Below are 72,089 nucleotides of genomic sequence, written 5' to 3'. Positions count from 1 at the left end.
CACTTGATTTTTGTGAACCCTTTTGCCCTTTCAGACAGGCAGACACTTCTGCCCTAATAATTCTCATAACTTCATCGGTTTTCCCTCGAACCAATACTAAACCATAATACTCGTTGTCTTTCGCTTGCTTACTTAGAATCAGCACTACATGCCTCCTATCTTACCATATCTTATGATGTGTCACCTTAGCCGCAAGCCAACATTCAATACTGTGGCTGCTCTCCAAAGCACTATAATTTTCTTAATATCCCAAACACTTACACATTCATTAAATAGCCATCAATCCTTTAGATTGTCATTTTGTCCGTAGACAGCCACCAATTCTAGGATCCAATCTTATCCCCTTCGTTCTCTAATTTCTTTCCAAAACCTGGAGAATTAAAGAGTCTCAACCGTTATCATCACTTGTCACACCATGTCACTCATTCATACGAACCAAACTGTATTAACAAAATCTGTCGAGTTATAACCTTTCAGGTCTAATTATCCTTCTTATAATCCAACGTGGTCCACACTAATGATCCACTACTATACCTTGTTACCTTTAGGATCTTCACTTTAACATCGAGTTCCATCGGATCACTCACCCGATCTTTATTTCTTAACTCATATCACAATGGTAGGTTTCTTAACCATTCTCATAAAATCCTCTTCTTGAATTTCATTGCCCATCGAGACATATACCTATCCGCAACCCATCACCGGCACCACACCAATCTCCATTGTTATTGTATCTGACCTTGCTGTAACCTGTAGCATCCTGTCTAACTGACACAGACCATCCCCAGTAAGAGATTGACTTCCAAATTAATTTGTTTTCCCCGTAAGTCTCACCGAACCCTGATATCAGGATTATTCCTTTACAGACAACCAAGCGCTCAAACCACCATCTCTTCAGTCTATATCTGGGCGCGTCTCAAACTTGATGTGCCGCTTACAGTTTCATGTTTTTACAGAAAGTCAAGGTCTTTCACATTACCCTTCTGTAACCATCCATTACTCACACACTTCTATATCACGAGGTGTTAACCAATCCTTATTCCACCTTCCGAAAATCTGGTACAAAGTTGTCCATTCAGTCTACCCTTAGATTCTTTTGTTGTTCTAATCTCTGATGTGGTCGTCCTCCAATGATACCTATGTAGTAGATGACATATTCACCAATCTCGTTGTGCTTCTTATCCTTCAGACGTTCTTCAGTAATCTCTCTGTGGCTTCTGACTGAACCTCTTCATACCTGATCCTTTCTCTTCCTGTAGAATGGCCTTGAATACCCTTGGCGAGATTGAAACCAACACCTTTTGGAGCCTTACTTGTTACCCTACTTCTTCAGTCTTAGTATCGTCAGTGTAGTAGTCATTCGCATTCTGCTTCTAGCTAGAAAGTAGTTCAACGCATCCCTGACAACCCAGATGTGACTTATTCATATCCTTTCTGTACTTTCAGCTTGTTAAACTTACCTGTGTTGTTGAAGCTTACGTCAGTCAAGAATCTTTACTGGTAATCCATCGCACCCTACTTGGTACAAGTGATAATTCCTGAAATGTCTCTTTTCTTGATCCCCAGCTGGTAATAACCAGATCGAAGATCAATTCCTGAAGACATTGTCCTATCTTGTAACCGGGCATTTAAACTCTCCATCCTTAACAGCTGATAACAACAAATTCCACGGTACAACGCTCTGTTCAATCTATCCCTAAGCCAGATACTCCCTTTGCTGAACTAGTAATTCTTTCTGCGAACTTAATACTATTCTTCACACTGTCCCTGATACTGAATCTGTTCATAGCCGACTCCGGAAGCGTACTCAACAACTCCTTACATACCCATCTGAATTCTTACTGACCACTTCAGTTTCCATTCAATCCAAATTATATACTTCCAGTGATGTCCCTCTAGTCTATGGTTGTCTCTTAACAAATTAACTCTCATCCAAGTTTATAACAAGGCTCCCATATGACGAGCTCAATTACTTTCACCACGAACTTCTTTATCAGTTACATTCTAACTCTTCCCTTAGAAGTTTCTAATTCATCCCCAATAAACACTAGTATTTCCAGCCATTTGTATAAAAAACTCGAGGCATGTACGTCATATATGAATCTTTTCTGGAAGATACGCAACATCGACCTCTGTCTGCCCTTATATAGCCAAGAACGAGAATTATCAAGTCAACCTGTCACTTTCGAGGAACTATCCTCGGGCTTCAAGTGTAAGAAGACATTCCAGTCTTCCATTCTCTAGTCCTGGGTAATCCCTAATCGACCTTAGCGTACTGAACCAATTCATATAGATAATGTGCCCTTATTTGGCATCTTTCCAAATCGCATCTCCTGCATCTGGTGCATACTGATTAATCCTCACTAAACCTTATCACTGTCCTGTAAACTATACCCCTTCCTGTCAAAACCAAAAGGCAAAGAACTATCAGGGGCTCTTTTGTTCCAATTACTGAGTATCTGCCCTGACCAAGTTCCACCATTAGGAACACCGCCATTCGCATTTCTTGCCCCTCGACACTCACGCTCCATACTTCATCCCTTATATCTCAGATACCATGGCCGGCCCTACTGCTAGGCACCAAAGAAAACTTCATGCACCGGAGCGGCCCTAATGCTCTGGGTCATCCCAGAGTTTAATCCTTAAACGAGTCATCATTTTTGATTACATCCGTTTGTGTCCATTTCCAAAGTGGATTGACTAACTTACCAAACTTGTTGACATACTCTGTTGTTATCTTACCATTCTAAACCATATTAATAAACTTACTAGCCCCTGTAGCTCCAACCACTTCGTAGTAACCTCTTCTATCACATCTCTGTCCGAGTCTCCCCTCAACCCACCATGCTAACACCTCGGGTCTAGGGTACCATTCTTGTGCATCCCTTTTGCCACAACTACTTGATACAACCGCTCTGTCACGACCTATCATCTTTATGTAATCAAGGATAAAATTAGCTATGCTCATCCACCAATAATTCCTAGGAAATTCCAACCCTTCCTCAAAACCAGGGAATTATGCATTTAAAGCCTTCCATATAGTGCTCTTATCTATTTGCATCTTCAAGTCAACCAACACTTGAGCCTCTGCTGTTACACTATACCAAACAGTTCTTTCCCCAGAAAAGACCTGCTATTTCACCCATCTAGTCTCCTTTATCAGACCTCATAGCTTACTTATATACCAGTGAACATCCGCTGTGACCTTCAGGGGCAGATGGAGGGTTCTAACTTCTATCTTGCAACCCCAACCGTATCATTACCAAGTCCATTTAGCTATTATGAGCACAAATAGTCCGAATTCATTCACCATTACTGACTAAACCCCTCAACCTTGATGTTCATATCCAAAACCATTCCACGGTCAGGTCCAAACAATCACAATAGCCATTCACACATAAAACATAACAAACATCAATCCACATTACTATGCATTAGTTAACAACTTCATTGCCACCAAATATAATCATGTTCATCATGCTTTCCATATACCAATAAACAGACAAAACATGTAAATTCAAGTTAACCAGTTAACCACTTGTAATCAATATACAAACCGTTATTCAAATATCCATCCACATGCAATAGCAATGCTAATCAGCATGCCTTGATATCATCACACAACAGTCAAGGGCCAGTCCCTATTAGAATCTCATGCTTCCTATTGCTCACACAAATTAAGGCATTCATATTCAATTTAAGCACTTAGGCATATAATCTCATATATTCAATTATGAAACCCTGAGTCGAGCTTATCTTCGGCGGCAAGTGTACATGTCCAGCTAGTCTTTAGGAACCCTTAAACCTAGACGACTCTGATACCAAGTTGTAACGCCCTAGATAGCCAAGACTGTTACACTGTGTGATTATAAAGGAGCAAGACTTGCTAACCAAGTCATATAGTTGAAAATGTGATCCTATAATCATAAACAGCTATAGTTTATAAGATTTTGGTCAAAACAGATAATCTTCATTAAAATAATTATTTAGTGCATGGGATCCCAAAACAGGGTTTAAAAATCATGTTTACAAAAAGTCCAAAAGTTATAAGCAACCATGGTGTTGACGCGGTTCTTCGCCAACAGGAAATTAAGAAAAGAAGAGAAAGGGATTAGTGCTAATGTTGAACCGAAACAGATATATGATCTTAGGAAAATGAAATGGTGACTCAAAGTACGTTTTTTAAGTGGTTCAAAGGTTAAAATCCTTCTACTCCACTAGTCAATATTATTGCTGTATACTGGATATTTGATTATAGAGTATTTCTTACAATAAAGAATCCAACCCTTATTAACTCCCAGGGTCTCCATATTTATAGGAGAAGGCACCTGGGAGTTGGTAAGAAGGTCACCTCGTGACCTTCTTACCTATCGTATCAACTCTGTGACATTCATGATTAATTCCTAAACCTGACACATAAGTGTGGTCAAATCAATAGGTAAGGGGATAATGGGCCGCACGGCCCAACCCAGTCGTGGGTGTCTGAATACGCACGTTCACGCTGCGTGTCTGAGAAGTCAGGGATATATCAAACACGTGATGTCTGATATATGCACGTTTACCTTGCGTGGTTGACTTTATAAAGGGTCATGGCCTCCTACCCTAGCTCGTACCACGAGCTTGAGACTTAACTCGACCTTCGACCTTCAGAGCCTGGCCTCAGCCCTTGAGCAACCAGAGGCGAACCCTTGGGTTGCCTCGAGCTAAGGAGGTACGATCTTATGATGGCAGCTCCGGTTTTGGGGATGTCCATGAGATAATCATGATTAGGCCGCAGCTCAGCTCGCTAATCAGCCCGTGGGAAAATCAGGGCGTACATCTGCCCCCCAAGCCCCTGCTCGTGGTATACGACGTCGTATAAGGCCACAGTAGGGACTTTTAGGCTTCCCTACGAACTCTTCACATTCTACACTTTACGCAGGCGCCTAATACGTGGAACATCGTGGTTGGAGACGGTACGTCTTCCGAGAACCGCACTTAATGGCCTAGCCTATGCCCAGTCGTCGTTTCGTATTTCGAGTGGAGGGCCTTGGATCCCACATCAGGGCCATCCAACGGCCCTCTTTACGTGACCCTTCACATATATAAGAGGGGTGGCCACACTACGCATGGGCCACCCTTTCATTTGAAATTTCTCAGAAATTATCTCCTTCTTCTCTCTTCATCTCAAAAGAAAAAACCCTCTTCTTTCTGACTGCCATTCTCAGTGTTCAAGAAGCTCAGGCGTAAGGAATCCTTAAAAGCTTTGGAAACAAATACTCCGATGAAGCTCCCACCTAGGCGACACCTTCATCCACCTCCCAACCAAACACTCTGTAAGTCTCCTGACCATGCGTGTTTTGAAAATATTTTTCACTGTAGCTTAGGTAAATATTTACTGTAGCCGCATGAAAGGGTTTGCTGGTTTTTGTGGGTATGAAGGGTGAAATCCTTTTAGGTTAGGGTATTTTTGCTGTAGGAAATCGTTTAGGAGTAAGGTTTACAGGATGCATTTTTTGGGGAAAATTTCTGGGTAGGAGTTTTGGAATTTTGGGTGCAAAACTGGGTAGCTTAGGGGACACGCTTCACAGGTGGTTTTGCCCTCTTTGCCTACTGAAACTTTTCCTCCAAGGAAAATTCTATCCTGACCCTCCTGACACACAAATTCCGAGTAATCGGGGATCTGTTGGGAGCACAGGCGCATGTTCATTGAACCACGTGGTCCCACTCTCCATGGGCTGGGCTTATCTCAGCTCGTGCAAAGAACACTTCTTTTGACTCTTCCTTATGCTTAGGTCGCCTTTTCTAAAATCTTTTCTTTTGTTCGCTAGGCGACCAGATGTCACCGAAGAGGAATGCTCCAAAGAAGACCGTTGGCAGCTCGGCCTCCCAGCACGACAAAGGAAAGGCAGTGATGCTAGACTCCCCGATCCCCAACTTTGGGCCGGCAGTGGAGCAGGAGCTCGAGGTGGCTCCTGATGCATTCTTCGAGGTGGAGAGGATCGTCTCAAAGATTACCGACCAGACGAAGATCAACAAGCTATTCCTCTCCCACAACATCGGGCTAGGGAGAGCGTCAGTGATTGCCCAACCTCCCGCGGAAGGCGAGCGGAGCTGCGCACCGCTCGACGAGGAATTTGCGGCCTTGAGCGGCGAGCATTTCAAGGCGGGGGCATTCCTCCCGCTGGACGAGTCTTTTGCTGACTTCCTAAATTATGTGAATTTGGCCCCATTCCAGCTCCCCCCCAACTCTTATCGGTTGTTGGCGGGGTTGAGATATTTATTTTTGAAGCACGAGTGGGAGATCCCCACTCCAGCGGATATTTTGTACTTCTTCTGCCTCAAGGCCAGCTCGGATCAGCGGGGGCGAGGCGACGTGTTTCACTACTTAACCCGATTTCCCAATACGGCCGCGGTCATCGAGTTGACCAGCCACCCCAACGACTTTAAAGATCAATTCTTCATGTCGACGGGGTTCAGAATCTGCGAGCTCCACTACTTCAATCGTCCTCGTAAGTATTTTTTATCCTTAGCTCGTAAGTTAAGTGTCGTTTAGCTCCTCCCGTATCCCTTTCTGACTTAGATTAATCCTGCAGCCATCTTCGCGAGGACAGAGAAATCTGTGACCCTCGGGGCCCAATACGAGACACTGGTGGGCTTGCCCCCCAGTGAGAAGGATTACCGCGTGCTCGTAATAGACGAGACGATGGTAGCCTGCAAGTTGATTTTCCCAAATCAGACTTTGAACCTAAGGAGGCCCCGGGGGCTTCCCCCAGCCCGCGACACCAGACCCATCATCGTGGAGGAGGTCGCGGGAAATGAAGATGAGGAGGACGAGGACGACGAAGTTCCCCTCGTGAGGAACAAGGAGTGGGCACTGGAGGTCGTCCAGAAGACGGGCGAGGAGAGGATCCAGTCCGGAGCAGCCGCGGGTCCTTCTGGCCAAGGTAACCCTTACTTGTTTAGGAGTTTAGATAGGGCCACAGCAGACCCCCGGCTAGCTAGGTTCAATCCTAGGCAGCTCGTCCATCATCACCGAGGTGATCCGGACCTGAACACAACCTTGCTCCACTGTGTCGACCGGCTTGTGTTAGACAACCAAGATAGCCGGCCTAGGGGTACCGTAGTAGTAGATAACACCCTAGCCTTTAGGTCGATCCTATTCGAGGAGTATGGGACCAACCTTAGGTCATGGCCGTCACTCCGGAGGGGTGCCGTAGATCCGGGACTTAGGCAATATGTAGAAGAATCTAGCCTGGAACCAGAGTCGGATCCAGGACTTTCGCCAGCTCGGGAGATAATCGACTTAGATTCTTCTTCCAGCTCGGGGGGTAGGATTCCCTTTAGTATACATATACTTGAATTTCTCTTTTTCCCCCTTTGTTTTTTGTTTCTGTATGATTGCCAACACTTGTACTAACCATGTCTCTGTTTTGACAGAAGAGATGTCTCAGCCCGAGGAGAGCCTACGAGGTGCATTCGCTGGGGGGAACCCCCTAGCTGGGGCTGCTGGGCCAAGAATGAAGAGGCTCTGGATGTCCAAGCACACCGCCGGGACCCCCACTAAGTCTCCTGCAAAGGATAAGGAGCAACCCCCGGCTACCCAGGTCGTGGGAGCGGTTCCTCCCATAGGGGGAAGCAACATGCCCCCGCCTCCTCCGCGAGCTCCGGCCCTCGTCCAGGACGCCGGGGCGGAGCCCGGGGCTTCGGCGATTGTACCCCCTGAGGTACGCATCCTAGTCAATCCCTAGGACCTGGAGAAGATTCCAGAGGCCTTCCGGGGAACGGTGTATGAATCGGCGAACTACGCCGTCAGCCACATATACAAGTTCAACGAGAAGGAGCTCAGGGCCATCGAGACAATGAGCCCGGTGGCCGTGATGGAGTCGTCAATGGGCATGACCCTAATGGTAAGCTGACTTTACCTTTTTATGGCTTTTTGTTATCATGCCTTGCCTTGTGTTTCTTTTCTCCCTTCTCTTTTTTTTTTTTCTCAAAGGAAATTGTCCCTCATCTCTCGCAGGGTGTCGTTGCTCTTCACCAGAGCATCGCCAGGGCCAAGGCTCAGCTCGAGGAGATGAAGAGCGAGCACCAGACTTCTTTGCAGGTGGCTAAGGATGCCTTGGCGGCCTCGCAGGCCGAGCTGGAGAAAACCCGCCCAAAGGTCCAAGAGCTCGAGGCCGCCCTCGCCACCGCGCGGACTGGCCTAGATGCCGCGAAGGCTGAGGCCAAGGCCGCCCTGGAGGCCGAGCGGACAAGTTCGGAAAAGGCCTTGGAAGACCTGTTCTACCATTGCTGAGCCTACAATCCAGACGCTGACTTCTCCTTCCTGTCAGCGAGCCTCTGGGAGCGCTTCCTGGTGAAGTTCCAAGCCCGCCTCGATAAAGAAGCGCCCTCCGAGGCCGGGGAAGGCTCTGGAGCAGCTGAGCAGGGTGAGATGGCGACCTCCAAGGGGCCACCTGGTGGAGCTTAGGGTGTTCTTCTCTTGTGCCCTTTCCTTTAATATTTTTTAATATATATATTTTTTTGGTGTAACCTTTGCATGAGGTGCTTCCACCTCGAGAAAATTTGACTCAATTTGTTTTTTAATTGATCCTCTTTCTTGCCCCTACGCATTTTGGTTACAATTTTTGAAAAACTTAGTTCGCGTTAATCTTTATCCATATCTCGAGCTCTTTAGGAAGAACAACGATCAATAGATTTAAATCAGCTTCTAAGTTTTATGACCCGGTTATATCCAGGAACGTAATTTGAAAACTTAGTTCGCGTTAACTTTTATCCATATCTCGAGCTCTTTAGGAAGAACAACGATCAATAAATTTAAATCAACTTCTAAGTTTTTTGACCCGGTTATATCCAGGAACTTAATTTGAAAACTTAGTTCGCGTTAACTTTTATCCATATCTCGAGCTCTTTAGGAAGAACAACAATCAATAGATTTAAATCAACTTCTAAGTTTTATGACTCGGTTATATCCAGGAACTTAATTTGAAAACTTAGTTCGCGTTAATTTTTATCCATATCTCGAGCTCTTTAGGAAGAACAACGATCAATAGATTTAAATCAACTTCTAAGTTTTTTGACCTGGTTATATCCAAGATAGGACTTAGTTAGCGTTAATCCTTATCAATATCTCGCGTTTTTTAAGAAAAACAACGGTCAATCGATATGAATCAACTTCTAAGTCATTAAGGAGACCTGGTTATATCCAGGTACCATATGCCCCCCAAGTAACTGGGAAAGGGTCTTTCGTGGTTACTTTAGATTACACTTGAAAACATGTACAAATATAAACAAAAAGCCGATTCTCATTGCTTAATACATAAAAAATGGCCTTCTAGGCCTTACAAGTGAATCATTGATAGTATTTCTTTAAATGGATGGCGTTCCAAGTCCGCGGGACTGCCCCTCCATCAAGCCGAGCTAACTTATAAGTTCCCTCCTTAATGACCTCGATGACTTGATATGGTCCTTCCCAGTTCGGTTCCAAGACTCCATCTTTGGGGTCCTTACCGGCTAAGAAGACTCTCCTTAGGACCAGGTCACCAACGCTGAAAGCGCGCTTTTTGACTTTGGAGTTGAAATAGCGAGTGACCTTCTGTTGATAATGGGCAAGCTGGAGTTGCGAATCCTCTCGCCTTTCATCAACTAGGTCAAGGGAATTGCACAGTAGCTCGTGGTTGCGGTCCTGGTCGTAAGACTGGACCCTATGCGAAAGCACTTAATTTCCACAGGGAGGACTGCCTCACTCCCAAAGGTTAGGGAAAAAGGAGTATGACCCGTAGGAGTCTGATGCGAGGTCCGGTATGCCCATAGGACCTGGGGGAGCTGTTCTGGCCAGACCCCCTTTGCTTCATCTAATCTCTTCTTGAGGCTCGCCTTTAGAGTCTTGTTGACAGCCTCGACCTGGCCATTCGCCTGTGGATAGGCCACGGAGGAGAAACTTTTCACAATTCCGTACCTTTCACAAAACTCAGTGAACAGGTCGCTGTCGAACTAAGTGCCGTTATCGGAAACGATCTTCTTGGGCAGGCCGAATCGGAAAACAATGCTTTTAACCATGAAGTCAAGCACTTTTTTTGGACGTTATCATCGCTAGAGGTTCTGCCTCAGCCCACTTCGTAAAGTAGTCGATGGCTACCACGGCGTAACGGACCCCGCCTTTTCCAGTAGGGAGGGCGCCCACCAAGTCGATCCTCCAAACTGCGAACGGCCATGGGGATGAGATCATCTTCAGCTCGACTGGAGGAGCTCGGGCAACCGCGGCGAATCGCTGGCACTTGTCGCATTTCTTCACGTATGAAATCGAGTCTTTGGATAGAGTTGGCCAGTAATACCCTTGCCTTAGGACCTTTAAGGACAGGCTCTGCCCCCCAGTGTGGTCTCCGCAAAAACCCTCATGCACCTCCTGCAGGATGGCCTCTGCTTCGCCTGGAAGAACACATCGCAGGAGAGGTAGGGAATACCCATGCCGGTATAACACTCCATCAACCATCGTATACCTCGGTGCTTGATACAGGACTCACCGTGCATCATTACGCCTTTCAGGCAGCTTTCCTTCGAGGAGATACTCAAGGATGGGGGTCATCCAGGTTGGCCTGGCATCGATCATCTCGACCTCCATCCTGACATCTTCTATGCTTGGTTTCTCCAAGAATTCTATTGGCACTAACCCCAAGGCCTCCGTCTCCCCGGAGGTGGCGAGCTTGGCAAGAGCGTCTGCGTTAGCGTTCTGCTCCCGAGGATCTGTTCGATCGAGCCTCGCTCAAACGCGGACAACTCAACTTTTACCTTTGCCAGATAGGCGGCCATCTTGGGTCCCCGTGCTTGATATTCACCCAGAACCTGGTTTACCACGAGCTGGGAGTCACTGAAGCACTGGATGCAGCTCGCCTTCAACTTCTGGGCTATCCTCAGCCCGGCCAGCAAAGCTTCGTATTCGGCCTCGTTGTTGGAGGCCTTGAATCCGAATCTCAGTGCTGAGTGGAATCTATGTCCCTCGGGGGATATCAAAATGATTCCAGCTCCGGAGCCGTTCTCGTTGGATGAACCATCCACAAAGATCCTCCACGACGCTTGGGGCGAGGTGAGTTGGGGTGAGTCTTTTGCGGGATCCCCCTGGAATCCCGTGCATTCTGCTATAAAATCGGCCAGGGCCTGACTCTTTATAGCAGTTCGCGGAGTGTACAAAATCTCGAACTGACTGAGTTCGATTGCCCACTTTAACAAACGTCCTGATGCTTCAGGTTTTTGCAAAACCTGCCTTAAAGGCTGATCGGTCATGATGTGTATCGAGTGGAACTGGAAGTACGGCCTGAGCTTTCGCGAGGCCATGATGAGGCAAAATGCCAATTTCTCCATCAACGGGTACTGGGATTCAGCCCCGAGAAGTCTCTTGCTGATGTAGTAGACTGGTCTTTGAACTCGGTCTTCTTCCCGGACCAATACGGCACTAGCTGCATCCTCACTGACAGCCAGGTAGAGAAAAAGAGGCTCTCCTGCTTTTGGTTTGGATAGTACGGGCGGCTCGGCCAGATGTGCCTTCAGGTCGAGGAATGCGCTTTCGCACTCTTCTGTCCATTCGAACTTCTTGTTTCCTCAGAGCAGGTTGTAGAATGGCAAACACTTATCGGTGGACTTGGAAATAAACCGATTGAGGGCTGCCACTCTTCCTGTCAAGCCTTGGACATCTTTTCGCGACCTGGGTGAGGGAATCTCGAGCAGTGATCTGATCTTGTCGGGGTTTGCCTCAATTCCTCGGGTATTGACAATGAACCCCAGGAATTTCCCTGACGCGACTCCAAAAGTGCACTTCTGTGGATTAAACCTCATGCCATACTCCCGTAGTATCTAAAAACATTCTTCCAGGTCGGAAACATGGTTATCGGCAGTCTTTGACTTGACTAGCATGTCATCAACGTACACTTCCATGTTTTTTCCGATCTGGTCTGCGAACATTCTATTTACTAACCTTTGGTAGGTAGCTCCGGCGTTCTTCAGCCCGAACGGCATGACCTTGTAACAATAAACGTTAGTCGGGGTCATGAAACTGGTGTGCTCCTGATCCGCCGGATTCATGGCGATCTGATTGTAGCCTGAGTACGCGTCCATAAAGGACATGAGCTCGTGCCCCACCGTGACATCCACCAACTGGCCAATTCTTGGCAATGGAAAACAATCCTTGGGGCAGGCTTTATTCAGGTCAGAGAAGTCGATGCAGGTCCGCCACTTCCCGTTGGGCTTTGGGACTAGCACGGGGTTGGCGACCCAGACCGGAAACTTGGCTTCACGGATAAAGCCGCATTTCTTGAGCCGGGCTACTTCTTCTTCTAGGGCTTCAACCCGGGTTGTTCCTAAACGTCTTTGCTTCTAAGACTTGGCAGGAACACTTTTATCCAGATGAAGCGTGTGCATGATGACACTCGGGCTAATTCCCACCATATCTTCGTGTGACCATGCAAACACATCCAGGTTATCTCGTAGAAACATAGCCAGCTCCTCCTTCCTCTTGCTACAGAGATTTTTCTCGATCTTGACCTTCCGAGAAGGGTTCTGCGGATCGATATTCACTTCCTCGAGCTCCTCAATAGCCTGGAGCTCGGATCTGTCTTCGCCTACTCGGGGGTCAATATCCTCACCTAAGACAATATTTTCCCCTTCGGCGATTTGAGGTTTTTCAATCTCAGGATCAGCTAAGGGTTCCTGAGATTCCTCGTCTCCACCTTGAATGGCCATTGCCAGCTGCCCAGGTTTAGATTTTCCCTTCATGGAAATGCTGTAGCATTCCCTGGCAGCGAGATGATCGCCATGGACAGTGTATATTCCCGTGGAAGTAGGGAATTTCATCGCGAGGTGGTGAATGGAAGTGACGACCTCAAAAGCTATGAGCATAGGTCGTCCCAAAATTGCGTTGTACACAGCGGAGCAGTCAATGACCACGAACTCAAGGAGCTTGGAGACTGTCCAAGATCCTTCTCCTAGGGTGATCACCAGCTCGATCGTTCCTATTGCTGCTGATCCTTCTCCCAAAAAACCATACAACATCATGGAGGTCGCCTTCAGCTCGGCGACAGTCAAGCCCATCTTCTCTAAGGTGGACCGGAATAGGAGGTTCACCGAGCTCCCGTTGTCGATTAGCACCCTCCTCACTCTCCGATTGGCGAGCTGAACTGCCACGACCAAAGGGTCATTGTGAGGGAATTGGACATGGCCCACATCTTCCTCCGTAAAAATGATCGGTTGTCTCTCCAACCGTTGCTGTTTTGACTGACGTTGCTCCGGGATGAACTCTACTCCGTTATGAGCCTTTAGTTCATTCACGTATCTTTTCTGGGCGCCCCTGCTTGTGCTGGCCATATGCAGACCTCCATGGATGGTGGATATCTCCCCTCCAACCATGGGAGGAGGGACGTCCTGATCTACCCGAGATCCGGGCTGACTGGCCGGGACTTCTGGAGCAGGTCGACTTGCTGGAACCCTGTTCCGCGCGTATTGAGCCAAGGGGCCGGCTCGGATGAGAGTCTCGATCTCATCTTTTAGATGTCTACAATCGTCGGTATTGTGGCCAACATCGTTATGAAAACGGCAAAACTTGGAGGTGTCTTTCTTCCTCTTGTGGTGCTTTAATGGCTCCAGCCTCTTCCAGGGGACTCGAGCAGAGTTGGCTAGGAAGATATTCTCCCTAGACTGGGTGAGCTCTATATAAGTTGCGAAGACGGGCTTGAATTTGTCTATGGACTTATTCTTCTTTTGGCCGTGCTGACTGTTTTCGCCATTCCCCTTTCTCTTGCCTCCACTGGGCTGGTTGTTCTGTGTGACATTTTGGGTCGCTGCCACGACCTCCGTCCCCCCTCCAGCGGGCTGATTAGGGACTTGGCTGGTTCCTGCGGCTGAGGCTTCGACTTTCTCCAAGTTTATCCATTCTTGGGCCCTGTTAAGGAATTCGTTAACCGAGCTGAATCCCTTTCTTTGTATGTCTTTCCAGAGATCCTCTCCGACGAGGATTCCAGTTCTCATGGCCATGAGTTTGGAGCTATCATCCGCGTCTCTGGCCCGAGCAGCGACATTCGCAAATCTGCTCAGGTAGGCTTTCAAAGTTTCGCCGGGCTACTGTCTCACGTTAGCCAGAGAGTCGGCCTGAATGCGGGCAGCCTGGGAGGCTCGGAATGCCCTTTTGAAATCTACCGAGAAAGTCTTCCAGGAGCTGATTGACTGTTTTTTACCTTGCTTGAACCACTGCCTGGCAGGTCCAGTCAGTGTGGAAGGGAAGATTAAACATCTCAGCTCGGGACCAATGTTGTGGGCCATCATTAGGGTGTTTAACATCTCGTCCCCAGAATCATATTCATCTTTTTCTTTCTCCGATAGGTGCTTCCTCATTAGCTCCTCCATCTGAGCCAGGCGCTCGAGGGTTTGGTCTTGATGTCCTTGGTTATTCCGGGGCTGTTCAACAGCTCTGGATCCATTGTACATATTTGGTGGGTTATTGCCCCTCCTATCTTGAGATAGGTTATTTGGGACATTCCCTCCGTTACGTACTTCGGACAGGGCCCCCCCTGAGCGAACATGGCTATCTCCTCCTACCTGCTCCCCTCTATGGGAGTTAAGGCGGTCCCGTAGGTCGCCCCCCTGGTTGGCTTGCGGACTTTGTGCCGAGCTCAAACGCTAACGCAGGTCTCCGCCAGAAAGGTCACTCCGGCGACTGCCGGTCCAGTGGCTCCTGCTAGAGAGGCTTGGAGCTCGCCTTTGGTGCTGAGGATCTGGACTTTCCCTTGGCGCCCTGCTACACCAGGAAGGTCCAGCTGATGGTGGATCTCTCCTGCTACTTCCGTAGGCTGGAATATCTCGGACGGGCCGAGGAGGAGATGGATATCTGATTGGAGACGGAGGATGCCTGACTGGAGAGGCGATCCTGGTTCCGTCTGGAAGGATTAAGTTTGGTGGGGGCCTTTCGGCCCTGCCAACTTGCTGGTTCCGCACCTGACGGTCTGGACGAGGCGCAGGACGGTTGTTGGGGATGGGCTGATGCTGCGAGCCCTCCCCGGATCTCCTTCGGGAATTTCCTCGAGCTCCCCTGGGCGCTCTCGAGGATGGTTGTGAGCTAGGAGTCGACGTTCTGACCGAACGGCTGTACTGCTGTTGTCCGGCTCTAGGCACTTCTTCGAAGTTTGCCTCTCGATGGTGTGATGAAGGAGTGGAGTTGGCTGTCGGAAGTCTGTCCGAGCGGCTATGCCTGGACCGGTTACCCTGGCGAGACTTAGGAGCCTCGCCTTGCCTCTCTCCGATGTTAGCGTCGGTTGTGAGAGGGGGTAGTCGGGCCAGCACATCCTTGATCTGCTGGTTAGCTATTGCTAGATGGCTCCTCAGCTGAGCATTCTCCATCTCCACCGTAATGTAATAACATAGGTTAGGATTAGGTGGCCGAGGCGCCGAACTTCCGGTATCATCTTGGCCCGCCGGCTACTTTCCTGGCCGCTGCTGGACTTCAGGAATTTGTTCACCAGGGGTGGCAGTATGATGAGCCTCCTGCCCATCATGCTATTCTGTCTCGTTACCGTGCCTGGATCGAGTAGTCACCATAGTTGGATGTTTGCTGCAGTACTAATTTGACTTGCTCTCAACGAAAGCACCAAACTGTTGACGCGGTTCTTCGCCAACAGGAAATTAAGAAAAGAAGAGAAAGGGATTAGTGCTGATGTTGAACCGAAACAAATATATGATCTTAGGGAAATGAAATGGTGACTCAAAGTATGTTTTTTAAGTGGTTCAAAGGTTAAAATCCTTCTACTCCATTAGTCAGTATTATTGTTGTATACTGGATATTTGATTACAGAGTATTTCTTACAATAAAGAATCCAACCCTTATTAACTCCCAGGGTCTCCATATTTATAGGAGAAGGCACCTGGGAGTTGGTAAGAAGGTCATCCCATGACCTTCTTACCTATCGTATCAACTCTGTGACATTCATGATTAATTCCTAAACCTGACACATAAGTGTGGTCAAATCAATAGGTAAGGGGATAATGGGCCGCACGGCCCAACCCAGTCGTGGGTGTCTGAATACGCACGTTCACGCTGCGTGTCCGAGAAGTCAGGGATATATCAAACACGTGATGTCTGATATATGCACGTTTACCTTGCATGCTTGACTTTATAAAGGGTCATGGCCTCCTACCCCAGCTCGTACCACGAGCTGGAGACTTAACTCGACCCCGACCTTCAGAGCTTGGCCTCAGCCCTTGAGCAACCAGAGGCGAACCCTCGGGTTGCCTCGAGCTAAGGAGGTACGATCTTATGATGGAAGCTCCGGTTTTGGGGATGTCCACGAGATAATCATGATTAGGCCGCAGCTCAGCTCGCTAATCAGCCCGTGGGAAAATCAGGGCGTACACATGGCCACTCTAATGGAAAAATATACAATTTTAGGTTTTCGCCCCTGAACAAACCCTCGACCATGGTGGCTGAGCAGCTGACAATGCACACCTCGCCCCCAGAGCTCTCCAACTCATAGCCGAGCCACAAAATCTATGTCTTTACCTGCATCACGAAGAACCCATGAGCCGAGGCCCAGCAAGAAAACATAATATCATAGCATAATCAATATCAATAACCAAATATTCCACAAAGCATAACCAAGTATATAGCAATTCATAATATTCACCTATCCAGTGAAAACAATCAACTAGTTAACAACTTGTCATCCAGATAATCAACATATCACATTCATCAGATTAACAATGATATCCACATTCATAACCAACAGTTGTTGCAACCATTTACACAATATTCAGGGTTGGCACCCTCTGTTTAACCCACTGTCTTCGGCTCACTTAGGCCGCCCCCAGTGTTATACCCACTGACTCCGGCCAGCTTAACTGAGCTCAGTGATAAATAAGTTGTCCTCAGCTACCAGTGGCTGAGTCGCGTCCTGTGCGCAAATATTGATTCCGGCACTCTTAGGTCGTTTATCACATGTCCCCATGGCATAATACCATCTCATGACATTATACAAATATAGGGAGCTCTTAGTCCCAACATATTCACATAGTTCATCACAATCACATAATAATGCATGCAAATATAGGGAACACTTAGTCCCAACCTAACCACATAATTGGGTGCAATTTTCTTACCTTTATTCCAATAGCTTTGACTAGTGAAATCAACCTTCAAGCATGATCCTGTCCGAGCCCTAGCGTACACCTAGTCACAGCCACAAGTAGAAGAATCACTAAACTTCGACTCCAAAACCTAACCTCAGGACCAATCACGAGCCCTGGGGAGCCCTAATTCCACCAAACAGGGTGGTGGAATCAAACCCCGAGCCCCCGGGAAAAAACCCTAAGAAAAACACCTAAAATCCATTTCTGGAGGCAGGGTAGTGCTTTAGCGCCCTAAGGAGGGAACTACAGCGCTACAGATAGAGTCAAAAACGCCCAGGAAGCCCAAGCCTAGCGTTGTAGCGCCCAAAGGCTAATGCTACAACGCTAGTCACAGCACCCAAACACCCTCTAATTTTTCCTTCAATTTTCCTCGAACCAAAACTCATCAAAACTCCTCCAAACCACAACCACACACCAAATTGAGCCTACCGTTACCTACAACTCACCCCACACAACCCAACAACCTAAAACTTACCCACATGCATCATCAAACCAAGAAAACAAGCACTGAACCCAGAATTCAACCAGAAATTCCAAACTTCAAAGCCAAAATTTGTTACCTCTAGTGGAGAATTTCGACCTTAAATTATCCCTAGTATCCTTCCAGCCTCAAGCCCTTCAATTCCTCAAGTTTATTTCCTTTAATTCCATTCAAAACTCAAGCTTAGAAATCACCTCAATAATACCCAGAAAAACTCATCAGAAATCTTGAAACTTACCTTAGTTAAGCTTAATTCCAGTAAAACCTCCCAGTTTCACTAAGGATCCAGGTGCTAAGCTTTGGCCTACTCCTCCTCTGAACCATAGCTCCAAAAGCCCCCAAGAAATGGTGCAAAGAGAAGGGATCGAATGAGAGAAAGAGAAGTTAACTTAGGAGTTCTGTTTTTCCTTCTTCCGTTTTGTCTCTTTCACTTTTTCTTTCAGTTTCCACTACTCTCTAAACAATCCACTAAGTGTAAAAAGGCAGAAAACACCCTTATCCCTTCTTAACCAGCAAAATGACTATTTTTCCCTCCCATTTTAAACCTAAGTATTAAATCATCCTAGGGCATTTGGGTCATTACTCCCAATTCCTGTTAATTCCTTGAGTGTCTCTAATAATTACCGCTTACATCCCGACACCTAAATAATCACCAATTATTTTCCTTAATGTCAAATAGTCTCCAATATATTTCCCAGATTCCTAGAAATACCCCCGAGCTCTCCCAAGTCGGGTATAAATTCCCCCAGTGACTTTTCCGCCAAACCGCTCACTAGGATCGCCTCGAGTCTCAAACCGCAAATATATCCACATAATAATGTGGTCTCAAAAATTTATCGCAGATAATCATGTTTATACCCTCAACGGGCCAAAATTACAACTATACCCTTGTAACCTAATCAGGGCCTACATGCATACTAATACTCATAGTCATGCATCTCATATATTCATATAATCATATAGGCATGCTTATCACATAATCATGCTTCTGATCATATCCATATACTCATTTAATCATGCATGCCATATAATCATGCATTTAATCATTCATTCACATAGATACCAATTATGCCCTCCTGGCACACTAATCAAGGTCCTTAAGCCTTATTAGCGATTTTGGGTCGTTACAATGACACCTTCAGATTATAGTGTTATTACAGGTATCCCTTGTATGGGGAAACCTTTGAAAGTGGACAACTCGTTATAATCTAGGGAAGAAACATTGATTGCATACTTAGGCTCACCTATACAAGGGAAAGTACATCAATCTGTGGAAATTGAGTGGATAATTTCAAATTACAGAAGTATACATCCTAAATCAATTGAAGAGGAAGAGTGTATTGTCAAAGCTTTCTTATTTGCACTTATTGGGTCCACCATATTAGCAAACCACCCCATGAAAGTATCACTTTCTTTGTTACCATCTTTGAAGTGCTTAAGTAAAATATCCAACTACAATTGGGGGGCAGCCGGACTAGCACATTTTTATCAGGATATATATGAAATTTGCAGGGGAAACATTAGCAACATTGGAATTTGTATGCATTATTTACAGGTTGGTAAATTTTAACTTTAACAAATCACTTTATCACAGTAAATATTGATTAATACGTTGATTGCGCACAATTTTTGTGTTGTTTCTATTGCAGCCTTCAAATTATATCACTAAATATGTTTATTAGACACATATTTGGGTTTTTGAATACTTTATGGAAACAGATGAAATAAGCAAAATTAAAAGTGAAGAAGTAAAGACATTTCCCCGACAAGTGGCATGGCTTAATTGTCCGGACACACTTCTTTGTTGTCAGTGTTTCACTTTGGAAAATATGCGCCACCATATGTCAAATTTAATATTCAGCCAAGTAAGTACTTAGTGAAATGATATAGACTGTTTCATTAAATAAATTAGAACATTAAATTTAATATTTTAGAAACTGAATTCAAATACTTTCACTTTGTAATGTACTGACTAGGTCAACTGGACACCTTGGGGTGCAGTTGATGAGTATCCCCTTTTCATGAAAAAAAAGTTTAGCAGCCACGCATAGGGGAATTGTTATGGTCAGTGAAAAAGGCGGGTCCTGGTATTTGGGAGAGAGAATTAGTGTCCAAAGCCATCGAATAGGACACTTTCTTGTGCCAAAGGAACCGCCAAACTCCATGATAGATTGAAACAAGAGAACTTATATCAGTGTCAATATGGCTAATAATGGACAAGAAGCTTATCACTTTATTAAAGACTTTGACCCTGAAGCTTATTCATCCTTCCTCCACAACTCCATAAACTACAAATTAAACTCATTGCATCAGGTATTTTGTCATACTTTATGATTAATGTACAATCTCTTAATCTTCCATGCTGGTTTTACTTAATTGTCACTGGATAACAGTGTCCACAATGATTAATGCCTACAAACAAACCAATCTACAATAACCATGAAAGGGAAGAAGAGTGTTTGATGACAACATTCCCACACCACCTTGGAAAATCCTAGTGCCAACAACAGAAGGATGGCCAGATGTTATTCGAATTATGGTTGATGTAGATATCGAAAACATTTCCATACCACCGCATGTGAAGCATGCAAGTGATAATTTATTAAAAAGTGGTTCTATTGGGTCACACGTTGGGCACTATTACCACAATTCCTTATATTGAATTCTACTATGTTAATTAATCCCAAATTCAGGTTACCATTACGTAAAAGGATATAGTGAAAATTAACACCACACTTTCCGTGTTATTAAATGTAGGTCAGTGTGAACAAAGCTAGTGAGCTCCTTCGAGTGATTGGGGGAATGCATACTGTATTGATTGAGAGGATCATAAGCGCAAAGGAGCAACTACGAAATTCAGCTTCAACAATTCAAAATCTGAGATATCAATTGGTGAGTTAAAGTTTTAATGCAAATTTTAAAAGTTACGTCTATACTTAACAACTAGCTTCGTTTCATTAATTAACCTCCTAGTTTACTAATGGCTGAAATGCAGTTAATGAGAGATCAAGATTTAGAGCATTATGAATCACAAACTGAACAAGAACAAGAGGATCCAGACACACTTCTTCCTCCACAAAATAATAGTACAGTAGAGAGTGCAAATGATGGGGACATAGAAGATGCCTTTGTACTTTAATAATAGGGGCGAGGACCAAGTCACCATCTATTCTTTAATAAATAGTTTACCCCAACCCCAAAACTTGAAAGAGTTATAAGACTATTTACTGACTTCACCATCTATGTCCACCCAAACAAGATCTTAAGTGCACAAGTTTTGTTTATTTTGTTTGACATTCCCTACTCTTCTTATGCTCAGCTTAAAAAAATTCCTTTTCGATTTATAGTAACCATGTTGCAACAGATGTCACCCACACCAACAGAATGAAAATCTTCGAATTAGATGTTCCGCTAACAAATAACTTAATCAAATGTTCAAAAATATAAATTGGACATAAATCATCGCAACAGTTGAAGTGCAAATACAACTCAATTGTTTCATTCAATGCTCCAAAGAAAGGTATAGGTATAACCCAACTCACCATCATTTCTCCATCTATATATGCATAACTATTAACTAAATCAAGGGCATAAGTCCATAACAAAATAATTGTTAAACTACGGGTTTCATCTTTCACTAACATCAGAACCGATCAAAAGGTATAACCCAAGTCACCATCATTTCCATTTAACCATAATTAAACTGAACAAGGTGAGAGAGCAATGATTGAGATTCCCCAAAAAAAAAATTCACACCTAAATAGAGATTCAAAAAATTGGAACAATCAAAAGAAGTTCTACCTAGCTTCATTCTTCTTCTTCAATCACCAAAACATGAACCACGTACTCTTTCTGTAATTATAAACATAATGACATTAAAAATTACAACTCGGGTTGTTATACCCAGATTTCGAGCTATGTTAAATATGACCTCGAAAGGTGGATTCGCAGCAAGTGGACTCATAAGGTTTGAAGTATGCTCCAGGATTGAATATCGAGCTTGCAAGTCATAGACGACCTCGAGTATGGTGACCTCGAAAGGTAGCTCCGGAAACGCATCCATCCTCAGGGATGACCTCGGATCAGGGGTCCCGAGCTCAACGCACATACGATCTCGAAAGCCTGTGACCACGGGAGATGTCTCTAGCTCGAAAGATGACGGAAAACCTGGGAAGCTAAAGCCTTGGAGATATATGATAACCACCTTGAATATCTATAAGTGTTGTCCATACGAGATGTAATCCTCATTTATTACTGTAAATCCCCTAGAATCGTGGGATATTATTTGGTCAGTTATACGTCCCCTGGTCTTCAGGGGATGTTTCCTTTTATATCTGATTATAGGCATTTGAAGCCATTAATTTTATTCACAAAAAGAGTAACTACCCAAAATATGTGGGATAGTATTCTGCAGCCTTCTCGATAAATAGAGGGGTCATGCACCATTGTAATGGACCGAAATTCTGAACCTTGAGAGAAAATTCTGAAGAATTCATGCTGAAGAATTTTCAGAGATAATCTTGAGTTTAATAACAGAGACTCGTGGACTAGGCAGATTTAACTGCTGAACCACGTAAAAATCGTGTGTTTGTGTTGTCGTATTTAATTGGCCATTATCAGTTATTGTTTACGTGCTCTTCTTTCACTGCTGACGAAAAACGGCGTCAACAGTTTGGTGCTTTCATTGAGAGCCTTAAGCATTCATCCCTGAGAAAATCATGGCCACAAACAATCAGAACACACCTGAAGAAAATTACCCAAGACGTCCTGGAAAACAACCAATGGAAAACCTGGATGTTGAGGAGAGAAGTGGGTCTACTGATTCCCGGGGACCACCTCCTCCGCCAAGAGATGAGGATATGTACTACAAGCCTGAGCGGTACGTTCCTATTGTGTAACTTGAGAACCGGCAACTGAAGCAGCTGTTGGCAGAGGCCAACAAACGGAATGAGGAGTTGACAAGGATAGCCGCAGAGGCGCAGGTGGCTCAGCCCCCACCTCCGCGCGAAAACCAAGTCCCTCCTCCAAGGGACGTGCATGTTCCTCCTCGGAGGCCCCGCGGGTGTCCACGAAAGGATGTTGCCACAAGGAGGCCGACTCAACCTCCGGCACCAACAGAGCCATCCGCTCCACCTAGGCCCTAGAGGAGTACTCGAGCTTGGGCCCTGGCTAACCCGCCTGTGGAAGTGCCTGCATGAGCTGAGAATAACCGAACCCCTGCAGAGGCTCGAACTCAGGTACCTGGGAGCGCACCAAATGCGACCGACCCATCTCGGGCGAATTCTGGACCCTCTAGGCCGCGACAAGGGTGGCAGCCACCGTCGCCTATACGGTTTCCTCCGTCGCCCATAAGATATCCTTTGCCCCCCCGCAGGAACGCTCAACATGTTCGAGATCAGAATGAAGGGCGTGCGGGGGAAAGACAAGGAAACAGGGAGACTTTCCAGGAGCGGAGAGGCGCTCCATCTGAGAAAATTCAAACGTCTCGGTCTCACACGGCGGAGACGAGGCGACATAGAAAGAATCCATCACACTACACCAAACACCCATTACCATAACACATGATTATAATAGATTTTAAAAAGAGTTATGGTAAATGAAAAAAATTTCAGGCGGCAACTTAAAATAAGGTACCGCCAAAATAACTTAGCTTTTTTGACTTAACTTTTTTTGACTTAACTTTTTTCAACCCGTGTACCCATTTCCTCAACCTTTCTTCGGTCTTCCCCTTCCTCTCAGTCCCTTCAATCTTCAATGTTCTCTTCACGAAGGCTAGTAGCTCTCTCGGTCTCTCTCTCTCGGTCATTCCCGGAGGCTAGTAGCTCTCTCGGTCTCTCCCTTGAGCCGCTGGATCACACCACGACTTGTACGAGTCGCGCTGCTCTTTCTCCCTCACGCGATTCTTGCTGCTCTATGTCCTCCATGCCGACATCTCTTCTGCTGGAAGCAAGAACCCAGGCAAGAGTACTCTGACCTCCATTTGTCTATGTGAGGTATTTTATTAATTCAGATTTCAATTTAATATCAGATAATCAATGTGTATATATATGTATATTTGTTTTACATCGTATGAGAGTTATTCTGCTTGCTAGCTATACATATCATAGGGTCTCATTCAACACATTTTCAGTAGAGGGATTTTTTGAGAAATACCTTTCGGATACTGAGAAAGAGCAGAGGGTTTTCTGTTCTTTAGTTTCATTTTATTTATTTTACTTTTTTTTTTGCATATAGTACAGGTGTGTGTTTATTCATTTTGTTATATTTATTTTTTGTCACAACAAAGTAGCAATTATGAGAAATCAAAATGGTTGGATGTGTTTTCTCTATACTCTTTTCTCTATATAAATTAAATAATTCAAGGCTTGGTTGTATAAATAAATAAATCAGATTGAGCATGATAATAATTATCTGGCATACCACATGTTCGATAAAAGTCCAAAGTAAAACACATATGTTAATCCCTGAAACTCATGAATTCTTCTTCTTCAGAATCTGAATTGCAATCACGGAGTAGTGTTTCTTCTTCCAGGTTTGCTTCTCATCTTTCATTTTCTCATATCTTAAATAATTTTAGTAATTTTTAATTTTTCTTCTGAGATTTTAATATATTTCCAAACACTAAATCATGTTTATGTATTCTCATGTTGATATTTAGATGATATAAATCTATACTAAAATTTATTTGGTTGTGTTTCCACTTGATTATGATTTGGGTTTTGAATTTTTTTAATATATGTATAGACCGAATATATGCCCTTTCAGCTTGTTGACTTTGCATTTGATATAAACTGTGATATGGTGTTTTGTTCTTCCTTTGGATGCCGTGTTTGCTTTGGTTTTTTTTTTTTTTTTTGTGATATGTCAGAGTTTTGCTTTGTATGTTAGATTTTACTATCAGGGACCGAATATGGCTATTGTCTTTTTAAACTTTAATTTTTATCTTTCTTTTGTTGTGTAGTTTCCAAAGACTCTGTAGATTGTAGTGACTTTGTTATCTGATTCAGTTTCTTTAATAGAGTATGAGTTCCCCTGTGTTTTATCTTTTTTTTGTTTGTTTGCTGGAAGAGTTCCTCTGTATTTGCCTGGGCTCATTTCAGCGTTAAATGGATATTGATTCAGTGTTAGCTGTTTCACTCATTCTCAGGTACACAAATTAGGCACATTTACTGTATTTTTTAACATTCTGTTTTCATGAAGCTTGATACTAGTGCTTCAGCAACAAACAATTTTTATTAGCTTGTTACTAGGGTGCTCTTTATCCATTCGATAAAACATATATAGTTTTGTTTTTGAAAAAGTTGATTGTTGGTGTTTAAAGAACACAAAACATAATAACCTAGCTGATGAGTACTTGTAAATAACAGTATACTATTGAGGAAAAATATAGTGTGAATGAAAAAATTGAAGTGTGTTACTTTTATTTCCTTATTACGATTTTAATTTATTTCTCTTCTCTCCAATGAAGACATTATTTATATTTGTTCACTGACTTTATATATATGTAGCTAAAGCAAAAGATACATCTAAGCCTACGGATTAGTCTCAATTCTTACAATTAATGACCTTATTTGTTTTATGTTTCCGCTTAATGTAAAATCTATCTTTTTTTTTCTTATAGATTTATATTACTTATATACTGGAGTGTTTTTGGTAAATGGTCAAGAATGATTTGTGAGCATCCCCTGAGCAAAAGGCCTATGATAGTGTTTAAACCTTCGATCGTTTATCTCAATTTTTTCATCTTTATTTCTATTCATGTTGATTTGGAGAAATTTTTAGGTGGGTCTTGCTTCTGTATATTTCTTCAGAAAGTAGTAGCAACGTGGTGATATTTTTTTTTCGTTGTCTCTCTTTCACTTTCAATTTTATACCCATTTGATTTTGGTATATTACCTATTGCAGTTTCTGGAATCAGTTGAATGTTCAGAATGTAAGAATAAAATAAAAGGAAAAGACACTTTGAAGGAGTAGTAAGTTTACTATCCATATAGCAAGAAATATACATATATTTATTTTAATATATGTACCTATACAAATCATTTTTGGGTGTTTTAAGGGCTTTTTCCATTAATAACATTGAAACTTGAAAGAGCTCGGTTACATATAGTAATTAGTTATACCATTAAGATAAAATAGAAAAACATAAATTTTGGTTGAGCATGATCCTATACATACATTCTAATCTAATTCAAACAAATGAGTTGCACACCACCCATTTGATAGAACGCCCCTTGAGACTTAGTTAGTTTCTTTTGTATTAATTGTGTTTTGGATGCAATAAGTTAAAATGGTTGGTCTTGCCATTTTATTTGGCAGGCTATAGTTGTGACATAAAACTTAAATTAGTTATTAGTTTCGTTAGTGCTGAATTTATTATTCAATGTATTTGTGAGCTTATATATCTGAAGTTGTGCATTATGAGGCTGCTCATTCTCAGTTTTTTTGGACAATGTGTATTATTTTCTTCACGTCCTAACAAAATTTATGCTATTGGGTTAATGCCTTGTTATAATTATTATTCTTGAGGTGAATTGGGAGAGTCAATAATATCACAGTAAAGTCGATTTATTTTATTGACAACGATAGTGTGGTTCAGAAGACTTTTTTTTGGCCTTCGCACACATAAATCAATATAAGAGCGGGGGAGAATTATATTTAAAAGTTGATATTACAAGTATCGTCCTTTTTTTTTTTGTTGGCTAGTAAAATTGTTGATAGTTGGTTTATTAATTTGATGTATGATTTGTAGTTGACAATGAAAATGGTTTTTCAGTGGTAATTTGTTTTCTAGATTAGTTAATCATGTCAAAAGATAGAAATGAACTTATTAAATAGTGTAAATACTTGGCAAACCTCTTACTCTGATTATGGATTATATGCTTACTTTTTTGTTTGTTTCATTTTCATCATATATGATTATTAATCTGTTACATTGCTCTTCCTCAGACATTGGTGAATAACTTTGAAAATTGCTACCCTTGGGCATGAAGAGATCTATATGCATTGATAGTAATAAGGAATATATGACTTAAGAGTAGCAACTATTTTAATGTTTTATCTATGTTTGTTTCAATGTAGAAGCTTCTAATAGTAATTGTGTCATTTATTCTTTTACTTAATCATTCTTATTCCACGCCAAAAGCTTATCCTCAAATAGTAAGGGCTTTCAACACTAGTTCTTACAAAAATGTCACTAATGGGGTACTCAAAGTTATTTGTGCTATCCATATATTGAGTTACTTTGTGTTGTATGGATATGTTTATAATGTCTTTGATTTAAATTATATAAATTTTTTTTTTTCATAGAACGACTTTTACTGAAACTATTTATGTTGTAGAGTTTAAATTTCACAACTTTGTTACACTTTCACTTGTATAGTTATACTTGAATCTGTTGCTCCTTATGCCCATTTCATTGAAATTTTATTAGCAAACAATTACAGTAGGAAACCTCTGCATCTGCATTTAGTATACTGTTTTACTTTTATGTTCTACAACAACTATTAAAGAGCATTTTTTCTGTTAATGAAATGATAGGAGTGCAAGACATTTAGACATAAAAAATGATAAATTTAATGCATGTTTCCTTAGAGATTTCTATCCCCAATTTTTCTAATAAGTATTACCAATCATCATGTACTTTGCTGTTGTGATACCTAATACGTTATTTTGTACAATTTTCTCTTGGGGAGGGGGTTCTCTAGGTAATAATAATAATGACTTCTATGAAACTTCCTGAGCAATATTCTTTGCAAGAGCTCCTGCTTTTTCAAAGTAACTGTTTTATAACTCTACCAAACATATTCCATGGCTCTAGCAGAACAATTGTTCACACAGAGGGCCTCCTAAAACCAGCAATCTTACCAAATAGAGTTGATAGGCTGAGGAAGTGGTAAAGGTCATGAAAAGTTAATACAAAATAATATGTACCTTTAATCTTAATTTATAGGAATGCTGATCTAGACTAAACCCAACTTTGGGTCTTTCTTTTTCTTTTTTTTAAGGGGAACCCAACTTTGGGTCTGCTTTACACTAAACACGTATAGAATGCATCCACTGAACAGTTTAAACAGTAAGAAAAATAGTAAGAAAAATCTCTTCAGATTCTGAAAACAGTAAGAAAAATAGAAAGCCCAATATTTCAATGCAATATCACTCTTGTAAAGTTTAAACCCATCCACTGAACAGTTAAGCCTTATTCTGATTGGTCATATTCCAACTTTTATTTTTGGTTGTTTGAGCTTGCTTGCCATGTTGTTTAGTTTGTTAGTTTATCATACATGCTTGTTTAATATCTATTGACAAATTTTAATTTTGTATTAATCTTTTAAGTATTGATTATATTCTTCAGGTTAGGGATCGAATTGGCAAGGAGCATTGCAAAGGTAATTTGCAAGAGGTACGGAATTTGTTCTTTTAACTCTTATTATTAATATATTTAAAATGTTAGAGGAGTTTGAATATCTTAAATATTCATCCATAGAGAAAGTAGGTTCTGAGATTAAAATTGTGTGCTGCGGTGATAACAGAAGGTTGAAAACTTGTGTGTATTAGAGAAGTAGGTTCTGGAAAATTTGTTTGTGTGCTGCGGTGATATAAGGAAGAAAACTTATTGTGTGTTGTTTGAATTTTTTGACTTGGTATTGATAGATGGTTAGGTAAGCTTTTATATGTATAGATTAGATTTTTCATTATATGTATAGATTAAAATTTTCATTTAGTCATATTGTTTTCATTATTTCCATATGTATAGATTAGATTTAATTGCCACAACCCAACCTAAAATCTTGTCTTTGATCCAAACCCAATTAGTTAGTGGCTACCATTTTAGAATCTGATTATTAAATTAAAAACAACACTAGAATCTCTTGAAAGCTTAATGAAACTAAAGTACTAGAAATTAGTAATAGATTTAGACCAATAAATCTTTAGTGGGACTAAGAATCATGGTACTAGAAAATCAAGTAACTGCTATAACATACAATTAAAAATCTCAGCACTAGAACAATCAAAACCATTTGAGCAATAAGGAATACAGAGTTTATGGATCACAACAAAAGCTTTTGCAAGCGAAATTTGGTCGCTTATCTACCTCGCCACTGAGTTAGGGTTCAACATTTCTTCAGTAACATTAAGACCTTCCATGATTCTGTCATGCCTGAAATATCTCTGCATAAGAATACAAGCATATACTGTATTATATTCCAAAGAAAACAAATTTTAGAACAACCAACTCCTGTTTATTTCCCCAAAAAAAAAAATAGAAAGAAAGAGAATATATGACGTCCTGCCAAAACAGCAGTGCCTTACCAACCATAACAAATATGCAAATAATTATGTTGTTCATTATCAAAAATCATATAAACTGTAATAACTAATAATCGCAGAACAGTCAATCAAACACACACCAGCCAATGTATTCTCAAACAAGTTTAAAGGGAATATTTAAATAGTGTCATCACCAATTGATAGAGCAAGAATATATGTCAAACACACTAGATTACCTTGTTTTTTTGTTTGGAATGGCATGCAACGGTTAAGGTATGAAGCTTGATTAGACAAGTGGAATACAATACCATAGACATTTCTTCACAAATAATTTGATTCAACCAGCAATTTAGCCTACAAAAACTCTGTATTGTTACTCAAACTGAAACCTTTTACACGCTTAAAAGATCATTAAAGGGTCCATAAGATCCATAAAAAAATCGTTAGAAACAAATCAATCATCTAAGTTAATAACTGAAGCTAACAAATATACCAATGGCAACCATTCTTCATGAAAATAACTGAAGCTAAAAAAATAACCTACTATTATTATTCTTCATGAAAGTGAACCTTTTAAACAGTAGGGGGCGCTAAAATGTATTCGATAAACAACCAGCCAAGAAGAAACAAAGAGAGAGACTATGAACCATACTTGAAACTCGTTTAATCATAACTTGCAAGCTAGCTTCTTAAATCCCATCCTTAATTTTCTGAAATTAGAAAGATTATACAGAAACAATTAGAAGAAAATAACTATACTTAACTTTCTTTGATAATATTTTCTCTAATTAATCCACTAGACAACTACATACAAGTATATTAAACCATTAGATCATATATAAATCTTTATGATTACAGTTATTATATTAAAACTACATAATCATGCTATTTTAGATCAACATTTCTTCAGTAACATTAAGACCTTCCATGATTCTGTCATGCCTGAAAGATCTCTGCATAAGAATACAAGCATATACTGTATTATATTCCAAAGAAAACAAATTTTAGAACAACCAACTCCTGTTTATTTCCCAAAAAAAAAATAGAAAGAAAGAGAATATATGACGTCCTGCCAAAACAGCAGTGCCTTACCAATCATAACAAATATGCAAATAATTATGTTGTTCATTATAAAAAATCATATAAACTGTAATAACTAATAATCGCAGTACAGTCAATCAAACACACACCAGCCAATGTATTCTCAAACAAGTTTAAAGGGAATATTTAATTAAATAATTATTTTATCATTTTAGTTCATTAATTACAAATTTTGTAGTTGATTTAGCGTGGGGAGGTAGGGGGTGGAATAGAGCTTGTATTTTTTGTTAGGATTTTTGTATAAATCGCAATCAAAATTAAAATAAATCAGCACAAAAATATAATTAGGATAGGGGTATTACATCAATCCTTATTATGACTTTCCCTTTGTTTTAAAAAAAAATTGTTTTTAGCTATGTTTAATAATGTTATGTTAAATTAGGAATACAATAATAATAATAAAAAAAAATTCTAAATATTGAAGGCTCCCCACAATTGACTGGTTGAAAGTTAAGAAATAGGAATAGCTAAAATTTAAGGGAATGTTTATTAATGGATTTAAATTTGGTGGGAATGAAAATTTTAAAATTAAATGTAAGATAAATTTATTTTTAATAATTTGAGATTTGTGTTTCCAAATGCGTTTTATTTTTAATATAACTTTATATAATCTTAATTCTTATAAATATTTGAGTTTAACATTCTCTTAATCTAAATTTTTTACTACCATAATACACAACTCCTATACCAAACACCTCTTTTAACTATTTTTGAACACTTGCACTTATGGCAAAGGAGTTGCCATCAGCTCGTTGGATTGGTTATTACGATAGCTCATATGGTCACAGCACAGGTCACTACTCTACTCAGTACAGTGGCATACAAATTAAGTTGCTTTATTCGAAAGATGTTATTTTAGGAGAGCTTGATGTGATGGGAACACATGCACTATGAATGGACTACATTCATAGCAGTAGCAGTAGCCCTCAGTGTCATCTCAAAGTTTGAGACTTTATAAAATCTATTTGGTTTATTAATCTGGTCCAAAATTTTTTAGGACCATAATAGGCTGTGTAAAAAACACTCACACCAAAAATAAAATCATTTTAGGCATTTTTACTTGGTAAAACGGATACTCAAAGTTGGCTATCAAGAAACTATGGTAAATTCTCATAAATTTTTATCAAATTTTGAAAATTCATAACTCACAGCTCTTTTAAAATTCTCCTATTGTTTGATATCAATTTGAGCCTATCATACTTGTTGCTAAAATTAAAATCAGTCTCCAGAAAAATTGAACACATCTATTGAATATGAATCTAATAATTTGGATACAAGCTAGAGTAGAATGAAATGAAGCCTAGTCTAAAAATGCTTAGGACAGTACCAAACAATAGTTTTTTTCCTGTGTAATCATACACACATCAAAGATCTATTTCTTTTTCCAGTAGTAAAGCAAACCTAGTCAAGTGCATCAAATTTGAAGTTGTCCACTTCACATGCACCCTAGATAAGAATTAGATAACAAATATTCACTTGAAACCATCAAATTAATGGAAAAAAATTCAGTGTTTTTATCTATACCCAAAAAGAAATAAATTATAAGTTAATCATTTTGGTTCCAATATCCTCCAACCTCCTAACAGAAACTTTGGAGAGCTAAGTAAACATTAGTGATAAAAATATTTCTCATCACATTTTTGTTAAAAAAAAATTAGTAATTAGCAGAGCTTACCTGAGAAAAGTCAAAACGACTAGACCTGCTGGGCTTTGTTAAAATAGTATCCACAGTCTTCTTGACACTGTTTTTGACACTAGTAAGAAATGAATGAATTGCTGAATTCTTCCTCTCTTGATTCTCTTTAAATGTTTACCTTCTCTGTTATTATTCTATTTCTCTCTAAAGTTCTATTTTATTTTCTGTCTTAATTCTCTCTCTAAATCTAAAATAACCATGTTCTTCTAGAAATGTTTACCACTTATTCTGAACCCAACTCACCATACACGGTTATATAATCAAATTGAGAACTAATAATGATCTATAAACCACAAATCTGGAATCAATTATAATATGAAGCTCAAAATGACTGAAATGATGAATCTACTTAAAGAACACTTGGTGGTATTTCTATCTTGCACTTATAAATCTTAGTTTTCTTTTCTTCCAATAAAACTTATCTTGGTTTTATATTTAGGTTGGTGGTAAAGTGACACCAAGCGAAGGACAGTCTCGCAATGTACCGCAGTTAAACAATGTTCAGTCCCCTAAGGTAAATTATAAAAGTTGTTATTGTTTTAAATTTTCATTTTAGAAGAACAATTACAGAAACTAATATATTGTCTTTAAAATAAATTTGGTAGAGTGTTGCACTAGAAAAAAGACATAACTTTACGGAAGGGAAAAATGCTTGCTACTTGCTTGACTAGGCAAATGCAATTGTTGCTGAAGGTCGTTGGGATTCTAGTGATCCAAATATAACTGTACATGGAAAGCCTCTTGGACCAGACTTTATGCGAGTATGGGTTGATGTTGCTATTGTACCAGAGTCTTACTTATTTCGTCCTAATCATGCAATGCTTACAATACAAGAAGCAGTTGGTTCCACAGTTGCATGGCCTTCTAAAAAAGTTGTTCTAAGAGGTACATTTTTATACTCAAAAAATAACTAATGTCTTATAATTTAGTGTTTGGTTTATTTGTTTGCTTTGGTGTAGTTTTGAATCTATTATTTTGTATGTGGTGTCCTTTCTTGGATATAATTTCCATAGCATTTTTCTAGAAGTAATTTGTGATGCTAGATAATAACAATAAAATATTTCTTTGTTTATTTTGCAGATATGACAAGCGAAGTATAAAAGGATACTTAAGACTCCTTGAAAGTAGTAACTTTTAGACTCTTTGAATACTTAAAGAATATTTTGTTGTTAATGACAGTGCTGTATGTTTTAAACTAAATTGTGGATTGTTAATTCAATGTAGAATGTTCTTAGTTTTTGTTATTTGAAAGTCAAGTTCATTTGATGATGCTAGTATATATTAGAAAGTTAATTTTAATTATATAAAAAAAATTAAAATATAATAGAATAAATTAGTGTAATATAAATAAAATATATAATGAGAATTTAAATATATCTAAATATAACAATAATACGAAAATTGAGTTATAATATATATTACAATAACACTTTTTATGCAAAGAATTATGTTATGGAAACTTCATTATATAACACAAATAATGTGTTATACTAAAGTGTAGTATAACACAAAAAAAGTGTTATAGTAAAGTGTAGTATAACACAAAAACAGTGTTATAGTAAAGTGTAGTATAACACAAAAAAAGTGTTATACTAAAGTGTAGTATAACACAAAAAAAGTGTTATAGTATCGACTATAAATAACATAATTCAACACTTATCTATATATTAAAATAACACAGAAATTGTGTTATCGTTGACAGTACAATAACACACCTGTATAAGACTGATAAAGTGTTATGGTAAGTACCCTGACCTACGATAACACAGTCTGTCTTAACACATCAGAAAGTGTTATCGTAGGTTTTGATAACACATTTTTGGTGTTATTAAAAGCATTTTTCCTTGTAGTGTCACGGAATAACCGAGCAATGAGCTTCACCAGTGATGAGTCCGGAGAGACCAGGTCTGTTAGTAAACATGACCGAGATCGTAATAACACTGGAAGCCGCAAGAATCGTCCCGACCTGCGAAATCACCTGAACCAGAGTTGGGGTAATGGAGAGCAAACAAATCCGAACCTAAGGGATCGCTTGAATAGGCGTAGAGATCCCTTGCGGAGACGCGAGCCTGGAATCACGATCGATGACAATCAGTTCCAGACAGCACCTCCTACTGACCCAGTCCAGGAAAGAATCGATCAGCTCGAAAGAGCCTTTAGGCTTTTAAAGAATGAACGAGGAAATGGTCGATATGAGGACTCTGATGAGGAGCTCGAGCCATTTGCTCCCCATATTTCCGACACTCAATTTCCTCAAGGGTTTCGGATTCCTCACGTCCCTACGTTTGAAGGAAAGACCGATCCGTGTAGTCACCTGAGCACGTTCAACACTATCATGAGAGCCAGTAACGTGGGTTACGAGCTCAGGTGCATGTTGTTTCCAACATCATTGGCAGGACTTGCCAAAAGTTGGTTCGAAAAGTATAAGAGACACTCAATAACCTCATGGGAGCAGTTGTCTAAAGACTTTAAGAAGCAGTTCAGAGCAATGGTGGGGGTCAGACCAGAAGCATCCACCTTAACTAACGTCCGACAACAACCGGGCGAAACACTAAAGAGTTACTTAACAAGATTCAATCTGGAAGTAGCCCAAGCTCGGGATGTGGATGACAGTGGACACCTCATGGCTATCCGAGCTGGCGTATTACCGGGAAGTGCCCTTTGGGACGACATGCAAGGGAAACCGGTAAGGTCAATAACCGAGTTTAACAGACGAGCACAGAGGTTTGTCAATGTAGAGGAAGCGAGGTCGACGCTCAAAGCGACCTCCCAGTCCGAAACTACAACGATAAACGTCAACTCTGCCTCAACCTCGGCGGACCCAGCAGCACCAAAGCCTGCCACGGAGAACCCCTCCAAGAGGAAAAAGAACGAAGGAAGTAACCCCGAAGCTGAGGGAGGAAAGAAAAAGAAAGGGGAGAGGTATTTCTCCGTGTATAGAGTATACACTGAGCTCAATGAGTTTCGGGAGAACATATACCTGGCTAATGAGAACCAGGTCCCTTTTAGGCGCTCAGACCCGATGAGAAATAAAAAATCCAAGAGGGATTCCAGTAAATATTGTCAGTTCCACAGAGACACTGGACATACAACCGATGAATGTCGACAACTGAAGGACGAGATCAAAGGGTTGATCTCGAGAGGTTACTTCCGGCATTATGTCAAAAACCAGAATACTGGTCAGGCGGCCGCGAGCCAGAGAGTAGCCGCGCCTCCGACCACACAAAACAATAACTCCCGATCTCGGGAAGAAGACAGGCCCCCGCCGATAGATGGAGATGATGTAATAACCATCTCGGGAGGGCCTCATCTCGCAGGAGGGGGCAAGAATGCCCAAAAAAGGTATGTTAATGAGTTGAAGACATGGGACGGGTCTCCTTATGAACCCGAACCTAGGGCACCAAAAAGCCAGAGGATTGAAACACAACCAATAACCTTCACCGAGGAAGACGCCTCCCATGTTCAGTTCCCTCATCATGATCCGCTGGTTATTACTCTTCAGTTGGCCAATAAAAGGGTCCACCGAGTTCTCATAGATAATGGGAGCTCAGTCAACACCCTTTATAAAGCAACCCTCTAGAAGATGGGACTCTCCCTTTGCGACCTGAAAGCATGTGCAACTACTTTGTACGACTTTTCAGGAGAAGGAACTGCCTGTATGGGATCCATTGAGCTCCCCATGACCTTGGGAGACTATCCAGTCTCGGTGACCAAGATAATGGAGTTCATGGTAGTAGACTTACCATCTGCCTACAATGTGCTGCTCGGGAGACCCGCCCTGGTCGGGCTGGGGGCAGTTTCATCAGTAAGGCATCTGGCCCTTAAGTTCCCGACCCCTAGCGGAGTTGGGACATTAAAAGGAGACCAATTGGCAGGGAGGGAATGCTATAGCATCTCCTTGAGGGGAAAGAAACAAACGAACGCTCAAGCACTCGTCATCGTACAAAACAAAGACGGAACGGTCTTAGAGGTTTCCGAAGAGATCGATCCAAGGATTGAGGAGAAAGTTGACCTCGAACCCTTAGAGGAGCTCGAAGAAATTCAGCTCGAGGAAGCTGATCCCTCGAAAAAGGTGAAGGTCGGAAAACACCTCCAAGACGAGGCAAAAAAGCAATTAATTTGTTTTTTGAAGAAAAACAAGGATGTCTTCGCGTGGTCGCACTCAGACATGGTGGGGATAAGCCCGAATGTAGCAAGCCATGCACTAAACATAGACAAAAGCTTTCCTCTGAAGCAACAAAAGCGAAGACAGCTGGACGAAGACAGAAAGAAGGCGTTAAAAGAGGAGGTCGACAGGTTAAAGGAAAACCAATTCATTAGGGATGCCTTTTACCCTGACTGGGTAGCCAATCCGGTGTTGGTCCCAAAGCCCAATGGGACGTGGAGAACCTGTATTGACTACTTAGATCTCAACAAAGCTTGCCCAAAAGACTGTTTTCCGTTACCAAGGATTGACCAGCTCGTAGATGCCACGGCGGGGCATGGCCTGATGTCGTTCATGGATGCTTATTCTGGATATAACCAGATTCCCATGCATTCCCCCGACCAAGAACATACGAGCTTCATCACGGATAAAGGGCTATACTGCTATAATGTCATGCCATTCGGGCTCAAGAATGCTGGAGCCACATACCAGCGGCTCGTAAACATGATGTTTTCAGAACAAATAGGGAACAACATGGAGGTTTATGTTGATGAGATGCTTGTAAAGTCTCAACTCAACAAGAACCATGTTGATGACCTCGAAGAGTGCTTTGGCGTGCTCAGGAAATACAACATGAAGCTAAATCCTCAGAAGTGCACTTTTGGGGTATCCTCAGGAAAATTTCTGGGCTTTATTGTGAACTATCGTGGAATCGAGGCTAACCCCGACAAGATCAAGGCCCTGATTGACATGCCCTCACCTCGAAGGCACAAGGATGTCCAAAGTCTGACTGGCAGGATGGCAGCCCTAAGCAGATTCATCTCGAAGTCTACTGATCGGGGTCTTCCATTTTTCAACTGACTGAGAGGAGGTAAGAAGTTTGAATGGACAGAGGAATGCGAGCTGGCCTTTCAGGAGCTCAAAAAGCACCTTGCAGAACCACCCATCCTGTCAAAACCTGAAATGGGGGAAATACTGTACCTATACCTTTCAACTACCGAACACGCTATAAGTGCAGTGCTCGTCCGAGAAGAAGAGAGGGTGCAAAGACCCGTTTATTACATCAGTAAAAGATTACTGGGGGCAGAGTCAAGATATCCATTGATGGAGAAACTCGCGCTCAGTCTAATTCATTCATCTCGTAAGCTCCGCCCCTACTTTCAGGCACATCCCATCCATGTGCTGACTGATCAACCACTTAGGCAAGTCCTGTCTAAACCAGAAGCTTCAGGTCGACTTCTTAAATGGGCTGTTGAGCTCGGACAGTTCTAGATCACCTACCACCCGAGAACGACCATTAAGGCACAGGCATTGGCGGACTTTATAGTGGAATGTACTGGTATAGCCGACGACGAGGTAATAACCACGGCCCACGAGCTGTGGAAACTTTACGTCGACGGCTCGTCAAATGAAAATGGAGCAGGGGCAGGGGTCATTTTAGTTACCCCTGCAGGAAGAAGATTTCATTATGCCCTAAGATTTGGCTTCAAAGAGTCGAATAATGAGGCCGAATACGAGGCTTTACTCGCGGGACTTCGTATAGCTAAGGAGCTCAAAGCTAAAGCTATACATTGCTACAGTGACTCCCAGCTAGTGGTTAATCAAATCTTGGGTGAATACCAGGCTCGCGGCACGAGAATGGCAGCTTATTTGGAGAAGGCAAAATCAGCGTTAGAGTGTTTCGAATTCTATACAATCGAATAGGTTCCCCGCGAGCAGAACTCGAATGCAGATGCCTTAGCTCGACTCGCCACGTCCGCCGAAAATGAAGAACTGAATGTTGTACCCTATCGGCACCTAGCATTAATGAGCCAGAAGAGGAAGATGTGTGTATGATCGAAACAGAGCCGACCTGGATGACCCCGATGGTTGATTATCTCGAAAACGGAGTTCTTCCAAAAGATCGGAACCAAGCTCGAAAGTTGATGTATCAACTTCCCCGTTACACAATTTTGGATGAAAGGCTGTACCGATGGGGATATTCCATGCCGTTACTCAGGTGCGTAACCCCTCCCAAAGCTAAGAAAATCATTGAAGAAATTCATGAAGGGTTTTGCGGAGATCACACCGGGGGGCATAGCCTGTCCAAGAAAATCATACTCCAGGGATATTTCTGGCCAACCATTAAAACAGATTCTTTCGAATATGTGAAGAAATGCGACAAATGCCAGAGATTCGCCACGATACCTCGAGCCCCACCATCCGAGCTGACCATGTTGACATCCCCATGGCCTTTTGCGGTATGGGGCATCGACCTCATAGGCTCACTCCCTACTGGCAAGGGCGGAGTGAAGTATGCTGTAGTCGCCATGGATTATTTCACAAAATGGACGGAGGCTGAACCATTGGCAACCATAACCTCGAAGAAGATCCTTGATTTCATTGTAAAGAGCATCGTGTGCCGATACGGAGTGCCGAGAAAGATCGTGTCCGACAACGGAACCCAGTTCGATTGCGACTTGTTCACCAACTTTTGTGAAAAGAACGGTATAATAAATAGTTTTTCATCAGTGGCTCACCCTCAAGCGAATGGCCAGGTCGAAGCTGTGAACAAAACTCTCAAGAGTTCTTTAAAGAAAAAGTTGGAGGAAGCAAAGGGACGGTGGCCCGAAGAATTGCCCCAAGTCCTTTGGGGATACAGGACCACGGCTCGAACCTCAACAGGACATACCCCGTTCTCTCTAGCATACGGCTGCGAGGCAATGTTGCCCATAAAAGTCGAAATCCCTACGATCCGAACTCAGATTTACGACCAAAGTTCAAACCATACTCAGCTCGAGGAAACCTTAGACTTGATTGAAGAAAAAAGAGAAGAGGCTCAGCTAAGAAATGCTGCCTACCAGCAACGAACTACCAGATATTTCAACAAGAGGGTTCAAGATCGAAAGTTCAGAATGGGAGATCTGGTGTTGAGACGCGTATTCTTGGCAACTCGAGATCCGGCAGCTGGAGTGCTCGAGCCGAATTGGGAAGGACCATACCAGATAGAGTCAGTCATCCGACCTGGTGTGTACAAACTTGCGAGATTGGACGGGAGCCTAGTACCCCGAGCATGGAATGGCGAACACCTTAGACCTTACTATCAGTAGTGTAGGAAAAGTGTTGCCTATAACCATGAGTTTCTATTTGTATTAGTTTGTTTGCCTTTTGATTACCATCAAATAAAGATTTATTTCATTTAGTATATTATCTCTGTTTATTTTTTATTTTTGCAATCTCTCTTAATTTAATAACCTATGGTCACACTCATAGGATATTAAGGGGGCATCAACGGTAGATATACCATCAGCTTAAAAAATAAAAAATATATAAAGTGTTTGGATGTAACCAGATACGCGAGCTTAGATAGTTCGGACATAACCGAATTATAAAAAACATATAAAGTATTTGGATATAACCAGATACGCGAGCTTAGATAGTTCGGACATAACCGAATTATCAAAGACATAAAGTATTTGGATGTAACCAGATACGCGAGCTTAGATAGTTCGGACATAACCGAATTATCAAAAACATATAAAGTATTTGGATGGAACCAGATACGCGAGCTTAGACAGTTCGGACATAACCGAATTATCAAAAACCGAAAACATTTGGAGTTAACCAGATGTGCAAACTTAACAGGTTTGGAACAAACCAACCAAAAAACTAATCGATGGTAAGTAGGAACCTAAACCTATTTCGAAATAACTCGAGATCGAGGCTAGAATATCTTAAAGAAAAATAGTTTCGAACTCTTAACCTTGGAGCAAAAACTGAGGATGAGGAAAAGTGACTAAGCAAAAAAGATATAACCAAATCATTCACATTACATACCATATAAGTACTTTTGGGTTCATGGTTAAAGTAATATCCGACTTTGAAAAATAACGAGGTCGGAAGCTAATAATTTGAACAACCTATGCATGAATGCATTGAGCTTCGAACCTAAATCCACAATATGTTTGTATGAATAAATAAACATAAATGATTCATCCATAAAAAATGTGCAAAATATTTCGAGCCAAGAAATGTAAAATATATATAAGTAATATTTAAAGAAATTGTATCAGCCCCGAGGGCATAAATTAAAATAATAAGGGGACGCAGCCCCAATAGATGGTTTCCCCGAGATCAGGTTTAAGGAAGAGGAGTCTCCTTGGCCTTCTCAGCATCAGCAACACCGGATTCCTCAGGACGAATAGCATGGCTGTCCTCCTGGGCTCCCTCCGAAACAGCATCCCGAGCAGCTTTTTCCTTCTCGAGCTCCTCAGCCTCTTCCTTCTCGAGCCGAGCATTCCACCTGTCAAGAAGAGTCGCTTCGTGAGGACCTAAGAAGCTGGTATCCAGATCTTCATTGTAGGCCCACATTCAGTACATGGCCGAGTCAACCGCTTGTTACTTCTTCTCTTTGTACTCAGCAAGGAGACGAGCTTTTGCATCCTCCATGATGTCAAAGGTAGCAGCCTTCTCCTCTTCAAGCTTCTTGTTGATCTCATGAAGCTGGGTGATCTCCTTCTTATGCTCCTCGAGCTCAGTCTTCAGCTTCCCGAGCTCGGTGGCCATGTCCTCACGTTCCTTGGCTCCTGCCTCAAGCTTCGCATTCGCTGCCTTCAGATCATCGCTCGCTTTGAGGTGGAGATTCTTCGCCTCTTGAGCATGAGACTTACTCGAGTGAATCTCATTGTTCAACTTATAATTGAGCTGGGCGGTAAAGGAAAGAGACTGAAAAAGAAAAATTTATCATTAGCACCAAGTCTGTGTGATTATAACTAAGAAGAAGGACTATAGAAGGATACTTACCGCGGCAGCGAGCTCGATACTCTTCTCATAGAGGACAGTGCAGTCTTGGGTATCGTTCAAGCATTGCCATTGGAGAGCTTCGAGACTGCCAAAGCTCTGGCCGATCTGGGACATAACATCCGAGACCAGCGTAGATCCATGGGACCCAGCCGCATTGTCGACCACATATGCATCCATATGGGTGGAAACTGATAGCTTCTGTGCTCGAGAAGCAGAAGGCCTTCTAGAAGGCGGACCTGAGGATGACTGAACCACCACAGGAGGATGGGACTCAACCATAGCGGAGGGTCCGACCAGCGAAGTCGGCGCCACTGCCGAGGCGACGACCTGCGAGGACGGCGCCGTTGTGGAAGCGCCGGTCTGGGAAGTTGCCGCAGCGATGGAGCTCGAAACCGGCAGAGCAGGAGGGGGGGTTTTCTTGGACCTCTTGGGGCCCTTGCCCGGCCGGTCGGTCTTCAGCGCCCCCGCTTTGGGACGCTTGCTCCTCTTGGCGCCAGCGCCATCGATGATGTTGTCGAGGTCGGAGTTCATCTTGCCTTCACAAGTCACAACACAGAGTGAGTTAATAAAAGAGAAGCACACAAGTTGTTTCAGTATCACAGACGTATAAAGTGATGATAGAAGAAACCTAACTGGAACTCTCCCCCGAGCTCGAGCTTGGGGACCATGAAATTCCCCCGTCTTCGGAGGAGGTGGGGGGAGTGCCTTCCCTATATGTGGGTGATAACCTCGAAAGGTCCCTATAATCGTTGGTCCCGTACTGAACAGCTATCCCGTTCCTCACCTCGTCCGTGGTATACATGGTGTCGTATTTCCCGAACCCACTATCAAACCTATGGACATAGTCATCTACCCAACTCCATATGTAGAAGTGGTATCTATCCTGTGGGCACGAGACTAACCTATTGGGCATATGTTTTAGTAAGGTGGGGGACCACATTCTCGAGGTAGGGAGGACTTTACCTTCATCTGAATCTGAGCTCGAGGCTTCATCATTAGCCTCATTCCCAGACAGCGGACTCCTCAGGCGAACTGGAAGTGGCGGCCTCGTTGCTCTCCTCGGAGGAAGGGCGCCTATAGGCAGTGGCACCTGCTCCCAGTGTTCATATTTTTTATTGGACCAGTCAAAGGTGGACTGGCCCTCCCCCAAAAGTCCGCACTTTCAGAGCTTATCCTCGTGTAAAAGGTATAAGAGAGACCTCCTGCCATGTGGGAGTTGGAGCAGGGTCTCTCTATGCTCCTTCATTGTCTCGTCAGGAGTGGGACGCTGAAAATTGGCTGAAAGACAACATATTTCTACTAAGTACGGATTTAAGAGCTAAAATCTCGAGCACAGAAATAAAGATAACAAGAATACTTACGAATCCGCCTGAACGAGTAGTGTCGAGATGGGGACAGACCGTCTGTCCAGAAGAAGGCCCTCTTGAAATCAGGCGGATGATTGGGAAGATCTTCAAAGACCTTCTTCTCCTTGGGATAGCTCGAGAGATAATAAAAGCCATCCCCTCCCCGAGCTCGGGAGGGGTTACTTTTCAAACAAAAGAGATACAAGATCTCTTGAGGCGAAGGTCCTTTCCACCCCATCTCGTGGTATAAGGACCTCAGGGCAGATAGCACCCTGTAAGAATTGGTGTTGAGTTGGAACGGAGCCAACCCAACGAAATCCGTGAAGTCTTTGAAAAAAGACTTCAAGGGCAACAGTGCTCCCGCCCTCATGTGTTCCTGGCTCCAGGCCGCGTATTTCACATTGGCGTCGCGGCCCCCAGGGGCGAAGCAGCTTCGTTCATGGTCGACCGGAGCTCGACACTTCAAGGAGCCTGACAGGCTAAGGCCGTGGAAAGCCAGGATGTCAGTTATCTGACTAGTTGTGGTAACTGAGCTCCAATAGTGCTCGGCCTCAAACATTTCTCTTCTCGGCTGCGAGGAAGAAGGTTCCCCCATTAGTGAAAATTTGAGCTCTCCTGGATGGTATGCGACAGTAACCTTTAATGCAGGATCGAGAGGAATCGGCCTAGGTCCTGAATTGGATTCCGGATAGAGGGCCTCCCGAAGAACTCTCCTCTTCCCCTCTATGACCTCGTCTATCTGGCGGCGGTAGTGAGTTCGAATGTCCTCTTGCTCGCGTGCGAGCTCATACTCCCGAATCCGGCGTTGATTCCGAGCGAACAACGATTCTGGGCTCGGGGTTTTCGGCTCGTAAGGGATTTCCAACAACGACCCCCACCGTCTTTCCAGATTCTGTGACATCTAGCGAGAAAGAAAAAATGGTGAGGGCCATGCATGCAAGAATTTCGAGCTCGAGATTACGAGCTCGGGGTTAAGGAACAAAACAAGCTATATATTAAGGCCCTTATTAAAGAGTCAGGACGTGCGTTCCACAGGAAAGGAAGGAGAGTGGAATTTTTTTTGAAAATCCCGAAAATCAAGTGAAAAAAGAGTGGCGGTTAACCAGAAAAGGCAGCCTTGGGTTTCGTGCATTTGTCAAGGCCCGTGTTTTTTACCCGAAATCTTGGTGCACAAGAAACGTCTCTTAAAATTTTAAAACCCAAAAAACAGGAACCTTGTTCAAACATCAAAACTGGGTATGAATCAGTGATGCAAATTCTGTGTTGGGAGTAAAAAAAAAAAAGAGCACAAGGGCCTATCGGAGAGAAACCTCCTATCATATTATGCTAAGGATGTAAACTAGTATATACACATACACAACAAGAACAGTATGAACAAAAAATAAAAAAATGGAAAACGAAGATTGCATACTTACACAATAATGGCGTTTGCAGAGAGATCGTTGATTGAAGGAGAGGTTGCAAATAAGAACTCACGGACTCGAACAGACCAGGGTTTCTTTGTTTCTTTGGCTGAGAAAACATGCACGGGATGGAAACTTTATAGGATGGTCTCTGGTTTCATTTTTTCTTCCTTTCTTGCTTTTGGTGAACGAAAATAAAGAAGAAGAAGATGATGAGTGGGGTCTTGTATATATAGATGGAAAAAGGGGGATTAATCCGGGCCGTTGAATGAAATCCTTGCTAGATCCAACGGATGGAGATCAATGACAAGATGGCGCCGAAAAGGTGGCAGACGGATGATCGTGGACATGTTTTCAAGGTACTCTAGTACCAAAAATGAGCAATACCCAGCTGACGCGTGTCCATTTTCAAAAGTGTATGACGGTACAGTTCTCAGAGAAAGTAGTTCAAAAGTTTCATTCTCTTAGGATTCGAACAAATACTTTTGAGGGGGCAAGATGTTATACCCAGATTTCGAGCTATGTTAAATATGACCTCGAAAGGTGGATTCGCAGCAAGTGGACTCATAAGGTTTGAAGTATGCTCTAGGATTGAATATCGAGCCTGCAAGTCATAGACGACCTCGAGTATGGTGACCTCAAAGTATTCATGACCTCGAAAGGTAGCTCCGGAAACGCATCCATCCTCAGGGATGACCTCGGATCAAGGGTCCCGAGCTCAACGCACATACGATCTCGAAAGCCTGTGACCACGGGAGATGTCTCTAGCTCGAAAGATGACGGAAAACCTGGGAAGCTAAAGCCTTGGAGATATATGATAACCAACTTGAATATCTATAAGTGTTGTCCATACGAGATGTAATCCTCATTTATTACTGTAAATCCCCTAGAATCGTGGGATATTATTTGGTCAGTTATACGTCCCCTGGTCTTCAGGGGATGTTTCCTTTTATATCTGATTATAGGCATTTAAAGCCATTAATTTTATTCACAAAAAAAGTAACTACCCAAAATATGTGGGATAGTATTCTGCAGCCTTCTCTATAAATAGAGGGGTCATGCACCATTGTAATGGACCGAAATTCTGAACCTTGAGAGAAAACTCTGAAGAATTCATGCTGAAGAATTTTCAGAGATAATCTTGAGTTTAATAACAGAGACTTGTGGACTAGGCAGATTTAACTGCTGAACCACGTAAAAATCGTGTGTTTGTGTTGTCGTATTTAATTGGCCATTATCAGTTATTGTTTACGTGCTCTTCTTTCACTGCTGACGAAAAACGGCGTCAACACGGGTAAAAGCATATTTATATATGAAATTGTATATTAAAAATGATATCATAAACTCACTAATTTTCTCCTTCTTCGCATTGGTCCTTTTCTTTGCTTTTGAGGGACCATCTGCCATTGGGGTTATATCACTGTGGTTCTTGCTATAAAAAGCATTAGGTATCTTTTCAAAACTAGAGTCTGAGTCCACACTTACAAGGTCGACCATTTTTCCCTTCTTCAATTTCGAGCCACACTCTCCCATTCCACTATTCGGACAATTTTTGTTGCTCAAACCCAACTTTTCCTTACCTTTTCTTGTAACTATGTTGTCAGAGTCGTCACTTGGAAGCCTGCACTCTTTCTCATTTTCATTCTCAATGGCCTTCTTCAATACTACTCCCTTCATGTCATTGAAGTCAGTCATGACAATCCTCTTCAGCAGTCGTACCCTCTCAAACTGAGGGTCGTACTGAGGATAAACAATATTAAACCAAAGTTATTCAAACAAATGAAATTCCCTCACATTTTAATATTTCAAAATGTAACAATTTTTTTTTACAATTAGACATAAATACTCTATGGTTACCTCAGCACTAACATGTCTCCCTCCCATTCGATTTATAACAAAGATACTGCTATCAAACAAATTTTTGTTGTTGTGGGGTATGCTCCATTACCACAACTTCAAAATCTGTGAAACTAAACTTCCCCTTCTTCTCCACCTTGATATTTTCTTCGCAGGCAATATCTAGATTTCGCAACTTTATTTTCCATGTAAACAAGTTCTATTGATTTCATATACGACATCACATCTCATTTACTAAAAACATGGAACAATAAAGAATACAAACTTTGAAAAACCAAATTGAGACTTAAAAATTTACCACATCATCAACCAAGTGACGCGCACTTGAAGTACCATTTGATTCCAATTTTGAGTCCCATATTTCAACGGTCTTAATACGCATATATATCAAAATCATAACAAAATGATCTTTCACCACTATGGGTATTGGGATCTGCACATTAAATAAAAAAATCCAAATTAGTTTAATTAACATGAGATCTAAATAAGATCAAATAAACATGACCCCAACTTTAATACAATCAAATTTTCCAAAGATCACCTCTCTACACATAAAGAGGGGTCCAATGTACAGGTTATCCTCACGATAACTACGTAAATGAAATGCTTTGGCGGGACCTAGACAATCACTCTGCCAACAAAAATCATAAACTTATTAAAATAAAATTAAACCATTAAGCATAAATACATGTCGAATTATGTTGTATTAATACTTCTAATCTAAACTCTAAAACTAACCGTCATTCGAGTCGGCAAAAACCACTTATTCGGATAGCTTTTATAAGCAGCCCTTTCCGTCTCAGTAAGATACCAGGCAACCATGTTTATTAACTAAAAAAACTCGATTTAAACATCATACTAAATTATTCTAACATACCAATAAATCATTTCAAAAACCACATACCGAACTAGACAAGCATTGGTCAGGGCCTAATGTTTTTAACTGCCTCCGACTCAAACTATGCTTACTACCACATAAAGCTATAGTTTCCCTGCATTAATAACATCTCACATTAAGGATGGTACAAAATTGTTCAGTTTTGCTACATTAAAAAATTAATGCAAATTCACTCTCTCTTAACATACATGTCATCGTATTTTTCAAGTTTTTTGAAAATGTAGTTCACCATGGCTTCTTCTTGAGGAGAAGGAGAGACACTCGATATAAAGGGCCCACACAAGAACTTAACCCCACCATCCTTGTCTTGCTCTTGCCAATCAAGATTAATAACCTAACTATAAAAATAACATCAAATAAAATAAGGACCAGTCGCAAACTACCAAATATATATAATCGCATACTAACAAATTAGAAGTTCAGCTGTAAAAATACAAAAAATTCAACCTTATTGTTCTTCACAGTTGACTCAAATCTTCTTTTACCCTTCTTACGGTTAGTAATATACACTTCCTCAACGCAACCCTATAACACAAAACTATTCATAATATTAACCTGGTCCAACAAAATAAGCATGGGGTTAAAAGTTAAATAACTGACATTTCCCCCTTTAGTGTCACCACTAACATCCAATGTAACAAAATCACAATCGTCTCCTTCATAAGAACCCACATCAGCAACCCGACTAAAGTAATCAAGATCTGACATTGTCTCTTGATACTTTGTATTCAATGCCGGGTCCTCATTTGTATATGGCTTCTTAGGAAAATCTTCCCCATATAATTTATCTAACACTTTATTCTCAAAGTTACGTTCATTCATCTCTATGAGATTCAAGTGGTGGTTAATACGATTAAAATCTGATCTAATCAGGTCAACATTCGCATTCATCGAACGAATAGAAGAATCCATGCCTCGCATTTGTTATTCAACGATTCGCCAAAGAAACAAATTCTGGTCAACCTCTTGAACATTTGAAACACTCAAGACAATAAATAATCCTCAATTGTAAAAGATACAATTAAACGAATATAAAACTAAACACGTAAAATACAGGAAACAGAACAAGGCTTCTAATCAAAAATCCAAATTAACTAACACACCAAAATCAAATGAAATAATAGCTACAATGAACAACAAACAAACTTACACCCATTGCCAAACCAAACTAATTATGGACAATCTTGACCAAACAACTCGATCAAGGGTCCAAACAACGTATGTTTTCCTACAGAAGAACAAAATAAATTAAATATATCAACCATATTGACACTAAAATCGTTACTAACTCAAAACAAGTACTACAAGTTTGTTATGCACAAATGGTAACTTCGGCAGTCATACAAACAAGCAAATAGCAGCAGAAAACAAAACACAATAAACAACAGTATGAACAGAGGCAATAGAGCAATAAAAAAGTAAAAACACAGAAGTTTATCTTGGTTCAGGGACAATGTGTCCCCTACGTCTAGCTTGCTGGCTTTGCCATGATAAATCCACTATAGATCAGTGTATTCAAATACAAAGAGTTTTGACAGCAGCTGTCATACAAGAAATAAAGCTTTCTGTGTTAACTGACATGTAGCCTTAATATTTGAATCACCAAAATCCTTACAAAGTCCTTCATCCTATATGTGTTTACATTCATTTAAAACTAAACAATACTGTCAGAAGTTCTGGGATAACAACTCAAATTACCTTTGTTAACCTTAACTTTTCTTGTAGATTAGGATATAATAATATCATATGATAGTAGTAAGCTTATGAAGATAATTTTTTTTAGTCGAACATGGTTCATTCCAATTTACTCAATTTTTCTCTTTTCATAAACTATTGACCATCACAATGTAATCTCATTGATTTTGCAAACATAATAGTCCTCCTCTAATCAACTAGAGTACCACCACCAACACCCTCAATAACTTAAACTAGAGTACTCACCAAACAACTTAAACTACCCATACCACCATAAAAAATGAGCGAGATGAGCTCTCCTGGATCTAATTCACCGTGCCAGCGATATCCTAGAATTTACCCAAAGAAACCTTCCCACTAAACCACGCCATCTTCTGGCTACATAATCAAATCAGATTTCATTCAAATTGAAAAACCCACGAAATCGAAAACACCATCAATAACACTACACATTCACATCTACAAAGATTTCTCACAAAAAATGAGGGAAATGAAAGAACAGGATCAAAGCTATCAAATTAAGATGCCACGACGTAGATCGGAATCGTAATGGATCGAATCTGGTACACTTCTTTTTTCTGGTGAATTGAGAAACATACAAGAAGTTAAAAAGAGAAATAACCAGGTATGGGTTGGTCCGATTGAGTTGAGTTGTCGTGAATGTGAACCAAATCAATGACTTTTCTGCTTCATTGACCTACTACTGGATTTTCTTGTTCTTCTGTATTCTGATTAGGGAGAAAATATACGAAAAGCGGGGAAGGGATACCGCGTGGGCATCTTTGATGAAATAGGTGAAGGATCGACCTAATACTAACAACGAGATGACCCCAGCTTCGATTCTGTTTTCCACTTATAATTTTTATTATAACAACACACAAAACTAAGCAGAAACCCCAACATATAATATGAAATAGTTGTACATAAAACCCTAAAACAAATAGTTTAGAACCATACTCTATCCTAAAAAATGATTGGATCCCAAAAACCAAAACAATCCATTTACAGAAAAATAGTTAATTACCAAAACAAACAACATCACTAACATCAGGAAGAAAATATATGTACATAAAACCACTAGAATAATACAAAAACAACAAGGAGGACCACAGAGAAAATAAATACAAAACAAATATTTTCATTTACCTCTGAAGAAGACGATGAACGGTTACTCTATGGAGTAGCATAAAAATGGCAATCTAAGTACACACCGAATGAAAAAGGTTATGAGCTTATATCTAGATTTATAAGCAGAGAAAAAAAATGCCAGATTTTTAATTGTGGGCTAAAGAAGACAATGAATAGTTTCTCTATGGAGTAGCAGAGAAATCGACTTCAGTACACACCGAATAAAAATGATCTTACCTTTTTATATATTTTTTGAGATCTGAAGCAAAAAGATTGATCAGACCTTATTAATGAATTTATAAGAAAATATCAAAATTGAAAGGTTTAGGTGTGGGCTGTTATATGTTAGTCCCCGTGAGCCCTAGTTTAAGAACACTAGTTTGCACCATAGATGCACACGTGGACGGCTGGGATTTGGCAACACGGGTGCAACTAAAATCCTGGCTGCATTGAAGTCTCACCCTATATATATATATGTTTAACAGAGTCATGTCTTTTTAACTATATATATTCAAGTTTAATATTTATTGTTATTAAATTCATAGTAAATACATATGAGAATGTAGATTTTTCTAAAACTTAATTGTGAAAAAAGCTATAAAGTATGAATTTTAAAAAATAATTCAAGTAAAAGTTGGACATATGAGAATGCTATACTTTTACACATCAACTATTAAAATTCCATATTTTAAAAAAATCCTAAAATTTATTGGTAAGCTAAAAGCTAAAGCATAAGCATGCCAAGCAAGCCTATAATGTATAATTACAAGGAAAAGTTACACATAGCATTGTAAATTCCAAAAAAAAAAAATTATAAAATACGGAATTTTATAAAAATTACAAAAATACAGATAACGGTTCTGTAGCAGTGCTCATCTGATCCGATCCGATCCAACATTTTTACCCCTAACCAATCCAATTCGGCCTCAAAATCCAATCCAATCCAATCTAATTGTAATTGGATTGGATCAGTTATTTTATATTTGAACCTAAATTTTAATATTAACAAAATTAACAAATAAAAAAAATATACAAAAAACTAAACACTATTTAGTTATAATACTAGATTAAATCCTTACAATAACCACATTAACTCGTTGAAATATTAAGTTTACAACACAACCATTCAAATTTAAAACTAATGTCTCAAAAGCAATAACTGAAGCACTTAGATAGTAACATAATATGAACACAACAACAACACATCAAAAAATAATAACAATCCAATTAAATATATATATATATATAATATATAAATATATATTAATTATAAATGGATTGGATTGGTTTCTAATTGGATTTTCACAGTCTCATCCGCCAACCGATCCAATCCAATTAACATCCAGCTTTTCAAATCCATTCCAATCAAATGATTTTTTGGATATCCAATTTTTTTTAATTGGCTTGGTTTGGATTGGTACGAGATAATTGGATTGGTTTGGATCCTAAATACCCTTACAGTTCTGTAATCGCATGTTACAATTTTCTATTTAGTCTGTAAATGTTGTTTACAAAATTGTAACATATGGTTACAAACTTGTGAATTTTAATTACAAATTTGTAAATTTTGGTTACAAGAAAAATTGTATTGTTACAAATTTGTAAATTTTGTTTAAAAAAAAACTTCATATTTACGATTATGCTACTCCGTATTTTTGTAATTTTTTACAGAATCCGTTTTTTAGTATTTTTTTTAAAACCTTAGAAGGAGTTTGACTTCTTAACTAAAAAAATGATTTTTGTTTTTAAAACCTAAAAATTATTTTATGAAAACAAGTAGGGGTGTTTGACATAGTTTTCAGAAAACAATTTTTAAAAACAAAGAGTGTGTTTGGCTCCTTAACTAAAAGTTATTTTTTGTTTTTGATAACTCTAGAAATTAGAGTTATTTTACCATATTTTTTAAGCTAAAAATGATTTAGTTCTCAAGTTTTTAATTAAATTATTAAGTTTTAATTACTTTTTGAATTTATTAGGCTTATTTTAATTTTATAGATTTTTGTGTGTTTTTATTGTTATATTATTGTAAAATGTTATGGTTTAATTATTTAAAATTAATATTGTTAAGTTATGAGTAAAAAGATGAAATTTTAAGCTTGAATGTTTAAGTAAATTAAATTTTAACTAATATTTTCATTGAACTTTTATTGTATATTTCATTATTGAAAATATTTAGTTTTAATTTAATTTATGTTTGTTTTATAGGGAATTTTTTGTATGCTATTTGCTCTTGAAAAGCAAGAAGAATGGTGAAAAAAATGATATTTTTGTAAAAGAAAAGCAAGGAAGTGGCATTTTTTCAAGCCCATTCCAAGACTCTCTTGTCCGCCTGCTACAGTACCACGAAGACTTCCACCAGCGCCACCTGGTACCAGCTCAGCTCTCCACCACGCCGAAACCACCTCAACACTCCACCGAAGCCCAAGTCACTTCAGCCAGCATATAACATCACGCCTGCCCTTTTGCCTCCAAGCAAATCACTTCAGCAATTTGGGCCCAGGCCCAATCTCCTAGCTGAATAATGCATCTCCAATGCCTCCAATTCGTCCCAGATTTAGTAGTCAAATGCCACTTTTCTTCAGCATATATCACCACAACAAGCAGCAATAAGTTAATCAATCAGCTCACCTCCACGTGACCAGCAGCAAGCCTCTCCAAGCTACCCCTTCCTTCATACACATACACACATACACATATGCACATATCACATATCACATATGCCCAGCCTTCAGCATATAGTCTTGACGCCTGGCACACCACAACAAGCCCAATTTACCTCTCAAGGCCCAACACCATCCTATGCCTAAACTAGCTGCCAAATAGCCACCAAAATGCCAAAAATCATATTTTTTATTCCCAATATTTTTCACTCAAATATCAATTCACTCTTCCCTATTTTTCTTACCTAAATAAACATTCCTAATACATTTTTTTTACTCTAGCTTTTCACTAACATTTTACCCAACCAAACATTTATTCTTTCCAATACTCTTACAGTTACTCTATTTATCCTACCACTTCCCAACACAATTAAATTAATCAATTTATTTATTTTAATTTGATTAATTTAATCTCCATATTTTGCCTATAAATAGAGTATTGTAAGACCATTTGGGGGGGCTCTTCTTCTTGATATTTTCCAACCTCTTCTACACATTTTTCTCTCTTCTTTTCACTAGTTTCTCTCTACCATTTTCATCTTTTGAAGAGCATGTCAAGTATGCTATTTTGTAATTTTTATCTAGTTATGAGCTTCTAATTTTTTTCAAAGGTTATTAAGATGATGATGAAGCAAAATGTAGCTAGATAGTATTTTTTATTGTATGTTAATTTCCCATTTGTGTAACATTGTTTATGGATTTTTCTATCAATGATATGCATTTTTCATCTATTATTGAGTGTTAAAGCATTTTACACTTAGTTCTTCATTATGCAAAAAAATATGATATTCTTTGATTAAATGTTTTTCATTAAATTGTTCACATCTAATTCTTAGAGCATAAGTATCATATTTTGCCTAAACATAATCTCTTTGATTTTTTGTAGTTTCATTAGGTTGTAACACAACTAATGCTTAGAAATTATATCTTATAAAAGTGAAGAAAAGTCCTACCTTTTTGAAAGAGTAACTTGTGCTTGAATAGAAAATATATTTTGAAAAAATATATAGTGTGATTTATTTCAACTATATTAAAACTTGGGAATCAATATACTTATAAATACTATTGAACTTGCATTTTGTGGATTCTAAAATCTTAATAATCTTATTTTATATATCTCATTTGAAAACAATTTTTCTATTTAATTTTAAATCTTTTTATTACTTGTGTTTTATTTTTCTAAAACAAAATCTCATCAAATATTTGGAACTAGGTTAGAATATTCTTGCTTTGTTTGAAATAATTTCTTTTGATGTTAGTCAACTCCCATGGGTTCGACCTCGTACTTAAATGAACATTATATTCCGAAACGATTCGTGCACTTGCGAGCTTAAATATTAAAACACCCTCTTTTGGGATCAACATTTTTTAAAACCTAAAAATTGTTTTGTAAAAACAGGTATGGATGTTTGACATTGTTTTCAGAAAACAACTTTTAAAAACAAAGTTACAAAAAACATAAAATTTTGAAAATAAGAAAAAGTTGTTTTTAGTTGTTCTCAAATTTTTGTTTGTCAATTATTATTCTCACATAACTTTTTTAATTATTATTATCTCACATCACTTTCTTTCTCATTAATTTATCTTTCCTCATTTTTTTTCTCATCACTTTCTCTTACACCACTTTCTCTTTCATTACTTTTGATCTCATTATTTTCTCTCACATCACTTGCTCTATCCTCATTTTCTCTCTCTTCATTTTTTTATCTCATAATTTTCTTTCTCTTCAATTTCTCTCTCATTTTTTTTTCTTGTATCAATTTCTCTCTTCTCAATTTTTCTTTCTCAAAATTTCTCTCCTTACTTTATCTCTTCTTATTTTTCTTCATTTTTTCTTTCACATTACTTTATCTCATTATTTTTTACAAACTTTTAAAATATTTTTCTCTTTGTAAAAATATTTGTTATTTTTTTATTTAAGATTTTAAAAAAAAATAAAAGTAAAACCTTATTTTTAGAAAACATTGACCAAACATTTGTTGTTTTTTAAAAACTACAAAAATTGTTTTCTGTTCTTATTTTTCAAAACACAATTTTGAAAACAAAAAACAGAAAACAATGCCAAACAAGCCCTAAGTTACCAGCAACAGAAAATTTTGAGAACAACAAAAAGTTGTTTTTAGTTGTTATCAAATTTTTATTTATAATTTTTTTTCTCACATAACCTTTTTAATTATTATTGTCTCACATCATTTTCTATCTCCTCACTTTCTCTAATATCAATTTCTCTCTCATTATTTATTATCTTATTATTTTATCTCTCATCACTTATTATCTTATTATTTTCTCACTCATCACTTCCTACATTCTCATTTTCTCTCTCCTCATTTTTTCTATCTCGCCATTTTCTCTCATTTTTTTCTTGTATCAATTTTCCTTCCTCAAAATTTCTCTTCTTACTCTCTCTCCTTATTTTTCATAAATTTTTCTTTCACATTACTTTATCTCATTATTTATTACAAACTTTTTAAAGACTTTTCTCTTCGTAAATATATTTATTAATTTTTATTTAACATTTAAAAAAAAGCTAAAAAATTATTTTTAGAAAATATTAACCAAACACCTGTTGTTTTTTTAATATTACAAAAGTTGTTTTCTGTTCTCATTTCTGAAAACAAAAATAAAAAAACAATGCCAAACATACCCTTATGTATTTTTATGAATTTTCCTAATTACAATTTCCTTTTGAGTTAATGTCATTGTTAGAATAGAATTTATATAAAGTGATCCCTATCTTACCAAGCTCTTTAACTAATTAATCTTTTTTCATTTGTTACAAATTTAAAGATATTTAAATTCTAATAATTAATAATTGTAAATAATATATAAATGTAATATATTGTTAAAAAAACATATATAAATAAATGAAACTACAAAGGTAAGAGCTCAAATTCCCATTCTTCACTCGTATAGCCATGCAGACACTTTCTTTGTAGTAATTTACTTAATAAAAGAGATTACTCCTTCTTGTATTATGAAATTTGTAAGATTTTATTAATTTAATGGTAATGACCCTCAAAGTTCAAAGGATGAAAATAGTCTATTTTGAATTTGTGTCGTTTTATTGAAATATCGTCATTTTTGTTATAATTGTCGTTTAACGTCTTCGCCATTTCTCAGGGAAATGATAATGTGTCGAAGTCGAACCACAATTTTCAAACACTCGTAATCGTAACCAGAAATCAGAAAACCCCCAAAGCAAAGATTCTGTAGATGTAGTAGTTGCTATAGTAGACTAGTATTATTAGTGCGGTACAAACCAATCAAATTAAACCAAAACCCTGTTTAGTCAACGAGATTAAATGGCATCACCACCATTTCCATCGTCAAAACTAAGGTCTCTAATAATCCACCAAAACAGAGGAACCAGATTCCTTATGCCAACATGGAAGAATCATCTTCTTAAATGGTACAAGAACAATCATGATAGTCCAGCTTTTGGACTCACCCTTCTTTCTAATCCTCACTCTCATCCTTGTAATCATTATCTTTTGCTTCGCCATCATCATCTTCTTCCTTGTTCGATCACCGAGATTATAATCCTAGCGCAACTAAATCGAGGGTACTCAAGAACATTGCTCTAATACCATGATAATTTTGCAAAATAGACAAAGGAGATTTGAGAGAGAATCAAAAGGGAGGCTAGGTTTTCATTATGTCAAAAGAGATAAAAATAAGAGTACAAGAGCAACAAAATATATAGCCAAAATAATGAGAGGCTAAAAGACTAAACTACCCTTACATAATAATAAAACTTATATTATTAACATCAACCTCCACCAAAACGGTGCATTTTTAACTCCATTTCTGAGTAATGGGTCTGTTTCAAATCGTCGATTAATGCGGTGTGAGGTATGATCTTTGGTGTAAATTTGAGTTTTTGAATAATGTTTTTTTCTGGGTTTTGTGTGCTCGCTGGTGAGGGTTGTGATTAAGGGTCGGGTTCAGGGCGTGTTTTACAGGAGCTGGACTATCGAGAACACAAAGCAGTTGGGTTTGAAGGGTTGGATTCGGAATAGAAGAGATGGGTCCGTGGAAGCTCTTATTTCTGGGAAATCTGACTTGGTCCAAGAGATGGAACAGATGTGTTGCCGGGGTCCTCCATAAGCGGTGGTTACTGGGTTAGAGGTTTCTCCTAGCACTTATGACCCCGGCACTATGTTTCAGTGCTAGCCCACGGGTTGATTTGATCTAACTTACTATAAAAAAATAAATAAATAAAAAATTAAAACTTTGGTATAAATTAACTATTATAGTCCATACTAATAATAACATGTTAATCTATTGCCTAAAACATTCTACTTTTTAATTGAGTTACATTATATAAGTGTTGAGAATTTCGATGACAGTAAAATTTGTGTTTGTCGTTGTCAATTGCAGTGACACGAAATGTTTACTATCTTGTTCTTGGTTTTTTGAAATCAAGAAAGTTTTCTGCTTTGGATCAATAACCTATGCATGTGATCTAAAGGAAAATTCAATATCACTGTAACTATTCTTTGGTTTTCCTATCTTTGTTTTGAATTAGAGTTTTGTGTGGCACATTTTTTTTGGGATATTAGACTCTTATTATTATCTGTTATTCCCGAAATGGGTGTTAACATTTTCCGAGTATAGGACCTTGCAGGGCCCAGTTCCTAATGGGGATGGAATATGACGGGACAAAGATGATTTTTTGTCCCAAATATTAAATCAGGGGCAGAGATGGCACACTCTACCCCAACGAGGTTAAATTTTTATTTTTATTTTTATTTATTTTTTATTATTTTTGTAGTACCCTAGCAACTTTTTAACTATTTTTAAATTTTATTTGAGATTATATTTAGTATTTTGGTTTATAAAAATTGTGCCATGTTTTATTATATATTTTTTTTTATGTAAAACAATATTTTTTTTATATTTAACTTGATTTTAGTTTTATAAATAAATGGTTTGCGATGAAGATTCTTCATCTTAATCTTAATTCAGTGATGAGAGATGAGAACACAAACAATAAGAGCACTCTCTCCTAATTCTTCAACTAGTTGAAATCCTTACTTCTAACTAAAGTTGTAAATGTGTCAAATTTTTTGACACGACACTAGTCCGCGAGGCATGAGCACACCATGACATAAAAAATATGAGCCTAAGTTAGGGATGACACAATATGACATGACAAATACAACATGTAAGGACGACATGGTAAAAAGTTCGAATTAAGCTCGGTAATTTATTTGTGAGTTATAATTAAAATAAAATGATAATAAAAATCTAATATAACTTTGAGTATTTATAGTGTTATAATTAAAATAATTATAAAATCTATAATTACAACTATATTTATTTATTTTAAATTTTGTGAGGTGCAAATTTGAGTATTTATTAGTTTGGTTTAAATTTTAATAATTAATAATTATTTATTATAAATATCTATAATATAAATGTGTAAAGTCCAGTTATAAAAAATATTGAAAATAAATAAATGAATTTATAATTTACAAAACAAAAGAAACTTAGTTTAACTTAGCGGTTAGTTCTTTATCCTTAAAAAATACGCGGAGAGAGTTCAAATCGCCATTCTTATATTTTTTTTAAAAAATTTAATAATAAACTAAACCCAAATATGATCTTCAAAGCGTGCCCCTATAGCATGCATACACTTTTCGTAATTTACATAATTAAAGAGATTACTCTTTTTTGTATTATGACATTAGAAAACATAGTCGCACTTTGCGCAATATTTTGTAATGATTAAAAAATATATATATATTTTTTTGAAGATTGTGTGTAAGGGACTCTTTTTCACCTTACCCATACAAAATGCTCCTTATATGAACACGTAAGAGTGTCTTGACTGTAATTTTTTTCATGATAATGTTCATTATATGGCGAGCCTCTTGCAGGTTTTTCAGAAATTGTGAATAATTAAAGTGTCAAAAATAAAATTTAAACTACTTGTTGTACGTGCGTTTTTATTTAATATTATTATTATTTTATATGCTTTGCGTTGTTTTTTTTGTTTATTATATAAATTTTTTAAGATTTTTTTATATTTTTAGGGTAGAAAATTTATAAATCATGATATTTTGCACAATCATTCATTTTTTTTCAAAATATATATTTTTATTAATTTAATTAATAATGTTCTTAATCAAATTAATATCACGTGTATACATGTTGATATTTTTAATTGTTAATATATTTTGGTTTTGAATTTGAAATATCAAAACAATAAATCTTGAAGATAAATGTCAATTTATATATGATTCATTTATTATTATAATTGTTATCTATGTTTTCCACCCCTGACACGTGGCATGACCCAATGGGTCTGTGGGCCCTCTTAAGAGGTCCGGGCCTATCCTGAGCCCAACGAATGGGGAAGGAGGAAACCCTGATAGCACAAGTGCCATCGAGCCCAACAACATTCAATGGGCGTGAGCATAATGAAGGAACCAGGACTGAGATGCAAGTTTGACTCATCTTCCCGGCCCCGACCAACCTACATCCTCCAGGATGCTAATTAAGGTGGCAGACTAACTATTCACTGGAGACGGACCTCATCCAGAATCCAGGGGATATCTTCAATGTCACGATGTCCACCATTGGAAAATGAACTCGAGTCTTGGTGAATGAACCAGGACTCCGGTAAATGAACCGGGACATTAGTAAACGAACCCGGACCAGACGTCCGGATAGAGCAAGCCTTGTTTTCCCTGATGCTAACCTGTCCCACAAATCCGGCATAGAAGAGGGCATGCATGAAATGGATGCTGTTCTTAGGAAATAGTATTGCCACTACTCTGACAGATCTTGTCCCCAGGATTCCCTTAGTAGCCCACGCGGACGAGTTCGTGCTAATGTACAACGGGCAGCTGTAAGGCTTGGCCACGCCTAAGCCTGTCCAATGGGCCCTGATTAACAACATTTAGTTATATCACATTCTCTCCATTAGCGAGCTAACTTTAATCACATCCCTATTGGGCCCGGATTAGTCCGACCCAAGATGCTTAACTGCCTATAAATAGGATCAGTTGTGCACTATAGCAGAGATCCCATAATTTCTCTTGTAAGCAAAAACTCTGCTAAAACTTGTAGAAAAACTCCATTGTCAAAACTCTCTAAAGCCTAATACTAGTGACTCGTGGACTAAGGCTCATTAGCCCCCCAACCACGTAAAAATTGTGATTGTTCATCCTTAATCCTTTCTTTCCACCTCTTATTTCATTAAATATTTCTAGTTTCCGAAAAACTCGATAAACATTTTGATGCTTTCATTGAGAGCTGAAGGAAGCTTGAATCAATCTCGATCATCTGCGAAAAATGGTGAACACCAAGCATATCGTGTTTGATCCTGCTCACTAGCAACAAAAAGATAATGGAGAACCATTGCCCAATCAACCATTTCCTCAAGACCAACCCGATGATACGCCATATCAGGGACCTCTGCTCGACAACTCTCAGAACTTCGGGGATGGAGGTGACTACGACGAGGGATATTATGAGGAAGATGAAGGGGAATATGAAGATCAGGAGGCCGGAAACCCCATTGATCCTGACGAGAAGGATATGGATCCTGAACAGGAGGATCCAGAGGTGATCCTTATGACACGACAGGTCCTGGATCAAGAAACCAGGATAGCTGAACAAAAAGAGGTCACTCGCCAAATGCAAGAGTCCCTCCTGGCACTTCAGTCCTCTATTGCCGCCCAAGGATTGGCAGCCAATCCTTCAGCTGCTCTTCTACCAGGAACACAGCCGCCTGTCCCACCTCTCAGGACTGGGGTACCCAACGACGCTACCCCTATTCCTCCTCCGAGACAATCCCCGCATCCCGGAGCCGGCCCGTCGAATCCTGCTCATAAAAAAGGAAAAGCCAAAATGGTTGATCCTGTTGGAAAAACAAACCCCCATAAAAGAGCTCATCCCGTTCTGAAAACTGGGGCTAACCCAGGGCAATTCCCTAGGAATGAATGGATGAATCCTGTCCCACGACGGGATCATTTGAAAGATCAGCAGGGGAAGTGCCCGCAGAGTACTATACCCTGGAACGTCCCTAGATGGGACGATCAGGGACAACACTTTTATCCCAGTGCCTCTGTGAACAAGGATCATAGAGAGTACAAACGCGGGGAAGAGCCGAAACCAATCAGTTTGCGAGATGATACTTCCCGAGTAGCTTGTGTGACGACCTCAACGCACGAGTGGAGTGGGCCCACAAGGAAAAGATTCGCCCCCGAGGAGGCGACTTGAGGAATAACCTCAATGATAGGAGGAACGAGAGAGTCCCCCTGGACGATGGAATGGCCAGATAGTTCATGGAACAACTGGCCGCTCTTAAAAAAGTCATGGCCACCTGGTCTGGAAACAAGAAGGCGGAGGTTCCGATTCCGAAGAAGAGGTAAAGGAGCCATGGGCCAATCACATACTGGACGTCGTGCTACCAAAGGGGTTCAAGATGCCGGACATACCCGCCTATACCAGGAATACAGACCCCAGAGATCACTTGTTCCGCTACAATCGCATGATGACTATAGCTCACGTCTGTGACAACAACAAGTGCCTATGTTTCTCAATCACTCTGGCTAGACCCGCAGAAGAGTGGTGGAAAAGACTTAAGACGGAATCGATCAAATCTTGGTCCGGATTGCAGTTAGCTTTCTGTAAATAGTTCGTGGCTGCCATAAAGTTGGGCATGCAAGTCAGTGTGCTGGCTAATGTTAAACAACATCCCACGGAAACCCTTAGGGCTTACATCCAACGCTTTACGAAAGAAGCCTAAAAACCTAAGGTGGATGACGAACAACGTCTCGTGGCTCTCCAGTCTGGGATCAGAACTGGATTCGTTCTGTGGGATGACATGCAATGCAACAAGGTGGCCACCCTTAAAGAATTCATCAGAAGAGCACAAGGTTTCATCAACTAGGAGGAGACCCGAATCCAAGCCTTTGGATTGTAGCTTGCAACCCAGTCGACAGCCCAAAACTTTCTTGAATATGGATCACAGTATCCAGAAAATATCTATCCGGCATCCCCAACGACGTCTGGATCTGATGGAACCCTTGGGATGTCATTCATGACCCCGACGGTCTACAAGCCCAATTCGACGGGATATGTTCCAGATCTATCAGCCCCATTTTTCGGGTACGGAGTGGAACCCACCGAGTATAGTGTCGCTCCCAGCGATGCCCAACCGCCTCAAGCCGAAGCAGCTAAAGCAAGCCTAAACCCCTCCCAGGGAAAGAGATTGGGCAAAATTCCCAACAGATCCGAGCCCTCAAAGAAGGGGAAAAGGGGGTACGAGCCCCAATACACGGAGTATACCAACTTGGTGGACACCCAGAAAAACATCTACCTTGCAATGAGCAATGTAGTACATTACCGGAAACCCAGCCCCATGTTCAAAGGTGGAAATAATTTAAGGGACACCAGGAAAATGTGTGCCTACCACAAGGATGTGGGCCACACGGCCGAAGAATGTCGTCATCAGCTAAAGGAAGATATCGAGAACCTGATTAAACTGGGATATCTCCACCACTGGGTCAGGATGCCAACAGGAGTTCTGGGATTGCTAGTAGCTCCTGGACAACCTTTGCCCCCAAGTGCACAGGCATCTTACAGAACTCCTCAGGGAGGGTACGCTCCCAGATTGGGAGCACAAGCCTCTCAGAGGGCCCCAATAGTGTAACCACTTGGAGGTCCAATGACTCCTAGACCCGGAATGCCATATCCTCTCACGTTCACAGAAGAGGATGCTCGGAGCGTTCATTTCCTGCATCACGACCCCTTGGTCATTGATGCCCAAATTGCCAACAAAAGGGTATCCTGAGTGTTGGTAGATGACGGGAGCTACGTCAATGTCCTATTCAAGCTGGCATTCTTAGTGATTAGCCTAATAGAGGCATATTTAGCTTCCTCCTTGATGCAGATATATGACTTCAATGGGGATTCATTGCTCCCGATGGGCAAGATTTAGCTACCCATGACATTGGGGAACGAGGTTCAGGGCTTGTTCAAGTATTACATTTTCATGGTGGTGGACTGACCTACTGCATACAAAGTGATCTTCGACCGTCCCACTTTAGAAGACTTCGGCACCATAACCTCCACCCGCCACCTTTGCATGAAGTTCCCATGTGATAATGGAGGAGTGGGAGTTGTACGAGGAGACCAGAAGAGCACCTGAAAGTGCTATCACGTTTCTTCCTAACCGATCTTCATGGTCCGCGAAGAACCCATTGAAGAGGAAGACGTGGATCCAGTTCCACCTCCGTGGCCAGCATGGAGAGTGATCAAGGAAGCTGATGAACTATATCTGCAAATAGAAGCAGATAGGACATTAGAACCCATGGAGGAGGTGGAGGAGGTGTGCATTGATGACACCGACCTGACAAAAGTAAAAAGAGTCGGGAGAAATTTGAACTTAGAGGTCAGGGCCGCCATAATTGCCCGAGTGAAGGAGAACCAAGACGTCTAGGCTTGGTCTCATTCAAATATGGCAGGGATCGATCGCAACGTCATATGTCATGCCCTGAACATTGACGAAAATGCGACTCCCGTCTGACAGAAGCGAAGGCCCCTAGGTGCGGAGAGGGCAGTGGCCTTCAAGTTAGTCGAGAAGTTGTCCTTGATTAACTTCATCTGGGAAGCCTTATATCTCATTTTGCTAGCCAATCCAGTGTTGGTACCGAAACCAAATGGAATGTGGAAGACCTGCATCGACTTCACGAACCTCAACAAGGCTTGCCCAAAGGATTTCTTACCTTTGCCTCGGATTGACCAGATGGTGGATGCTACATTCGGGTATAAGTTGTTGAGCTTCATGGATGCCTACTATGGATACAACCAGATTTCAATGCATATAGTAGACCAGGAACACACCAGCTTCCAGACAGACAAGGGTGTATACTGCTACATCGTCATGCCTTTCAGGCTTAAGAAGAGGACCTGCATCAACTTCACGGACCTCAACAAGGCTTGCCCGAAGGATTTCTTACCTTTGCCTCGGATTGACCAGATGGTGGATGCTACATTCGGGTATAAGTTGTTGAGCTTCATGGATGCCTACTATGGATACAACCAGATTTCAATGCATATAGTAGACCAGGAACACACCAGCTTCTAGACAGACAAGGGTGTATACTGCTACATCGTCATGCCTTTCAGGCTTAAGAATGCTGGGACCACCTATCAGAGGTTGGTCAACAAGATGTCCCGGAACCAATTGAGGAGGAACATGGAAGTCTATATAGACGATCTGGCAGAAGTATTTGATATTATCCAGATGTATGGGATGAAGCTGAACCCCAAAAAGTGCACTTTTGGCGTGGCACCTGGGAAGTTTCTGAGATTCATAGTAAGCTTGAGAGGGATAGAAGCCAACCTGGACAAAATCAGAGCGTTGATTGAGATGCCATCACCAAGAAAGCATAAAGACGTTCAAAGCTTGACAGGAAGAATAACAGCTTTGAGCCGCTTCATCTCGAAGTCCACAGGCAAGTGTATCCAGTTCTTCAACATACTTCACGGAAACCAGAGGTTCGAATGGACGACTGAATGTGAAGAGGCCTTCCAAAAATTGAAGGAACATCTAGCCCAAGCATTGATATTGTTGAAACTAGTGGATGGGGAGCCATTGTACCTATACTTGGTAGTGCCAGAACATGCCATCAGCGCCACTTTAGTGCGAGAAGAGGGAAAGGTCCAGCTCCCGATCTATTACGTAAGCAAAATGTTGCTGGGCACGGAGTCCAGATATCCCTTAATCGAGAAGCTGGAATTTTTCTTATTGACCGCCTTCAGGAAGCTGAGACCTTACTTTCAAGCCCACGTCATCAAGGTACTGATGAACCATCCCCTGCGACAAGTACTGCAGAAGCCCGAATTATCGCGAAGACTTTTGAAGTGGGCCATGGAGCTTAGCCAGTTTGACATCGCTTATGTTCCCAGAATTTCCATCAAGGTATAGGCCCTGGCCAACTTCATCTTAGAATGTACTGAGATAACCGAAGATGAAGAGCCTGTCGACCCCATAATACCCTTATGGAGGATCTTTTTGGATGGAGCTTCCAATGAGAATGGGTCCGGGGCCAGGATCGTCTTAATATCCCTGCAAGGTTACCAGTTGCAAAGCGCCCTATGCTTATAGTTCGAAGCATCAAATAACGAGGCTGAGCACGAGGCCATGCTAGCCAGATTATGCTTGGCCTGGGAGGTAGGGGCAGCAAATAATGAAGTCCACAACGACTCCCAATTGGTGGTCAAACAAATTTTGGGCGAGTACCAAAAAAAGGGGGAGAAGATGGCCGCCTACATGATGTGAACCCGAGAGTTACTCCAATCCTTCAAGAAATACTTCATCCACCAAATCCCCAGGGAACATAACGTGTTTGAAGACTCATTGGAAAAATTGGCCACGGATGTTGAAGTGGAACTCTCCGGGGTTGTCCCGATTGACCATCTACCCGCACCCAATATTAAATCACCCGCAATCATTAACGCCATCGATTACTCTATGTCTTGGATGGGTCCTCTCATCGAACACCTAACCACTGGGGAATTGCCCGTGGATAGAGCTGCTGCCAGGAAAATTCAGTACTAGGCTCCCAGATACATCATGAAGGATATCAAACTCTATCACAGGGGGTTGTCCATGTTTTATCTTCGATGCGTATCTGCGATAGAAATGAGTGCAATCATGAAAGTGCACGAAGGTTTCTGTGGAGATCACACAGTCGGACTCAGCTTGTCCAAGAAAATCCTAAGGCAAGGATATTTCTGGCCAATGATGAAGAAGGATTGTGTTAATGTGAACAGTGCCAAAGGTATGCGAATATCCTGCAAGCCCCTCCAATAGAAATAATCCTGATGACCAGTCCCTGGCCTTGTGCAGTTTGGGGAATCGATTTAGTAGGATCCCTCCCAATTAGGAAGGGTGGAGTAAAATACGCCATTGTAGTCGTCGACTATTACACCAAGTGGGTCGAGGTGGAACCAATGGGCACCATCACCTCCAAAAAGCACTGGACTTCTTCATCAACAACATTATGTGTCGATACGGCCTCCTTTACAAAATCGTGTCTGACAACGGGAAGCAATTTGATAGCATCCACTTCACTGACTTTTGTGAAAGATGCGACATCATCAAAAGCTTCTCTGCAGCCGCAAGGTCTTAAGAAAACGAGCAAACAATGGTTGTGAACAGGATTTTGAAGGGAACATTAAAGAAAAAGCTACAAGCTTGCAAGAGCAAGTGGCTTGGAAGAGTTGCCCCACGTCATATGGGCCTACCAGATAACATAACAAACATCAACCAGATATATCCCCTATTCAATGGTGTACGGATGTGAAGCAATCATCCCGGTAGAAATAACAGTCCTATCTCACAGACGGGACACATACGATCTCGTCCGGAACCACACCTTACTCCAAGAATCCCTAGATCTCATCGAAGAGATTTGGGAGGAATCACAAGTGCAGCTGAAGATGTATCAGGGCAAGATCGCTAGGCACTTCAACTCTAAAGTTAAGAGTCGGAGGTTTGAAACTGATGATCTAGTCTTTAGAAGAGTCTTCCCTTCATCTCAAGATCTAGGAGTGGGGGTTCTGGAACCAAACTGGTAAAGACCCTATGATATCCAAAATGAAATATGTTCGGGAACATATCACTTAAGGTGACTAGACGGAATGGAGGTTCCAAGGGCCTGGAATGCAGAACACCTCCGCCAGTACTATCAGTAGTCGGGGGGATCTAATTTTGTTTCTTTCTAACATTTTTTATTTCTAGCAATGTACGCCCCATGGCTATATATTTTTTAATGGAAATGGTGTATACAAAACACCATAAGAAATGTTGTAAGGAAAGAAAAAGTCCGTGTCCATCTTCAATTTTTACACAAACAAGTGACCTAAGACTACAGACTTTGTTAACTTAGGGGGTAAGACAATCTATATAAGTTCAGGGTTAAAAACAAAAAAGGATGCAAAGCTCGGGGCTTAGTCCAGATTCAGATTCGTATAGACTAGGGGTTCAAAACCCAATTGGATGCAAGGCTCAAAGCCAGTCCTAACCTGGAAAACATGGTCCGGGGGGTTCAAAACCTAACTCCCAACAAATAGGATGCAAGGCTCAAAGCACAGTCCTAACCTTGACCCATATTGTTCGAGAGGTTAAAAATCCAAAAGGATACAAGGCTCAAAGCTCAATCCTAACCCAGTTTTATATGGTCCGGGGGTTCAAAACCCAACTCCAGAAAAATTGGTCCAGACCTAACGTGGCCCAGATAACCAAATCCCTATTCATGTTTTCCTTACAATGGCCCAGAACCATGGAAACATGAATATTAGGTTTAAATTGGTTAAAGTTAGTCTTATAAAAGGCCCAGGTTGTTGGAACCTAAACCTCAGGTTCGAAATAAGCTAATTAATTAGTCTCTGATGGTCCAGACCATTGGAACCTAAACATCGGAGTCATGACAAATAAATCAGAAGACAGTTATTAACTTCTTAACAGTCCAAGTCGTTGGAACCCGAGCCTCAGGTTCAGAACGAGTTAATTAATTAAGTCATATCTAAAAAATCCATGACGGTCTAAGCCATTGGAACTTGAACAATAAAGTCAGGATAAATCAGTTAAGTTATATTGGTTAAGTCCAAGACGGTCTAGGCCGTCAAGACCTGAACATAGGTCTCAAGACAAGTTAAATACCTTCTACATTATTTCCCCTAATGGTCCTGGCCATTGGAACCAGGACTCAATATTCAACCTGGATTCATGCAGAGTGATAAATCACTTAGTGAATTTAGAAGAAAAAATAAACGAATATAAAGTGGGAACCATTATGCAGAGAAAAATCAATATGATAACAATACGCATAATTAAATAATTGTCTTGGACACATCGTCATCCATAAATATAGTACGAGTAAAAAAAACAAAGTGTAGAAAGGGAGCCCTAATCAAAATACAAAGGCTCATGCTTGAATTTCATTTTGATTCAGGGCATCCAGAACATTCTCATCCTGTTGATCCTCAGCTAGGAGCGTCGCATTAGCTTTCTCTTTGGCTTCGAATTCAGTCCTCTTTGCCGCCGAATCCGGATAGAGGAGAAGATTCATGTTCTTATCCTAGAGCCAGGCCATGTAAATGGCCTTGTCAAAAGTGATTGCCAACATCTCATCAGCCTGCTCCTTCTCCTGGGGAGCCTCCTCACTCCGCTTCATCTTCCGCTGGATCATGGCCTCCAAAGCCTGGTTTTGGGACTCAAGGTTTGCCACCTTCTCTCGCTCCTGGAGAAGTTGGGCCTCAGCCGCCTCCAGAAGGGCTTTGGTCGAAGCCTCCGAGCCACGAACACGAAATAGCTCCGCCTCCAAGTTGTCCACTGACTTCTTATGTTTGGAGTCCTTCCTGGACAAAGCTTCCTTGTGTCGAGCCTAAACCCAGGAAGCCTCCTCACGCTTAGTCTTAATCCTAGCAGCCTCCTTGGAAATGGCCTCCCTTGCAGCTTCTCGCTGATTAACGGCCCCTTCCAGCTCCATCTGAACCGTCTCTAGCTTCACCTACATCTCACCCATCAGATTCACGTTCCTATGGGCCAACAAGGCATCATGGAACGAATCAATGTTAGAAATTTTACAAGGAATAATGATGGTAAAATAAAGGACTAGACGGGCATATGGCTTATCGCAGTGGCCTGATGACGAATAGCCTGGGAGATAAAGAGGGCATCCTGGCTGGCTAAGGTGGTGTACCGCTTGAGCTGAAGGGTGGATGTGGTAGCCCCCACCTAGGCCAACAAACCCGCATCAAGCAGAGCTGTGTCCTTCCCCAACTTAGGCCGAAACCCGATCTCGGCTACAAGTCGGTCCACGATCTGTTGGAGAGCATTGAAGGCCTCAGGAAGATCGGTAAAATCCACTTTCTGCCGGATGATCAAGGCCTGGGCCACCTCATCTCATTTGTCTCAACCTTCTTCACAAGCCCAGGACGCCATCTTCATCATCTCCTCTTGGAGGATTAGGTCCCCTTCTTTAGAAAGGGTTGGGTTGATGGGAAGCCTTGGAGCCTCCGGGACCTCTTGTGTAATGATGAGGCTTTCCCCGGAGGAATGCTCCTCAGCTAGGGCGGGATCCTTGGTGAATGAACTAGGACTTCGTTAAATGATATGAGACATTAGTAAATGAACCCAGACCAAACTCTGGATTGGGCAAGCCTAGTTTTCCCTAATGCTAACCTATCTCCATGAAATCTGGCAATTGGTCTCCTTAACTAACCTGCAGAAGAGGGTACACACAAAACGTACGTTTGGGTATATTTGGCATATATCTAGTATGTGTGTGGTGCTTCATTATTATTTGGTTATGCTTGTGTTACACAGCACGAGACGATCCTAGGAGGCAAGCTAGTGGGAAAGTCACAATGGGATTCATATTTGACTCGGAGTGAGTTAAGGGGTATTTAGCACATTACCAGGATATTGGGTAATGGGAATAAATATTTGATGATAAATTTGGGAGTTAGTGAGATAAATTTGGGAGTTAGTGAGATCAGGAGGGAATTTTGGAAATTTTGACTATTTGACCCCGGGGGCGTTTTTGGGACCCTGAGCATTAGGATTTGCTTGAGGTTACTTAAGCTTGAAGTAAAATGTCTAAAAAGAACGTTTAGTATGTTCTCTCTCTCTCTCTCTCTCTCCCGTTCCCTTTTTGACACCGATCACATTTTAGAAGGAAACTTGAGTTTTAGGACTCGGATTCATGCAAGGATTGAGGGATAGAGATTCTGGGGAAGATTATAAGCTATTTAGCTGGAGGATTTAGTTGGGAAACGACACAATCGGAGGTCATCCAAGTTTTAAGTTTTACGTTTTGAGTTTTTAAGCTTGAATTAGATTTTATATTTTGATGAGTTTTTGGATGATTTGAAGATTTGATTTTAATGGTTTTGGTTAATAAGGATGTTTGAGAACTTTGATTTTGGGATTTGGAGATGTTTGGATAGGTTTTTGGAAGGTTTTTAAATGAAGAAAATGAAGGTTTTTGGCAGGTTTGTGGTTGGGTCACGACCCTGTTCTAGGGCACCGCAACCCAGGCTTGATGAAGAGGATGAGGTTGGCTGATTGGCAGGTAGGGTCGCAGCGCAAGGTGCAGGCATAGAAGTGGTCTGGCTTCTGTCTGGAGGCGGGCCGCGGCTCAGGGTTTGGGGGCCGCAGCGCTTAAGGGCAGTTTTTCCCAGATTTGGTTTTTAGTTGTGGGAACTTAACTCTAAGGGCATGTGATCGATCTTACTACCTAGTTGAGTGGGATTTGACATCCCAAAGGCTTGGGTTGGGTCCAGAAGTATTTATTTACTCATTTTGATGGGGTTTTATATTATGGTTCTGACTAGGTTATCGTAAAGGGCTTGGAAACAGGATCGTGCTCGTGGCTCATTTATTGGTAACCTGTGCTTGGACCAAAGGTAAGAAAACTGCACCCAATATATGATGCATGTGATGCATAAGATACATGTGATTAGGGCATGGCATGAATGTTGAATATGAGGTTGATCGAAGCTTGAGTCTCTGTAATTGTGCATGATTATGATTATACTTGTGATTATCGATTAAACATGCTGAATGCCTTTTATCTGGTTGTTTGAATGTGCATGGTTATAATTATGCTGGTAATCATTGATGAAGCATGTTGAGTGCTCTATATATTGACATTGATTGCATAGTAAATTCATAGAAGCTTTGCTTATTTGTGTCTAGCACTGACCTATGAGTCAGGAATCGGCAATGGTGTCAGTATTGACTGTGAAGCTATGACTTATTAGTCAAGTTCGGTAGTAGTACTGAGCACTGGTCATATGGAATTGACCTATGAGTCAAGAACGGTATTAGCATGTTTAACGCAAGACAAAAAGATTAGATCTAATCGACATAAGCATTATCAACATAAGTATGAAATGCTTGACCGACCTTAAGTTCGATGAAAACTAAAAGCGCTTGTCTAGTCTAAAGGCTAGTTACTTAGAGCTAGGGTCAAAAGGCTCAGGTGAATGTAACGTCACATGGCTTAGGGTGTATAGCCCAAGTTTGTGACTCCATAGTCACTTATTTGTTCAAGTTCGTGACTTATTAGTTACTTATCTAGTTCATGTTCATGACTTATTAGTTACTTATTTGGTCTAATCTGATTGGGCTGCAAGCCCAAGCATGATTACCATAATCATTATTAATATTCACTTAGGATTGACTCGATAGTCATCCATACGAGAGGGCAGGGTCCACAATCATTTATTTGGACTTGCTTACATACATGAATATGGCTATTATTGCTAGGCATGCCATTTATGAATCAGTGACATGCTATTACCTGTTCATGAGCATATTGAGTTTTCTTGCTGAGCTTCAGCTCACGGGTGCTATGTGGTGCAAGTAAAGGCAAAAGAAAGTTGGACCATCCTTGAGTTGGAAAGCTTATGTGACGATGTGTACGTATGAAGTTGCTCGACCGCCACGACCAAGGGTTTAAAGTGGAACTAGGGATAAACCTTATTTTGTCGCTTAGGTCAGCTGATTGTAAATCTTTTATTGTAATTAATCTTTAAAATATATTTTGGGATCCCAATGTATACAGTAAACGTTATATCTTTAACCAAATTTTTTAACCCTAAAACGTTAATCATATTTAGTTACACGATTATGGTCAAATGGCTCAGTTAGCGAGTTTAACACTATTTAAAATGCACAACGTAACGGTCCCTGGGTAGTAGGGAGTTACAAACTTGGTATCAGAGCGAGCCAAGGTTAAGGGTTCCTGAAGACAAGCTGGGCATGTACACTCATCACTAAAGACAAGCTTCACTCAGGGTATGGTGACTATAAATGTGGTTATGTGCTTAACTGCTTAATGGTTTACTTGCATATTGTATTAGGGAGCATGGGATTCTGATAGAGTCTGGCTCTTGATTATTGATATGAATATGTGATTACCTGCTTAGTGAATATATAAATGTGATATTTGCATGCTGGGATTGAGAGCATGGTGTGTATGTTGGAAGAGCAGGGATTATGAATTGATGAATGAAGGCCATGGGCATATTTTTAGCACTGCATTGGTTTGTGAATGTAGTGTGATAAGATTTTTCCCATGGGGAAGGCTTTTGAATATGCTCATCATGTTTAATGGGTCAAGTTATTGACTGCAGATTCAATCAGCAGGTATGTATCCAAGGCAGTCAATGAGACCTGGTGGTGGTTATACCGAGGCTGGGAATTACAGCCAGGGTTTCAGTTCTTCACCTGCCCCTCAGAATTTTCAGTAGGTATTTACAGATGTGAAATTAAGATTGCAGAGGCAAGAGGAAGAGATTAGGTGTCTGTCAGGGAACACCCATTCCTTTGCTATGCCAAGAGTGGCACCAGTATTGGCTTAGCCTAGGGTTGAGAACAAGTGGGAATTTCTTTGTGGAAGATTCCAGGAGTATTACCCTCCAGTCTTTGAGGGAGGCCTAGATCCATTTAGAGCTGAGCAATGGATGGGCATGATCAATTCCATTCTCGATAGTATGAGGGTGGTAGGTCACGATAGGGTGATTTGTGCTACATTTGTATTGCGGGATGATGCCCGGACATGCTAGGAAGTAGTATCCCAGACACGAGATACATTTATGATGGACTGGAAAGAATTTAGGCAGCTGTTTAGTGAAAGATATTATTGTGATGCAGTCAAGTCTTCTAAGATGAATGAGTTTCCAAACCTCATTCAGGTAAATGCAATAGTAACCGAGTATGTTAACAGATTCGATGGGTTGGCGAAGTTTGCTTTTGATATGGTACCCACAGATGTAGCTTGGAAGGAAAGGTTTATCCAAGGATTGAATCCTGGAGTAGCTCAGGGTGTTAGAGTCGCCCCAATGCATGAAATCTCTACCTACACTCAGGTGGTAGGGAAGGCTCTTGTGGTTGAGTGAAAAAGAAATGAGATTGAGAAGGACAGTGTCAGAGAGCGTGGAGCTCAGACAATGATATCTCCATTTATTGGATCGAGCAAGAACAAGAATTGGAGACTTTACCCAAAATGCGCTCGGTGCAAGAGGCATCATCTAAATAAATGCTTTGCAAATGTATGTTTCTTATGTAGGATAGCTGGGCTCCTTAAGAAGGATTTCCCAAGGCGAAGGGAGGATGAGAAAAAGGGGTGGACAGCTTGACTCCACCTCGAGTGTTCGTTCTGATGCAGTCTGAGACTGGTTCCTCAGTGGTGGGAGGTCAGCTTTCTAGTTTTGATTTTTGTATTGCGCTAACTGGTTTTAGTGCCATGTTGTTCTTTGCTTGTTGCATCTAGAGAGGCATAGATCTGATATGCAGATTGCATGGTTAAGTTATGGTGAGAAGGGACTCGTCGGTTGTTTTGATAGAGTTAGTTATGACTGACTTTAGTATGATCCTGGATATGGATTTTGTTAGCCAAGTGTGGGGCGATAATAAATTGCGAGGAAAGGATAGTAACTCTTGAGCTTG

General features: G+C 40.5%; 1 protein-coding gene across 15 annotated transcripts; it reads right to left on the bottom strand.

Annotated features, from left to right (window-relative positions):
* Positions 1 to 21,182: 21,182 nt before the first annotated feature.
* Positions 21,183 to 49,215, bottom strand: LOC133831138 (uncharacterized). Of its 15 annotated transcripts, none has more exons than XM_062261325.1 (13): positions 48,963 to 49,214; positions 46,722 to 47,349; positions 46,569 to 46,646; positions 46,310 to 46,455; positions 46,128 to 46,215; positions 45,962 to 46,054; positions 45,765 to 45,854; positions 45,522 to 45,656; positions 45,224 to 45,398; positions 44,716 to 45,106; positions 29,547 to 29,604; positions 29,131 to 29,248; positions 28,571 to 28,795 (listed from the first exon to the last, which is right to left on the bottom strand). In XM_062261325.1, exons 2-9 carry the CDS (start codon positions 47,040 to 47,042, stop codon positions 45,276 to 45,278), a joined length of 1,074 nt encoding a protein of 357 aa, XP_062117309.1. In that variant the 5' UTR covers positions 47,043 to 47,349; positions 48,963 to 49,214; the 3' UTR covers positions 28,571 to 28,795; positions 29,131 to 29,248; positions 29,547 to 29,604; positions 44,716 to 45,106; positions 45,224 to 45,275. The 15 variants fall into 15 exon arrangements, with proteins under 15 accessions (XP_062117312.1, XP_062117321.1, XP_062117315.1 ...); XM_062261327.1 differs by lacking the exon at positions 48,963 to 49,214 and adding an exon at positions 48,439 to 48,956; XM_062261335.1 differs by lacking the exon at positions 45,962 to 46,054 and having other exon boundaries at positions 48,963 to 49,215.
* Between the last annotated feature and the right edge of the window lie 22,874 nt (positions 49,216 to 72,089).

This window comes from Humulus lupulus, chromosome 4 (genome assembly GCF_963169125.1).
Source record: "Humulus lupulus chromosome 4, drHumLupu1.1, whole genome shotgun sequence".
In the NCBI taxonomy this organism is placed as follows: Eukaryota; Viridiplantae; Streptophyta; class Magnoliopsida; order Rosales; family Cannabaceae; genus Humulus; species Humulus lupulus.
This window is presented reverse-complemented; position numbering and strand designations above follow the sequence as displayed.

Coding starts and splice junctions, on each gene's coding strand:
- LOC133831138 (XM_062261328.1), bottom strand. CDS start 47,042: ATGCGAGGCATGGATTCTTCTATTCGTTCGATGAATGCGAATGTTGAC. Junction 46,456..46,568: donor CAACTGTGAAGAACAATAAG/GTTGAATTTTTT, acceptor TTTTATAGTTAG/GTTATTAATCTTGATTGGCA. Junction 46,055..46,127: donor ACCAATGCTTGTCTAGTTCG/GTATGTGGTTTT, acceptor GAGTTTTTTTAG/TTAATAAACATGGTTGCCTG.